The sequence below is a fragment of the Vidua macroura genome, chromosome 5, assembly GCF_024509145.1.
Source record: "Vidua macroura isolate BioBank_ID:100142 chromosome 5, ASM2450914v1, whole genome shotgun sequence".
NCBI lineage: Eukaryota > Metazoa > Chordata > Aves > Passeriformes > Viduidae > Vidua > Vidua macroura.
In genome coordinates this window covers 23886093-23957415 of record NC_071575.1, presented here as the reverse complement: position 1 = coordinate 23957415, position 71323 = coordinate 23886093, and the positions used below count along the sequence as shown (strand labels likewise).

The window sequence follows — 71323 nt, the reverse complement described above, 5'->3', positions numbered from 1 at the left end:
CAGGATGCTGACTGGTAGGAGACACTGCTCAAATGTGCACATGAAGTTTTTGTTTAGCTAAAGAGCTGCCTATTTCAGGCTTCTGGGATATCTTCGGTTATGCTAATTTCCCAATATTGAACTGTTACTTTTTTTTTTTTTAAGAAAAGACAAAACCAGCAAGAAATCATATGGCAACAGTTTCAAGATGTGGTTTGCTTAAATTAATAACAGGTATGTGGAAAGATAATTAATATATTACATTTCAGTCCACTGGAAACAGTAAAAATACCAAAGGTCCCAAAATCCAGTCTGAGTAAGGTATTACTAAAACCCCCACCCCTACCCTAGTAGGCTAAGACACAGCAACAAAGTTACCCACCCAATTATTAAAGAAACAGCAATGTTACCAAGAACAGCTCACTAAATATACAGAACTACATTACCTAAGTAGAGTTTATTGCAAAACCAGGGAAGAGACAGCAAACCTGAAATCTGTCTTCCATTTCAGATTTGTATCACTTGTTCAGCTGTCAGTCACTCACACACACACACACACTCACACACAACACACAGCCCAGACACAAAGTCACTACCACTTTTGAGTTCCCACAGGCTCACAAGAAATGTTAAAACACTTCAGTAAAAAGTTAAAACGAGATCTTTTACCACAAGGACTATAAAATCCCCCCCCCCACCTTTGAATTTCTAAGTTTGGGATTCTAAAAGCCATACATAAAAAGGAAGAGTTATTTCAATAGCAGAAAGACTACCTTAAAAATATCAAAGTAAGTCTAACAAGAGTTAATGCAACTGAAAAGAAAATTAAAAAAAGAAAACCTGCATCGCACAGTCAATGCTTTCATTAACACTGTTGATAAGCTCTAAACCTCTAAATGTAGTAGAGCATTCATTGGTTTTGATTAACCTTTAATTCAGAAGTTACATTAGAAAAAACAATTGTAGCAATTCTTTTGAGCTGCTAGTTTCATGAGGAAAAAGTCCCTTTCAAAATCTCAATAAATAAGCTGACATGTAAAGTTAGTTGAGGTTGTCATGCAAGACAAGTTACATAACCAAGACTAACTCAATCTTTATAATAAAGGCAACTTGCATTCAAAAATGAACTTTACCCTTACCATTTTATTCAAAGGGTAAACATGAATTAACCCAGCTGTTTACCTGAATTACAAAAGTAACATGATTCAATATGAAAATAAGAAACTGTCTACAAATCTCTGACAGTAATAAATTGCAATATACAATGCATACAGGAGTTATACAGAGCAACAAACTCTTGTACAAAACAAAAATACTTTAATACCTTTAAAATCCAATTATTTCTTTAAAATCATCATGAAAAAGATTTGAGTCAGAACTCACACCTCAATTAGTCAAGCTTCTGGTAGCTACATTACAGCTATTTAATATACAAAGAGATAAATCTCTTCACCAGTCATTAAAACTGCCTCTTCGTTAGAGTTGCACAGGTTTTCTGTCTCGTGTTCCCAGATGGAAAGTTTTCTTCAAAATCATGAGAACTGAATTTGCTGAACACCAGAGATCTAGAGAAAGAAAATGCAAGCTTACATTCCACTGCACCTTTTCTGAAGCTGCAGAGCAGTTCACAGCAAGCAGCCATGAATTCTCAGTGTTGGAATGGCATGACAGCCACCACCAAAGGATTAAATAAAATTACTTCTCATCTTTCAGAGCAGAGCAGCTGAACTAGTGCTTGGATTTTAGCAGCAGAAGGGAGAGTAGGGGACAGGATACAGGATCATACCTGTTGATATGATGTTGTGTAGACCATAACATTCTGCTGTTGGCCGTCTGTGGTTATTAAGCCTGCTGGCAACTGGTTAGCTGAAAGAAAGAGCATTTAAAAAATGTTAGGCAGGAACTGCTTGATATACAGAGCCTTGTTTGATGTGTCTGTCACCATTAAATAATTGTGGTCCACTCCAGGACTACAGAGCCATTAATCTCCTGAGTTACCATCCTACACTGGTATAGTCACACTTGTTACCAAGTGTTACAAGTGAACAAGTTTATCACCATTCAGGAGAAGCACGTAAAATCCAATTTGATTTTGCTCTGAGAGTAAGCAGAATGTCCAAACCTGTACACAGGCAAATGGAGTGGATCTCACCACCCTGACCACTGAAAAGGCCATCTCCAGTGCTCAGTATCCCAAGAAGCCTGGAGAATTCAGTTGGCCTTGTTTAAACACAAAGTTAGCACTTGAGCATAGCCATGGGGGAGGAACTCAATTAAATTTTTGTGCTGCTCTATAAATTGGGATGCATCAGGGACTCCATAATACAGAAGCCCCATGGAAGGCAGAGAAGAGGAACAGGAACAGGCAATGACAAAAAATAAAAGGCACTGCTAGAGCCTGACGTTGCACTGGTTGACTTCAGCACGTCCTTCAGGGCACACAGAAGAGCTCTGATTTCACAGAGGCAAGAGGTGGCCAACAAAAGGAGTAAAAAGTACTTCTGAGATAGAGAGAGAAAACACAGGGAGTGATGCTCCAAGGTAAACCACAACATATATGTTGAGCTCTCACACTCAAGAGTAGGCGCCTTACAGCTGCTATTTGGAAGCAAAGCAGCACAACTCTCATATTGTAGCTTGTCACTGTAGCACATTTTTCCCTAGGACACAAATAATGAGGCTTTGTTATGTAGTTACTAAATATAAACAAGATATATAACCAATACAAAATTCTGAAAGCACAGCATAATCCTAACAGTTTTCATTTGAAAGCTGATGCTTGAGGGTTTTTTAATTAGATTTTTGGTTGGTTGGTTGGGGTTGTTTTTATTTTTTTTTCCCTTTCTCCTTCATTGAACAAATTTTCAGTTGTTTCAGTTGCAGGCTAAGAGTTGCATTAAGATTAGTGAGAGTGACTCTGGCAGTTCCAAAATTTACTGCTCTTCAGTGTGCATGTTGCACATCCAACACAGCTTAATGGAGAGTCCCTGACCCAGCCCTGGCATGAGGCCAACACAAAGAGCTCAGGGTTATGCCACAGAAGCACAACTATCACTGCTGCTGCTGCAGTGACACCATCATTCATTCCAGACAGATCTATAGCTGCCCCTGTGGAGAGAAATACCTGCAGCACTTGACATGATCAGTTATTTAACATAATTTTTTTTTTTTTTTTTTTTTACTTTCTTCTAATACTGCAACATCTCCTTTGCATCCTTAATCCTGCCAGGACATTTCTAAAATTGCTCTTTTCAAGTCACAGCAACCTAAAGTTTTTTCATAGAGCACTCTGAGGCTTCTAGGTCTGGAAATTAAGAATCCAAACCTAAGTATTACAAGTTTTATATATAACATTATCATAATATTTAGATTTAGAGTCTTAATTTCCAGCCAGTTTTATAAGCTACTCTTCCAGGCTAGAAGAGACCCAACGAGTCTGCACTGTTTTATGCAGCCAAAGTCAAACTGAGAGCAAAGTGTATTTCCAATCCTGAATAGGTCATTTTAGTCCTCAGGCTTTGAATTTTTGCTAGTTCAGTAGTTTACCAGTGATTGTATCACATACTTAAAAAACTAAATCTTGTCAGTAGATATGACTAGAGCTGTGCTTCCTAATTCCTCTTGTATCAGGTTCGACATCACCAGCCCATAATGTTTAAAAGCCAAAGTGAAGACTATGTGCAAGAATCAGCACCCACAAAATCAGTGTAAATCCCAAAAAACTGTCAGGCTTCAATCCACAGTAAAAGGAAGAAAAACTACACTGAATGCACATGATACTCCTCACCCTACACCTCCTAGCTCCCAATCTGTGAATTCTTTTGAATGTAAGAAATATTAAGTTCTTTAGAATTAGACAAACATGATTTTCTTCTCTGCCTCATTTCTCAAAGATGAGCTCCTCAAGTCATCAAGAGGGGTTCATTTTACTTTTTTCCCCCCAATAGTCTTGCAAGTAGAATGAATGGGGTCTAAATATGTAGCTACTGTAGGGGAAAAAGAAAAAAAAAAAGGTTTGCACCTTTCATTACAACCAGTGTTTAAGTGTATACTAGCACTAATACATTCATTTATAAATTTTCCACAATTGACATGAGCTATTACTAGTGCAGGATATATTCCTCAAGTAAGAATGTTGATGCCTGGTGAAATTTTTATAAAAGCTGTAGTAATAACATAATAAATTAGAAAGTATTACTCACTAAATGCTTCTTCTGTGAGCTCCTCACTTAGACCATCTGCAGTTGTAACTGTTCCCCCAATTCCCTTTTCTCCTTTCATTGCCTAAGAAGAGAGCATAAAACAGCAGAAAAAAAGCTTGAGATTTTTTTCAAAGCCCCAGGAGCTCTAGCCAAGGTTTGAAACTTGCAGAAAAGTCACAGTGCAGCAGCTGGAGCTTGAAATCCCAAGACCTGTAAAACTCTATGGGATTTGAGAACATGCATATTACAGGAGCGTTTTTCATCTTAGCCATACTCCTGAAACAAAAACTTGGCAAACTAGGACTGTGTGGTTCTAACAAAGGCTTTTCACCTTCTGCAGAAAGTTCAAAAATCTGTGGTACTCCAAGAAGGAGCATTTACAAGAAATCACAGAATCTCACCTACCAAGAATGTGCAACATTTGCTTACCAACCACACACAAGCACCATCACCATAAACTAAGAGCTGACATTTAAAACAAAGATGTGGAATTTCTTCTCCCACATCAAGGACTACAGCCAGAAAGGATATCAGCACAGAAAGCCAAGGCCCCCAGTCATCTGCAGGCAGTTTTACAAGTTTGAAGTTTGATGCTCTATGCTATTACATAAGAACATCTAGAAAAATAATGTGGGCATAAAAAAAGATTCTCTGCAACTGCTTGCTGCAGACAAAATACTCAGTTACAAAACTGAAGTACTTCACCCTGAAGACACCCTTGCCGGAATGGAGATTTAAAACTGATGAGCAAAGCTACTTAACCCATCCACGCAATTAAAAACCCAATCCAACTACTCTGCTACCACAGCATCTATAATCTGCAAAAATGGTCAATTAAGAATGAAAGTAGCACAGACCCACTTGAGACTTATTTGGTAGTCAGGCAATACTTGTCTTTTCAAAAGCACATACAGCACTGTCACAGCATGTGCAACTGCTACACAGAACTGGAAAAAGACAGCACACAGCACAACTCCAACTTTATATTACACCTCCTGTTACTCAGTTATCCAGCAAATGACCTTCTGGGAAGGGGAAGCTTCAAGTGCTGTCAGCAAAACAAATATCGTTAGCAAGTCTGACCTAAAGAAATCTTAGGCTTACAAAACAAACTCAGAAGAGCATCCTTATCTACTGTTCTGCCAATTTAGACAAGGGGAGGCAGACCAGAACAAAAAATCCAAGTAGAAGCAACTTCCTTTTTTGAGGTCTAAATTGCTGAAAGGAACAAAGTCACTTTCTGCTAGAGAAGGGATAAATTAAATTAACTGTTTGGATCACATACCTAGCATGTACTATGTATCAAAAGCAAACTGAGGGACAGGCTAAAAAAATAATTTTAAAAGCCCCATTGAAACAGATAGTTTTCCATGTGAATTATTATTCCAACAAGAGAAAAACAGTTTTTTTTCTTTTGCAGACCTGAAGTCCAGACAAGCATTAGGCCAGTTCCTCAGAAGATGCAGTCAGTACATACTGACTGAACCCAAAAATCCAATTAAACATTCTTAATAGGCACCTTTAAAGAGCAATTTACTACCACCAATATATTAGATAATTTATTCAGTTGAAAGCTTTAACTACTCTGAATCAGCAAGTCTAATAAAATGCTTACTTCCTTCCTTTTTGTCTTGATATCCTTTGGAATGCTTTTAAACATTACATTACTCCCTGACCCAGAGCTGTGAGATACTGGGCAAGTTAGCCATTATACAGTTACAACAACAGAGAGCTAAGGATAAACACAACCAGGTTAAATAAATGAGCAAATACCCATATATACCAACCTCTCTGAATTTTTGGAGGTATAACTTCAAAGGTTCAACATAGCTATCAAACCCCAAGGTAGACATGGCAAAAAGAATATCCTCTCCATTGATGGTCTTTCTTTTCTCTTGGTGACACCTCTCACTTGCTTCTGATGTTATAAAGCTGATGAATTCACTTACACACTCTTGTACACATTCCTTTGCATCCTTAGCAATCTAGTAAGGAAAAAGGTATCATAAAATCATTAATGAAGACACAAGACTTGAAAAAACTCACCACAAACCCCCCAAAGAATACATCAGATAATTGAGGAAACATTCCAAAACCCAATGACAATACTCATTTAGGTAACACCTGCACAGCAAACCACTGGATGTCCTCACTGTTCTATGTAAGGCCAGCTGCAATGTGATTTTACCCATGTTTTACTATTTCAAGCAGCACAGTCAACTTCCAGGATCACCTGAAATCCTAAGTTCTATACAAGCTTTTACACATAGATGCTTCTTGCTTTGCTTACCTATGTCTCTTCAAACCTGTTCATTACAATGTCACAGCCCACTTCCTCTTCTTTTAAAAGCTCCAACCCCACTGCAGTACATTGCCACAAATTCAGCAATGACAAGTATTTTTATCCTGCCTAGATTCAAGGACTAGAATATACACCTAGCAGAGCAAGCCTTTCTAATGCTTTAGTATTCTGGTATAAATTTACCAATTGAGAATTCAAATGAAGCAACATATGCCCCTGGCAAGAATGAAGTAAGTAAATTTGATTACAGTTTTCAGCTGGACAAAAGTCATTTACCCGACTTAAGTATTATTCATGATTACTTGGGAAGCTGACAGGAGTCAACAAGAAGATTATAATAATTAAGATTCTTATCCTTCACATGAAAAGAACCTAAAAAATTGAAGCAGTAACTGTGTGCAGAGTCTTCACTAGCTCCTCTGATATTTTCAGACACGTAGGGTGAGATTTTCAGAAGTCATCAGTCAGCAGCTTCCCTTGCAGTTTTTTACAAAAAAAAATACTGATTTTTCAAGATAGCTCTACATCCCATATGCTAAATTCTCAAGAAAAATCTTATCTTGATCACTAAAAATTTATGACAATATGGACTAGGGTAGAGTTTTTCACAGCAAAGTTATAAATGTAACATCCAGATCTCCAGAAAGCCCTGAACACTATGAAAATACAAGCAGATGCAAGTAAATTATGTCTTCCTTCTATTTAGAGTGATCTCCAAAAAGAGAGATCAGTTTTAGCTGGAGGAAACGTTACTGTGGCTGGAATTGTATTGGAATACAATAAAGAAACAGCAAATCATAGGAGCCCTGCAAAGGTTTAAGATAAACCGGTAGAATGATGAAGTACTTATACAACCACCAGCTCAGCAGAATGGATTAAAAAGTCTATTCTTAGAAGTAGGAAATAAATAAGGCTTTCAATATCTGGCCTTATCTGCTCCACAATATAAAGCAGACTTCTTAGGTCACTTTGGCATTTGGGTATGTGAATATTCGGGTGACGCAAGGCTAACCATTCTCTTTCCTTCAGGATGAGCACTGGATTTCTATTTCAGCCAAAATGATTCACTTATTCCAAATTGTATGCACCTCAATGAAAGCAGACTAAATCTCTCAAGAGAATTGCATAGAAAATATTCTTAGTGATTGTCATCAAGCCTGATCCTTTATGAAAATTTCAGAGAACACATCTTAGAAAAAGAAAGCTCTTGAAAGCCCTATGGAGAACAGTCCTGGACACTCTAACTACAACAGTTACTAAAAGCTTTCAGAAATCTAAGAAAAATGGGCTTGGTCTCAATCACCTCCTGCTCCTGGGGCTTTTTTCCCTTTCCTTTTATAACACTTTTCTTCAATAAACCAGCATCATTTGGAAAAATATGTTGTTCTAATCAGATCAAGTTCACTGAGAGGAAGGAATAAAACTCCTTAACACACTTTCTTTACCAGACAACAGTATTACCTTTCCTGTTTGGGGTATGGCATTTTTCATTATCCTTGCCACATTTGCAATTGGAAGATATATATCTTGTTCTCTAAAACTCTCTTTTGAGCCATTTGTATCTTCATGATCATTCATGCTGTCTTCTGTGTCTAATGAAATGAAGAAAAGTTAACAGAAATTATATTTGATAGACAGCAGGCAGTAATTCAGTTTAAAATCTTACACTGAAGGATGAAGACCTTTGAAAGCACCATGTGTTTACATCATATAAATAATTTTATAAAGAGATGCAACATCAGGGTGCCTTTATAAAGATAGTATTTTATCACATTATGCACAGAAGTGTACATGGCTGCTGATCAACAACCATTATTAATGCCATGTCAAAATACAAACTGCTTCCTAAAACATCAAATTTTTTGTCATCCCCTCAAGGTCACTGTGCCAACATCAAAAAAATCCAACCTGCCCCCTTCATACTGCAGAAAAAAATGCTTTATACAGTGAGGCATTGTGAAAACAATGGCAAATTCTTAGCCTGAGAGAAGACAGCAGAGAATGATACAAGAACTGGAAGAAAATATATGTATAGACACATATGCAGAGAAATAGTAGCATTTACTCTCTCACTTCTTACCATCGTGAGGCTGTATGACATAGTGACTGCCACCAATGTAATCTCCAGCAATTCCTAACTGAGAAGCATCTGTTGTGGAGCTGTCACCATCCATCTACAACCAGAAGAAGGAAACCTTTTAGGCGTGATTGTTACATCACTAAGTGCATCTATTACTCAAACCCAGCACAAACTATGAGATCAATTTATACAAAGCATAAATATTTTGCTATTGGAGAACAGCATCCCCACTGTCATTAATGAGTTTTACTGACCGTGGAAATAGTTTAACTGTTTCTGAGGCTTTCCAAAAAACTCAACCAGAGGCACAGGCCAGGCACAGAATCATCTGGTTTATGTAGCACATAGCTCCCGTGAGAGTCTGACCAGAACATGCAAGGTGTCTCTGAACAACCCTCAAAACCTACACCAGCCCCTCATTCACTGAATGCTTTACCTATTAGTTACTACACAGAGTGCATCCTTCACTCACCTTTACCATCCACGTTGGTTTGTCAAGCCACTGACAAACTTCTAGCCAGACCACGGGACCAGCTCTACATCCTCATCCTCCCTGAGACACCAGTTACTCCTATGTGCCTTCTGAGTCATTTTTTAACATTCCCTGGTCCTCCCCTGCCTCACTCTCTGGGCATCCTTAGGTGCCCTTCTCTCAAGGTTCTGATGTGGTTGGCCAAGAAGAAGACTTCTTCATGATGGTTTGGAGATGGGGGCGGTCAGCGTTTAACAGGTAACTTAAATGCCAAAAAAGGGATGCCAAAAGAGCCTGTGCTTCCCTCCTTCTTACTGACAAGCTACACACACAGCCCCTGGAGAGGCAGAGCCCAGCTGACTTCACTCACTGACCCCACACCCACTGTGTGGGTACTTTGGTGTCTTTGAAGGATCACATGGCTGTTGCCAGTGAGACCACAGAGCTCACTTTTTTGCACACCCATGAAGAGGGAGGGAAGGAGGGAAGGAGAAGCAATATTGTGCTATTTTTACACCTACAAGAAATATGAGCATTTAACCTCTCACTAATCTGCACTTTGCTTGTGGCCACAGGGCTGAGTTTCACTTTGAAACCTTCAAGCAATGTCCGGTGTTACCCTTGGCCACAGACACGCAAATAACACGAGCACTGCTTGCATTCCAACAACAGCTGGACAGAGCCTTAGGAGCTGCTCAAGAGAAACAGACTCTTCCAGCTCTTCTTCATTGAACAGAATATCACACACACTTTTATAAAGAACTTCAGGTCCCTTTCGCTGGGCTTTTGTAAACCAGCTTCACTTCTTACACAGCAGCTCTACCCAAAGGAAGGGCAGTATTTTAGGCATTAACCTTCCATGTCCAACCTTCACATAAATTCACTTTGTCCACATTTTGCAGACTCTTTGTTGGGAGATTTAACTTTGCTTTTCAATCTCCCAAGGGGTCTGCAATTTGTTTACTCAGCTTATTGTAATGACAATGCAAGGATATCACAATCCTGCATGTCATGATCACCAAAACTGACATCACACATCATTAAGAGAATTGTGCCTCTCTCTTACTTCTGCACTTTGAAACAATTAAAATTGTAGACTAGTAAATCCCAAAAGCTACCTCCAAAATTAACTTAGAGCTTTCTGGTAGTCTTCTTCTCAGTTTCAGCTCTCTGATCCCTACTAGAATTTAATTCAGGATCTCAATCTTTACTCAGCCCCAGTACAAGGTATTTTAAATACCTTGATCTTTCTTTCCCTGTCTTTTTTCAATCTTCTGTGAAACATGTCTTCTAAATTACTTCCTTCCTCCAGGGTTGCAATATTCTTCAAATTTCTGCCATGATGTGATAACAAACTGGTTTCTGCTCACCTCTCCTGCAGGCTACTCCATCTGAATCTTTATTGACAAGTCCCAGCAACACTAGGAAATCATCCTCCTTTCATTAGCCCAGCCTGCCTTCAAAAGACAATTCCTGCTTGAATCTCTTTCAAACTTCTGCTGCATGTACAGACATTTTGGTCATATTAGACTAATGCATCCTCAAGGTAATACCTTTGCTATTATTCTTTTCTGTGTGCACATTTCCAGATCTACTTACAGGATGTATTATTTCACCATTAGTGGGAACTTGTATGGACGTTTATCAGCACTATGAATCTAATATAGTGATTAGTAAAATTGATAGGAAAAGGCTTGCAACAGAAAAAGATCTGACTCAGATAAAGAAAACAGCCACTGACAGCTTAACATCAACTGAAATTACTTCTGTGGGTATTACTTGAAGAAAGATTTTTAGCTGCCAGGACAACCTTGGGACAGGAGATTAGGGACAGTGTTAACACCTTTCTGCATAATGCTTAGCACAACCAGATCCTGATCCAGGCCCACAGGATAATTCATGTTGGAAGTGGCCGTAGGAGGTCTCTACTCCAACCCCTGCTAAAAGCAGGGTCAGTTCTAAGCTCAGAGCAGAGCACTCAGGACTTTCCCCAGCCACATCTTGAAGGCCACCACATACAGAGCTAGCCCAGCTGCCCCATGAGCCACCTCCACAGCCCAGCTGACCACAGCGTGAGGGAGGGATTGGATCTCAGCACACTACTTCAATCCAAGTAAGTTGATGGAAGAACTTCAGCCAGAGTTGTCATTCAATTCAAATCTAGATCCAGGCATCTGAATATAGCAACTGTAATTAATATGCCATCCAAGTCACCCTACTAGTATTTCTTTGAGCCCGATGGATGACAAATATGACCTTGCAGGAAAATGTGGCTACTGCTATCCCAGTCATCTCATAACAAACAGTTACATGCTCACACATTACAGTTTTCATTTCAGATGTTCAAAACTCTAGTCAGTCACCACATTATCTGATTGTCAAGCTCAGCACAAGTTCTGTAACACATACAGCAATGTTCAGAAAATGAGAAAACACTCTTCTCACTACACTGTTGCTAATTAATTCCCCTCCTTTAAACAAACAAACCAAAACCCCAAACAACCAATAAAACCCCTCCAAAACCATGACACAAACTAAATTCTGTGTCCCTGAAGTTGCTCTGGAAAAGCAGCAGTCCAATATAGCATAGAAACAACACCTTGCCTACACTAACTGCAGTCACCGGGAGACTAAAAAGGCCAACAGTTCTTATATTGGCCCATTTAGTAGGAAGACCTACTACTTTAGATGGAAGTAGATGCTAAAGCAGGCAAAATCCTGGGAGATCTAATCCTAAAAGGTTCAGGTGGGCAAGAATGTTCCTCTCAGATTCTGCTTTAGACCACCCAGTTGTTACAACTTGCTTTAAAAGAGAAATAGCCATTTGCAGATTATACCTCACATTTGCATGGCAGTTTCAGCATGCAAACATTGCAATGCCTTTGAATACAAGAGCATCTCCTACCTCTGTGTGGCTGCCAAATTACACAAGGGGGGGCTTCCAACACCTCAGTCCTCCAGCAGCAAGTGCTGTGCACAACTGCAGGAAGCAATTACTACAGGTTGTACATTACCCTCAGCCTCCAGGGCTAGGCGACACTGAAGCTCCTCCATGCATACACATGGACTGAATCAAGACTGAGAGCTAAGCATATCAGAAGTGACATGTCAGTCTCTAAAATGACCATGCCACTATCTGATTTTATCAACAACCAGGGAGAGTAAACAAGTACAGGACATAAACATTCAGCACTATACTGCAAAAGAAAAATTTGAATACAGAGCAGCAGCACAATGTTTTGTGTTAGTGGTTTTCTGTTCGCTTTTTCCATCTCTAATAAGAAAAAGAATATTACTAGGTATATACAAACTACTTGATGCATGGAAATTAACCAAAGATATATGTTAAAAGAGAAACATTTCAAGGGTATCAAAGAAGGTTCAGTGACAAGATGCACATGAATGAACACACAGGTTTACAATGACATTTGGTATAAATATTCTGGAGGATGCTTAAAAAAATTTGCTCCTGTCACCTCCTGTCACACTGTTCCTATAATATGTCTATACTAAACTAATAAAACATCAGTATCTCAAAGTAAATCTTGCATCCAGTTTACTCTTATGAGCTCTCTTAAGAGCACAGCCAGTATCAGTGGCTCAGCTAAATTATAACTAAAAAAGAATACAAGCCCAAGCCTGCTAGCACTGAGAAGAAGGGACTAAAGCTTAGATCAGTATAAAAGAAAAAACAAAGAAGAAAAAAAAAATTGAGGAAACAAGATTTTTGATTTCAGAACGAGGAAGTTATCTGGCAACGATTTACAAACTGCCCTCTTTAAGGGAAACCAAAGGCCTCATGTGATTTAAGTATTTCATGTGGTATTTATTCACCCTGTCTCCTAAAATTGCTACCATATAAAACGGGCAGTAGAAAATGATATGCAATGAACTGAAGCACTTGGTACACATTCCATGCAGTCATGTCTCCCAAAGAAGCAGGACAGAAACAATAACTAAAGCTGTAGGTAGTAACCACATCATTCATTTTGCGACACCTTGTCACAAGAGAAGTAAAGCTGTGAATCAATACGTAACAGCAGAGACACAAAGTTTTATTTGAGCTTTCTGCACCCTCTCCTGTTAAGCAGGAAGATTTTTCAATTGAAAATACACTTTCAATTTCCTTTTATTTTTCAGTGATTTCTGGAGATCCTAATTTCCCACTGAATTCTCATCTGCAGGTTTATAAGAAATACTAACTGGTGAATGCATTCACAGCACATTGTTCCAGCAGACACACAAAAATATAACACTAAACCCCTTAGCACATAGCTAGAACAAAACTCTCTCTCCATCTCAGGCTTCTCTAATCCCTTACAGTGTTTTCCCCCACAGCAGAATAACACTGGGAAAAGCAGACTGATGCTGAGAGGACCAGACAGTGTCACCAAGGCTCATTAGCATCTGGGCTGTACCAGAATCCTTCTGCTGGCCCACGGGGAGGAAACTTTCTCTTATGAAATCCAAAGAGGGCATTGCCACTTTACACCTTTCCACTCCATGTAACAGTCTATCAACTTTATGTCTTATCTTACAAGCCCAAATGCCACTGACCACAGGCCCCCTCCATGTGGATCCAGCTCTGCTACAGCAGCTGGTGGCTCCTTTCCAGGCTGGCTAACATCCACAAGCATTATTAGCTCCAATATATATGGCTGGACTAAAACCACGTTCATTTTCACATCAAGAAGGAGTGGGTCAGTAAAATACAGAGCAAGCAGGAGAAATCGAGTTTCCACACTTTCTCTTTTTTGGCAGTAGAAGAGAGAAGCTGGAGGGGAAAATAAACAAGATAAGCAGAGGAATGGAGGCAGTTTAGTTGCTTTTGCAGAAGCTGGAAGAGGAAAGCAGTGCTGAACACACTGCACCATCACCTCCTTCCTTCAGTAACCTGACTGAAATCCCCATATTACCTTTCAATACTAAGTTTTTGATACTTTTCTAGCATTTCTGGTAAAAAACTAAGCTTATCTATTTATTAAAGCAGCAATTTATAAATCCTGTCTTTTTCCTTTTAGACATTTGATAACATTTTAAAGTAGGTTATTTTTCCTTTGTTGAGGTAGTAACTCAAGTATGCCAAACAGCTTTTTTCTTCTCAAGCAACAGGGCAAGTAAGAGTTTTACAAAACTAGTTCAGACCAGACTGAACTAGCTTCAGAACAGACTATTTTCGGCCAAAACTGCTGAATTTGCTGATACTTGCTTTTATTCTACCAATGTTATTTACCCATATTGTTTAATATGCATATATATAGTCATGTTTTGCTCTTTTTACAAGCATCCTGCCACTAAAAAACATCAATTTCCAAATACTAAGTGTCTTCAAAATGCTACTGCAAAACTCAGTAATAAGTCAAGTTTCTTTCTAAGCAAAATTTTAAAGGTGGAGCAACATTAGATTTATATTTGAAAGCACTAAAGGAAGAACGTTGCAAACCTTTTTTAAATGTTGACAAAACAAGGTACCAGACTTTAAAAGCTTCAGTGTTTAATGTTTCACATCTTGACATTATCTTAAATATTCTTTTTCATTCAATTTCTGAACATTGCCTCCCTTCATGTAATTATTGCCACAAATAAGAGTTAAGCTTTGAACTGCTGTGACTGTCAAACCCTGAAGTCTAAAGAGTAACACCCAGTGCTTCTAACTTCTCCCAGTATAATGCCATAGCTGTAAATGCCAGCGGCCAAGACCAAGTATAACCACCCGCTCAATGCACAGCACAAAAGCAACTCACAGAGGCCTCAGAACGGTTCAGACTGATCCATCTCGGGTGTCCTAGAGAACTGCAGATGGATCTTGCCTTTACATTGTAGCTGTCATGCCACAGGCCACATAAGCAAAGAAAAAAAAGAAAGCAACCGCTAGCTTATTGTTTAGGAACAGCATGCTAATGATTATATATAGACACCATTTCTCCATTCCTGCAAGCCAATTAGAGCCAGACTCTGAATACTGCCCAAAGTGGCGCCTGCCACCATTTTGCCAGAGCTTCTTTTGAGAAAGCTGAATTTTTTTTTTAATTAACAGTAACTGCCATCTACCAAGATGCCAAGGAAAGGTTACTACATGTAACAAAGTCGATGAACGGGCTGCAATCCAGAATTCTGTGCTCCTCATTGCCTAAAAATTTTCAGATCATTGTTATCAGTAATTTTGCCATCCCAAAAGCAACCCAAGCACACTAGGTAGCTTCTACCTCACAGTTCTTTTCAGAACAAAATCTTTTTGGTTAAACCTCAAAGAAATTGGTAAAGCTAGAAGTTGATTTTCTACTGCTGCTATAGTGCAGAATATATATCATAGCTGCAGAAACATTACTAGAACACATTAATTTTTTTGTGGTTTTCCAGTACTATTGTCTGTGAATAACCTCAACAGTACTCTTCAGGATCACCAATTACATAATTTCTGGAGGCAGAACAGTGGCTAGCACACACAGGCCTGCCCAAGAACACCTGCCACACACTGAAAAGTTGTGTAGACATTGATAATGGCAGGGTCCTGTCTCTCTCCCATCCGTCATGTGAGTCACAGGACAAGTGCTGATGCCACCCAGCTGCCTCTGTGCCACTGCGAGCCGATCGATCCCATTTCCCGATTTCATGCCCTTCAATGATGCAAACGCAGCTAGCTGGGGCACGGGGACACCCTCCTACTTACACCAACAGCCTCCGAGCCTTCCTGGCACCCAGCTCACATCTGTTCGAGAGGTAACTCGTCTATCGTGACCCCTTGTTTACAAATGGCACAAGACGACTAGTCCTCAAGTTAATCAGCAACTTTATTGTTGGTCACCCTGGCTGTGATTTCCGCGCTGCCTGCACCTGCCCGTGGCCGGCCGGCCGCTCTGCCGGGCCCCCGTGCAGCCCACCAAGGCCTCGCACTCCCGCCCGCACGGCCAGCCGGGTACTGGCACCACATCCCGGGGCCTCGCCCTACGCTCCTCATCCCTGCAAAATACCGCCAAACCTTCCAGGATATTTCCTTCCCGACAACGGCGTGGGGAGGACCGGGAGGAGAGACCGGGCCGCTGTGGCGCCGCTACCCGGCTCCCGGCCCGGAGTAGGCGTGGTGGGGGTCCCGGCCCCTGGCTCCCGCGGCGAGGGGAGGGGGCTCGGCCGGCCGGACACAAAAGAGCGCGGAGCCCCCTCCGCCCGGCGCGGCCGCCACAAAGCCGCGGCCCCGGGACACAGCGAGCGCGACCGGCGCGGAGACGGAGTGATGGCGGGAGGCCGTACGCCCCGCGAGTGCCCGCCGCTTCTCAGCCGGCGGTGAGGGGTGCCGGCGGGCCGCAGGGCAGCTCCGCCTGCTGCCCCCACCCCTGCCTAGGCCGCAAAATGGAGCCGGAGCGGAGAGGGCGCCGCGCAGAGAGCGGGACAGCGGCGGGGGCAGCCGCCCCGCCGCCCCTGCCGACACCCCCCTCGCTACCGCCTCCCTCCCTCCCTGCCCGCCCGCTCGGCTCCCCTCCCCTCCCCACCCGCCCACCCCGCTCGGCTCCCCGGCCGCGCGGTCCCCGCGGCTCCGGCCGCACAAAGCGACGCGCGGCCGGTGCGGGGCCCGGGGCGGCAGCCCCGCACTTCCTGGTGCCCGCGGCGGCGGCGCGGCGGCAGCGCCGGGGCCCGGGGAGGGAGACGGACATTTCATTCGAGCCTGCAGTGGAACCGGTTACCAATCATTGGCCGGAGCCAGGCACAAACCTCCAGTGCGGCCCTGGTTGGCTCCCTCCGCAAATCGGCTGTTTGGTTGGACGGAAAATGGCTGCGAAGGAACCAGTCCCAGCGCGGAGCCCCGCTTCCCGCAGCCGGGCTGCCCTCCCTCCGCGCCGCCTCCCCGCCACTCGTGTCGGCTCTTCCCTCAGCGCGCACCCTCCCGCCGGGCCGGCCCTGCCCGCCTCCTTTATGGAGCGGCCGGGCCGGGGGGCGCCGGGCCCGCCCCCCCCGCGCGGGGCTGGGGCACAGCGGCGGCCGGGACTGCCACCGAGGGCTGTCCCTGCCACACGGCTCGGTCCCGCGGGGCTGCTGCTGCTGGCGATTGTGTAGCGGGGCCTCTGACCAGGCGCAGCTCTTCCCTGCGGCCTCGGTCTCACAGAATCACAAATGGGTCAGGTTGGAAGGGACCACGGTGTGACATCTGGTCCAACCTCCCTGCTCAGGCAGGGTCATCCTGGAGCACAAGCACAGGGTTGCACCCAGGCAGTTCTGGAACATCTCCAGTGAGGGAGACTCTAGCCTCTCTGGGCTACCTGTTCCAGTGTGTGGTCACCACACAGTAAAGAAGGTCTTCCTCATGTTCAGGTGGAACTTCCTGTGCATCAGTTTCTGCCTGTTGTCTCTTGTCCTATTGCTTGGTACCACCAAAAATGCCTGGCTTCATCCTGTGACCCCCTCCCTCCAGATACTGATGGACATTGATGAGGTCCCCTCTCAGTCATCTCTTCTTTAGGCTGAACAGGCCCAGCTCCTCCAGCCTTTACTCATAAGAGATGCTCCAGTCCCCCAGTTGTCCTCGTTGTCCTGGGAGGTGGGGGCTGGGGGAGAGTGGAGTGGCCAGCTGTGTCCCACTGGCCTTGTCCCTGGCCACACACCCTGTAGCCTCACCAGCTGGTGCCTATTGTCAGCAAGGCAGGCTCTATTATTGTGAAGGTTCCTTAGATCTATTCCAATCTGTTCTACACTTGCATTAAGATTCACTGGCTGAGAGAAGAGCAGGTTACATCCCCAGCGACTTCCTACATTTTGCACAGCCTGAGAAAGAGGAGGATGGCTCATGGAATCCAGGTCCAACCGACCATTTGGTAGAAAAGAACCTTGGGTGAGGGGATCTGGGGGTCTGTATTACTTTCCCCTTTCCCCCAAAAAAGTAAAATTTCGCTGCAAACAAAAAAGGATCATTTCCCCGTGGTGATACAGAATTTAAAGAGAACATTTTTCTTCCACTTTTAGGCTTTGTTCTGAAGAAATACGGGCTGCTGAGTGAAGATATCAGTTGGACTGACTTCTCCACTGAGATTTATAAACCTGTCTTATGAAGCATTTATATGAAACACTTCATAATCCACCAGTCCCTTCATTAATTAGAATCAGAAAGGGCCAAAAAGCAGCCAAAGACATTCCACACATCTGCCACCAACATGTGTGTATGTGCAGTCTCTCAGCGGAGGTAATAAGAATATTTTTGGTTTATTCCTAATTCTTAATAACCTGTTCATTATTCTTCATTATTTGAGGGTCTTAAGTATTTTAACTAAACTAGTATGAAATTCACATTTCACAATAGCTTCTGCTAGCATCCTCTTCTGGTTAATATCTGATAAATGCAGTACACTCCTGTCCTAACTCTCTTCTGGTACTGGGATTTACACAAAGCAAAACTCAATAAAACCTACACATTTCCATATGGTTTCACATAACACCATTAGTTTCATGTGCTTTGATATATCATAAAGATTTAGATTCACTCAAAATGTCCATGTATTTGGATTGTTTTGAGTTTAAAGTGGAGCATCAAGCAAGAAGAATTTTGTGTGGCCATGGGTTTTTACTGCAAATGCTATATGCAGCTTAATGCTGCCTCATGGGTACTATCAGCAGTAATTAGTAATTTTTTTTTTTTTTTTTTTAGTGCCCAGAAGATGTTAAGTAAGGCAAGAATATTCACTAAGTTTGGGACCTTAGGGAATGCATTTTCCCCTTTATCTATTTTATAGCTTGTATTCACTAAGTACAATGCTGTGACAATACACTATTAATCTCTGCACTCTTAAAATCTTTGGGTGGATTTTGTTATGTCAGCCCAGAATTTCACAAGTGATTAGAAAGATGAATGCTGACCAGTCTGCAGGTTTTTCAGGGCACAGAGCAGACAGTGCCCTTTTTTTGAGCTGCTAGTAGCTAGTTTTGAATCTTCTTGAAAACACAACCCTCCAATTTTTCTACTGCATTTTTTCAAACTTGAAATGAAAATATTGTTTCTCCTGTGGTTTTCATACTGATATTTATCAATGTTGTGTTGATGGAAAACTACTTATCCACTTCTACTCAGCACTTTTCGTTAGGACGGCATAGTGGGAACAAGTGTTCACTGTTACTGGTGGCAGAGCAGCACTCAGTGGTTAAACGTGTCAGCCAGCTGGAGCCCGGGAACTCAAGCCAGAATTCCCATTTACGTACATTTTATTTGTATTCCTCCATTAGTAACAATTTCTATCAAAAACTTGTAACTCAGTCTTCAATTGGTTTGTTATTTTATTCCTATGCTAAGTATATTCTCAAGCTCCATATTTTGTAAGGCAGTGATCTACATCCTGAAATTTTGTGCCTAAAATTTTCAGTGAGGAAATCAAAATCTTCAGATATCTTCTGTTCTATTTAGTAAGTGTTAGCTAAGGTGAGCAAGTATGCATCTTTATAGCAGAACAGATCTATCAGCTTATTCCAGAATGTGCCTTACTTGTGCTGTGGACTCTGTCATCTGGAAAATAAGTGCTTGAAATAAGAAATTCTGATTTTTGTAGAAATAGCACTGGATGTAGGGTGGGTGAGTTGTTCATCTAACTTTCTCCAGAGTTCTCAAAACTGTGAAGTTCTCAGTGTAATAGACTGGAAATAGGTCTGTCATCAAACTGTGAACTCCACGGAGCATCAGGAACTGGCATTCATCCTTCACAGTGATCTTTCTAATGTTCATTATCTTCTTTGTTTTTGTAGGTCAGAACATTCTCATTTGTATTTGGTGATCCTAAATAAAAGATACTTGAAGCTACAGAGCTAAGCAATGCTATCTGAAAAAGATGAAATGTGGAAATCCAGAAGAAATTATCTACAGGTAATTAACCAAGTCAGAGTGGGATAAGACCAGGTGGAATTAAACAAAGTTCAAGACATTTTTATTTTTCTAAGGATCAGTAGTTCACTGCTGTGTTGAAAAATTCTTTAGCTAATTAGGCATGCCTTCCTTTTAGATAGTATTCCCCCTTTAACAGTAAAATTTCTACTACACTTGGAAGGAGCTGTGTGCTCAGGTGGCCTTTGTGCTATGTGATCCCACAGCTCTGAAGGGGAGAGACACGTACAGCATCTGCACTGTGCCAGTGCACCTGAAAGGCAGATCTAGAAGAGTAGCCAGCTTTGATGCTCATGCCATGAGGACCAAAGGATGTGTTTATTCACAGCAGATTGGTATCCCCCCCAAAGAGAGGGCTGGGAAGCTGCAATTCTGAAATTACTACATCCCATTTAGGAAGTATGGTCCAAAGACCAAAGTGCAAGCTTGGATATAATTCCCAGGCCTATTGCATGCTTCTTGTATGACCCTGGGCAAATTACTGTAAATTCAAGCCATCAGATTTCAATTGAGACATGCATAAATGCCTGTGAAATCTGAAATCTGAATTTTAATTGTATTGCTATTTAATTCCCCATCTGCTAAATCAGTAGCAGTATCATTTTCCTATCCTGAGCTGAACTGTGACTGGCTCAAATATTTGGAAAGCAGGAGAGGTAGGAGTACCAGAGGTAAGAAATGACAGGTGAAACTATTTTCTGAAGGCTTCATGAGACCAAGCTGCTGTATGCCAATCCCTAAGGAGAGCTGAACTCATTTTTGAGCCTTTTCCTCACTACTGCTCAACTGCCTTTCCTTCACAGGATGCACAGAAATGTAGTATGTTGAGACATATTCCACTAAGTAAATTTTATTAAAATTGAACAACGTTTCAAAATTTATTGGGGGAGCTAAGACAGATAGGGTGTACCTAATGTCTAAATCTTCTTCCTTTAGAGAAAAGAAAAACCAACTTACTGCTTCCACCCGTGGAATGGGTAGTCAAGCAAATAGATGCAAAGATACAGCTTGAAGTTTAGGTTTGCTAGTTAATCTCAGCTCAGTGGGGTTAAATGTGGCTGGCAGCAATCCCTTTGAAAGGTAGCTGGAAGAGAACTGACTTGAAATCAGGTAATTTATATGTTAAGACATGCCTAAAACATCAAGTATAGACATTCCACATGAGCAATAGGAACTTCAAAGTACACATGCAAGACAGAACCACTTGGAGGACTTGAAGAGATCTTGGCAGAAGCTTCTAACTTGTCCATGAGTAATACAGCAACAGGTGGAGGGGAAATTATAACAATATCTCCTCTGCTTTTTTTTTCAAAAAAAGGAACTACACTGTTTTGCAATGCAATCTGAGAAGAGCTCGCTTTTCAACTGTGCCATTACAACCTCCTGGATAAAACCATTAGCATTGGTTTTGGCTCTTCTCAAAACACAAAAGAGGAAAAAAATCAATGCTCATTTTAAATAGCAAAGGTTGAAGTCATTTAGCTTTTTCAAACCTTATGACAAGTAATATAAAGTATAAAATGGAAAAGCTAAGTAGCTCTGGTAAAACTTCAATTTAATTTTTCATAACTCAATTTTTTACACATTTGCAAGGGTCATTCACATGGATTTGTTTGATATTACTAGCATTCAGCTGCATTCTATGGTTATGTTTTGGATTTTCTCCCTATTACCAGCTACATGTGGGATTGAAGGTACAAGTATGGTGAAAGATATCTTATTTAATTCTACTCTGCAAGAGGACAAGCAGCTGCTTAATGGCTATGCAGTGAAATCCTACATCTCCCAGGGGTGGGGAAGCTGGGTTCCATTACAGCTCTGTTTTGGGTACTGCAGAGGGAGCACAGAAGGCACGTCATATGAAGATGGGAAGTGAGGAAATGTGGACTTTTGCCTAGTCCAGTTCTGATGACAAAGTTACAGTTATGAAAGCCCTGAGGCTGTCAGTATTGACACAGTGGATTTATATAGCAGGAGCTCTGGTGGGCTACAGAACTAAGTTTTTCTCTGGATCACGAAAATTTACTTACATAAAGCTCATGTTTTCTCATTGTGTCCGTGTGGTTGAATTGCGCAACTCTTAACAGGTGGGATCACTTGGTTTTCTTGGCGTGTGCCAAGGTTTATCCCCAGTCAGCAAGTTCCATGCAGTTGTTTGCTCAGTCCCCTCTCCTCAGCTGGGAGGAGAATCTGAACAAAAAAGTAAACCTCATGGGTTGAGATCAGAACAATTTAATGATTAAAATAAAATGCTATGATACTAGTAGTAGTAGCAGTTAAGAAAAGGAGAGAGAGGAGTAAAACTGCAGAGAAACAAGTGATATACAACAGAGTTGCACACACCACCCACTGACCAGTGCCCAGCCTGATCCCAAGCAGTCATTGGCAGCTTCTGGAAAACTGCCCATAGTTTATTTACTAAATATGACATTCTGTGGTATGGATTATCCCTTTGGCAAGCTCGGGGCAGCTGTCCTGGCTACGTGCTTCCCCCAGCTTCTTGTACTCCTGCTAACTGGCAGAGCTTGGGAAGACAAAAAGTCCTTGATTTAGAGTAAACACAACTTAGTATCAAATAAAACATCAATATATTATCAACATTATTCTCATACTAAATCTAAAATGATCACTGTGCCAGCTAGTAGGGAAAAAGCAAACTCAATCTCAGCCAAACTCAGCATGAATGGAGGAATTCAGGACTTTCCTAGAAGCATCAGAGGTTTCCAGAGGCTATGGCATTTGTCAGTATTTGTAGTTTAGTTTCCTTCTTGTAGATATGGGACCCTAAACTGCACTGCTTCAAAGGCCTGTGTACATTACCATTCTGTCAGCAGGATGATGAAAATAAAACTGTTCTCTTACACGTGGTCACTCAGGGAGCATCTTAGCCGTGCCCCTGAACTGTCACTAACATACTGACTGACACCATTTCATTTGCAGTGTAGGCAGAGACATAGATCACTTCTGTCAACTTAAGCATGAAAGCTGAAATTCTTTTCTCTTGAACTGGTCCAGACTAAGGACTAGAGATAGGGTCACTCTTTAGAAATGCCTTTCTTCAGAAGGGTGGGTTAACACCTAGACATGCCTGTCTTTCTCTGTTGGTTGCAGAAGGAGCTTGGATCCAGAGTTTACACAAGAGGCCAAACTTTGAGGTGAGATCTTGAGGTGAGAAAATGAATCTAAGCTTGCAAAAATGACCTGTAGTATTTCAATTACATTTATATTAGTTGCTGATGACGGAGACAGGAATGTGACAAGAGCACACCGAGATCATGCAGCAACAGTCGGATTTTATTGTTGGCTGCCTTTTATAGGGGCTTCAAATTTCCACTGGCCAATGATATGGATGCATTCCATTTGTGGTTCAGAGGGATTGGCTGAGGTCTTCAGTTTGAACTGGAATCTGACCTGTCAGTACTGCGCCCAGGGGCTTGTTTACTTCCACTCTCTGATGAGCCAGGCTGGTTGAGTTGGTGTCTGCTATGCCAAATTATCTGGGCAGCTATAGACCAGCTATAGCTGTCACAGTTCCCCCTTTCTGTTTTAAAAAATGCAAAGTGTTCTTTGTCATCCCTCTGCAGGCGCCTTGCAGACAGGATGACAAGACAGCATGATTGATGCCTTAGGTTTTAGTTTTTATATTTTTCAGATTCTGTACTGCTTTAGTGTGTAGTTCTGAGCTTCGTATTAAGGGATGGTAAGCTCTCTTCAGAGAGTAGGTAGACAAAACAATTCCTTTCCTAGCTGGGGACCAAGGACAACCAATCCCAGTTTCAGGCCCAAGAGTATAAACAATGGTGGACTGAAGAGAGAAAAACAAGAAGGATGGGACTTCATAACCCAAAGCTATAATTGGACAATTAACTCCAATATGCTAATGGACCAGGACTTATGAAAGTGAGAGATCTCATGACTGGTTGTCCATTTTGTGTCCATTTTGGGTTCATCTTGGGTGTAGCCCTGGCTGGGCTCTTGTGCTGCCCAAGGTGTATCCACTGAGGCCTTCTAATAAAGACCTACTTTATTCTTTAACTCTGTCTAGTCTCTGTTCTAGGTCAGCCTTCACAAGACATCGTAATGACACCGGTGATTTCACCCAACTCGACACGCCTAGCCTCTCCCAGCCAGTGATGCATCCCATAAATGGTTGAAGTTGTAACATTCATTCCCAGGAGCTGTCAGGCGGGATTACCAATACAAGCTCTCAAAATGGCACACCTCAGGCTTATTACTTGGAAGTTACAAACCTACAACTTAACTCTACGAACAGGAAACATTTCAACTTTAGAACTGTGGGAAAACCAGCAAACAGGAGAAACAATCTGTCTCACTTCAGGTCTGTGCTCCATATCCTTAAATAGATAAAATCTTCAAGTCCTCATATCTTTAAATATATAAAATCCTTCTAATAGTGTCAAGTGATTTAGAGTATCGATAGTACCAGGCATGCCCATTTTTTTTTTTGTTTGTTTAAAAAGAATATATTTTAAAGTGCCATGAGGGGAATACCAGTGTGTAACAGACCCCAGAGCTGTAGGAGTCATTTTGTGTTTATTGAGGTATACAACTGCTTTTGAAGTTACCATTTACCAAACCAATTCAAAATTATCAAAGGAAACGCCCTGTGTCTTAGTTAGGTTTTACAGGTCACATCTTGGTATATGATTAAAAATGACATATCCTTCTGTTTGTAATGTCCTTAAAATATTTGATTCTCAAGGTATTTGAGTAAAATTGTAAGCAAACCATACTGAGTCATGGACTATAACAGATGACACACTGCAGGTTTTCTGGAAGTTAGAGGAATTGGTATTAATTTAACATAATCTTGGTGATTTGTAGAGGTGGTGAACACAACACTGCTCTACAGTGAGACTCCTTGATTATAAGTGACACTGGGGAATTCTGATTTTTGTATGCACTGGTTTTACGAAACATCTCAAAAGTAGAACTTATTGTTTTCCATTACTTCAGTGGATCTTCACCGCAGCAACGTAAGACCTTTTTCTTAATGAAAGGAAATGTGATTAAAAGATAATTGCAAAAGAATAAGCAAAATGAAGCACTGTGAATGAATAACAGGACTGCAAGGTGTTTTTTTTTTAATTTGATTTTTCTCAAATTGGCTGAATTGCCAGCTGGTAGTCTTCATGTAATGAAAATATTGAGATGGGTTTGGTAGAATAAGGTTCCTTCCCTAAGCTTGTTCAGCAAATTAGTTTAATAACTGTATTGCTGAAGCTATAATAATCCATGAATGCCTGCAACAATTATTATCCTCATTATTATAATAATTTTTGCTGTTACAGATAGCTATATTGAAGACATAACTTCTAAAATCACAGTGTCATTCTCATAAGTTCAGAGATTTTTTTCCACTTAACAGTCTTAAGTTTAGGGTTTTTTTCTGTATTTGAAACCCCAGCTGACACTGGAGATATCATTGCAGAGTAAAAGAGTAATACAGGAATACAAATAGGCATTGCTGAAGTCCTCTGAGCAAAAAACCTGGGAATGGGGAGGCAATGCCTCTTAAACATCCAGACTCAAAGTTATTATCCTGTTGTCTTGCTTCCCTTTCTTTTGATCCTTTCTGGCTGTTCATTATTCCTTTTGTGGCAGAGTACTGAAGCAGACATGACACATTGTACACTGGGGAACACTTAGGACTTATGCAGGGCAACATAACAACCCAGTGGTCACTAAGACTAAGAGTTCCTTGGTCTACAACATTCATTTCATTGTCATGTGTTGGTGGCACAGCATCCTTCACGCTCGCTCAGCCACAGAGCCCAGCAGTCAATCAGTGCAACTGAAAAACCCATCCAACAAAACCATCAATGGTTGGGTTTGCATAATTTTAAAACCTTTCAGACAAATGCAAGTGTTTGCAGTAAGCAAGAATACTGACCAGATAAATTGCCTTGTTTGATGTAATGTCACATGTTTCTTTCCATGTGAAGCATTTTGTTGGGTTTGTGTGGTTGGGTTTTGGTAGTGGGAGGTTGCAAGGATGGCCTCCTGTAACCTCCCACTGATGTGAGAAGATGCCAGAAGCTTTCCCTCTAAGAAAGGAAAAAAAAATATTGTACAGATGTAATTGCAGACAGAGGATAGAGGAGTAAGAATATGTGAGAGGAGCAACTCTGGAGACAGTAAGGTCAATAGAGAAGGAGGGGGAGGAGGTGCTCCAGGGGCTGAGATTCCCCTGCAGGCTGTGATGCAGCCCACGGTGAAACAGGCTGTCCCCCTGCAACACATGGAGGTCCATGGGGATGCAAAGATCCACCTGCAGGCCATGGCAGACATGCACGCTGGAACAAATGCCCCAGACAGGGCTGTGAACACTTGGAAAACTCCTGATGGATCGGGCTCCAGGCAGGACCTTCAAAGCTGTGGAGAGAGGACTCCACACCGGAACAGGTTTCTGGTAGAAGTTGTGGTCCTGTGAGGGACCCAGGCTGCAGCAGGCTGTGCCTGAAGGACTGCACCCTGTGGAAGAATGACTCGCGTTCCAGCAGTTCATGGAGAACTGTCTCCTGTGGGAGGGACCCCATGCTGGAGCAGGGATACTACTCTTCTGCCTGAGCAGCAGCAGTAACAACCTGGGATGAACTGATCATAATCTCCATTCCCTGTCTCCTTGTGCTGCTGGGGGAGAGGAGGTAGAGCTGGGAAGGAGGGAGGGCTGGGGGGAAGGTGTTTTTAAGATTCATTTTGCTTCTCATTATCCTGCTCTGGGTTTGTTAGTAATACATTCAGTTAACATTCCCAATTCAAGTCTGTTTTGCCTGTGATAGTATTTGGTAAGTGATCTCTCACAGACTCTATCTCAACACATGAACCCTCTTATATTTTTTCTCCCCTGTCCACTTGTGGAAGGGAGGGACAGAAGGGCTTTGGCAGGTGCCTGGTATCCAGCCAGGGTCAAACCACTAGGAGAGTGAAGAAAGTTCACACTGACCAGCGATAACAGGGGACATTTGTGTACAGGCTTGGTGGTAGTTTAAAGGGTTACGGCTTTCATCTTGCTTTGGCTTCTCAGCTGATTCCAGCAGTCCTTGGCAGACGCTCCTCTTGCCACATATTTGAGTGTAAGCCACCAGGTTGGGGCCACAGCCTCGGCAGCACTGTAAGGTAGTTGTGGCAAATAATGGCCCAAGCCCAGACCGGAGTAGTGTGACCAGCCTCACGCAGGTAACCTTCCAGTTACAGCGTCTCTTCTATCTATGTATTTCTCAGCATGAACCATTAATTGTGAGGGCAAAACCTCTCCCAGAACACCTCCTGAACGCCCTTGTCTCGCCAGCACCCCAGAGCCCGCAGGAGGGAGGGCTCGGCAGCGCAGAGCCTGGGCCCGCCCGCGTCCGTCGCCATCGCGACAAGGCCGCGCTGGGGGCCGGGGCTGAGGGAGGGGCCGCGGCCGCCAGGGGGCGCCGCCGCGGACGGGGCGGCGATCCGAGCGCATCCCGTCCCGTCCCGTCCTAGCCCATCCCGTCCCATCCCATCCCGTTTCGTCCCGTCCCGTCCCGTCCGGCCCGCGCCATGGGCAGCACGCTGCGGAAGAGCCAGGCGGTGCGGCAGGCGCCCGGCGGCGCGCCCCCGGAGCGGCGGCGCCCGGCAGGTAGGCAGCAGACGGCTGCCGGCGGACAGCACCCGCCCGGCGGCGCTTCGCACCTGGCGGGCTCCGAGCGCGGTGGGGTGGAGGGACCGGCTCCGGTTTCCCCGTGAAACAGCCGGCGAGGCGGAGTTGGGGCCCTCTCCCTTGCTGGCGGCCGGGCGCCCCGCGGGGGTACCGCGCTGCAGAACAGCTTCGCTGTGCCTTCGGCAGGGTGACCGCGGGTGCCCCGCGTGTGCTGGGTAGCTGCTCCCAAATACGGCCTCTGCCGCCCTGAGTGACTTTATCGGGCAGGCTGTGCGCATCATCCCGCTCACGGTAGATCGGAGCGATGCTGGGTGTGGGACCCCGTCCCCGGGGACTGCCACGGAGTGGCCTGAAGGATGTCTGTGCTGAGGAGGGAGCGAGATTTGGAGTTAGGAACACCATTCGGAGTTAGATGTGAGTTGAATGGCCCTCTGGTCCATGGACAGGATTTCTGCCTGCCAGGATTGAGGCATCTTCCCACGACAGAGTGGGGAGATTTGTGTTTCAGCTGACTGCTCTGTGCCTCGTCAGAGTCAGAGCTTCAGGCTGAGATGCTCCATGGGCACAGCATTAACCGTGCTCTCACCGGGTCTATAAAACCCGATGAAAGAAGTTAAATAATGGGCTCAAAGTAATGAAGGCCTGAAAATGAACCTATGCTTACATCTGGCACTGAGCAGCAGTTCTGCCTGAATGAAAAGGCACTCTTAGGATGTAGTACTTCATTGAGCATGTACTACTATAGGAGTGTTTTCAGCTCTACCACATCACTGGGAGAGGGGACTGTTTTTAAACATGTTCTTACACTTGCAATAATTTGAGGACATTGACACAAAACCACCTTGGGAGCTTTAAGGTGTTACATGATATTTTAAGTCTTATTATGCAGGATGGAAATTGTCAAAACCTTGGCAAACAAAAAGTAAAGATGCCTGTGCAGTAAGAATTTGCATAAGGCTCAGCAGGAGCTGGCAAATACAAAGATGATGTTTGTAACAGTTAAAACTCTTGAAATAGGCTTATTGTTATGGCTCCATATTGCTTAGATCTTTCAATTTTACCAACATAAAATCCTCCAGCCTGAGCATTGGAAGCACTAGATGTTCCTTGATCCTAAGAGGAAGGAATAGGGAAGAAAAGAAAAAAGGCAAACAAAAAAACCTCTCAAACCACTGTCTAGAGGGTCCACTTGTCCTTGTACTTTCAGGACAGTGCTGTGACCTGACAGCAGTTGCCTTACCTAATGCTGCCACTACCATGTTATGACTTAGAAGTACCTAATTTAGTTTTAAAGCAGATGCTGGAATCTGTGCAAGTGTGGTAGCATGGAGTCTGGGGCAGAGTGAGCTGCTCTGGACTTATACCCAAATCTGGTTTCTCTGGCCAACAATCTATCTGCTGGAATAAACTCAGAAATGAAACCTGCATCTCAATGAGCATTTTCAGCATTGTGAAGCTGACTCATTTAGGCTAAATGTTGTTTGGGCTTTGGTTTATATGCTTTGCTGTATCTTTGGCTTTTCAATTTAAGACATTACTACTCCCTGTTGCCTATTCTACAACTCTTGGTAGCATCTTAAAGTAATTATCCAGAAAAGTTGGTTTAAACTGTGAGACAAGGTTTATATTTCAGCATCAAGGCAGATTTGCTTCTGGGATAGTTGCTTATGAGTAAATTATTATCTGAAACCCAATGTCCATTTCCTAAAGGAACATGTCAAAGTTTTTAGTGTCCATCAAGGACAAGAGATGAGAAGAGTTTTGGGTGCTGTTGAAGAACTTATATAGAAGACTAAAGCAAAATAATTTACAGAAATTTGAACAGAGATACATAATTTACATGAAACCAGAAACATAATCAAAATATGCTAATTACTCATTGTTTAACTGACTCTGAAACATGAAAAATCTAAAATTAACCCCTTTCTATAGTTGGTCATACCAAGCAGGATTGTTGTTTTAATATCTATATACGTCCCTTGGACAAAGTATATTTAAACTTATGTGTGTAGTAGGAGAAAGAAATTGGGCTGTTGATAGCTGTAAGAATTTTTCATTTGTTCTCTGGATTTTTTCTCACCTTTCCATCTTTTATCAATGGCAATATTAGATTTAGTTATTAATTCACTGTAAGATCTAAAAATGTTTAAAAAAATAAACAGTAGCAAGCTGGCAATGAGCACAACTGGCAAAAGAAAAATGGTGCCTAGCGCAGGAAAAAGTAAAAATGTTAAGACAGGGTGCTTATACACAGTTTGCACAACAAAGCTCTTAAATACATTCCCTTGTCTTTACCTTGTGCTTTCAAAAATGTTATTCTCAATCTTCAAATAGCATTCAGTACACTTTAACAATTGCATTTTGCACATGCAGTATTTATGACATTTTGTGAGTGTAAAGGTATGAAAATTAGAAGTACCTGAGAAGACAGTGCTTTTCCTGATTTTTTTTGTTAAATTATTTCCACACTTACTTAATTTTCTGGATTATAAACAGGCATTTTACTGCAGAAAGGATTAAGGAAAAAATTCAAAGCTGTACAATAAGGGACTGAACTTATACATCTCAGAATTAAGACAGCCTGGGTTGCAGCTTTTGTTTTATAAAACATATAGTTTGTTTCTGTGGGACTCTAACTTGTTATAATGTTAAGTGCTGCTTTTTTTAATTCCAGACTGTCATAGTTGAATATTATGAGGGGCTGTGCTTAAGTTTGGTTTGACTTTGTTGTACGTTGAAGCTGCTCACGACTGGGCACTCGGGACACACTCACTGGTGGGCCTGGAAAGTAGACTGGGAATTAAATTTGGGCTGGATTCTACAAAGTCAGTTAAAAAAGTAGTTTTAGCAAAATTGTTCCTCATTTTTAGTGCTAATATGAGAGCCTCTGAATGCGCATAACTGTGAGACGGAGTAACAGGGGATCCACTTTGGTGGTCCTAGTTCTGTGCTGTAGTACAAACACCAGTGGTAATTAGGTTGTGTTGACATTTACATGTGGTGAGCGTCACAGTAACGAGGCCTCAAATATTTTTACTTTTGCAGTATTTCCTGGAAATGTGTTGACCATATAATTTACATGTGAGTTTCTCAGGTGACAATAACAGATGTGTCATAGCACTCTTTGTGCAAAAAAGTAGAGTGAACTCAAATCCTGGATGTGGCTTAATGGATGCCCATGTATTTCCTCAACCCTTGTTAATAACTGTGCCATCCCCTTGATTTCTGCTGTGAACAGAAATGGTGCTTGGCCTTCAACAGTGTATGGTATTCGTCTCCTTTTTCCAGTCCTTTTTTATGGTTTCTCTATTTTCAAAACTTTGGAGATAGAGCTCCATTGCTTGTTCCTGTCTGAAGGTTGTTCCTCCATTAAGCCCATCTCAGTAACCCTTTGGAAGGGTGCCTTGTTTCTGTTTTGATTGTGCTTGTAGGAAACAAACCAAATAACAGATAAAATTGTGCACTGGGGCTTACTTAGTATACTGAATTGCTAAATTAGTCTCCTTTTTCCTTACTACTGCTATCTCCTGAGGATAAGATATCTACAATGTATCCCTTGTTTTTGATATCTAGTTTTTTATACCTGCCTGTTGTCATGCAGCTGCCTTCTAGTTTATAGCTCAACTCATGTATTTCCTGGTTGGTTTTGTTTTTTTTTTTTTCCCATTGCTTGTTCATTTTTTCCTCATTTGTACTTTTAAATAACTTCCTTTTTTTGAATATGGGGTCACATTGTAGGTCTTCCTTGCAGAACCATCCCCTACCTTGCCTGGTTATATCTGATGCCCTGTCTTTTTCCTTATCTTCAGTTTTACCTTCTGTTTTTCTTCCAAAAAGTTCACAGCTTTTGCTTTCCAGAGCGTATTGCCTTTCCTATGTGTACTCTTTATGCCTTGTAGTATTGAGTATGCAAAGGGATTAATTTATTGTAAACTCTATGGAATTGTGTGATCCCCAATAATTTTTGGCTATTATGACCCTATCTGACCCAGCACTGTCTTTTGCTTAAAAAACATACAAATGCAAAGAGGAAGTAAGCAGAGCATGCAAATACTTTTATTTCCATAGAAAACAGTAGTGGCTTAGTCTAGCGTAGCCCTAGCTTTTCTTAGGAATCTGCTAATGAACTGGTTTTACCAAGTGAACAGAGATATCATCTCATTTTATCTTCTGTTCTAGCAAAGTTGCCTGTTTTGCTTGTTGAGTCAGATGCTCAAGGAAGAAAGAGCTGTTTGACACGGTCACCTCTTTTGTGTCCTGTCATTGCATCCCCTGCGTGGTGGGAAGGAAACTCCTAACTTCCTTATCTCCTCTGCTGTTTGCACAGCCTGACACAAAGCAAGCACTTCTCAGTAGCCCTGGCTTACAGGTGTAAGGTATTTGTTGTTTTCCAGCCACCCTTCACAACCGTTCCCAGCCAGGCCTTTGTCAGGCAGGGCCGTGTGCATAGGGCTGGTTTATCGGATCGCTTTGGTGGCAGGAGAGTTCAGAGGGCAGTGAGTGACCTGCTAGGCTGTGCTGCTTCCCTCTCCTTTCAGAAATGCTGTATCATTGTTTGCTGGGCTGCTACAAGCAGGATTAAGTGGTTCCACTCAAGTCCTTTTGTTTTTAAAAGACAAAAATCTTTGATTACTCTGGATTGAAACATCTGGGTTTTTTCTTCATCTTTTAAAAAAGCCCCACTCGGGAGGGGAAAAAATCCCAGGTTTCTGAGCCAAGTACCCAGGTACTTTCTGTGGTGTTGTACCTGCCTTAAACTTCATGCCCTTACTGGAAGATTACCTGCAAAAAGCTTATTTTCCTTTAACTGTGTTCAATTTTAATACTGGGTTGTTTGACAAAAAAGCCTGATTGTGTGCGAGTTGTTTTCCACCATTTTTTATGTTCTCTATGACTCAAATGCAAGCCTGATTACAAAGAAATGTGTGAATGAATAAATGGCTTTAGTTGTGGCAGAAACAATAAAGGCATGGCCAGTGGCAGTAGGGACTAATGAATGGCACCAGCGTCAGGAGATCCTGTTCCATCCCTGCTGAGTACTGTTTTACCTCTCTGGCCTCAGGTGCTGCACTTATTCAAGTGAGGCTGGTGATGCTTCCTCCTTGTGTCAGTTGTTTATTTACTGACCAGGAATTTAAAAAAAGGTAGCATGAGACTATTAATCACAGTTTGTGGGAACCACAAATTTGTGTTGGCCACAGGAATTTCAAGAAGAAAAGTCAGGAAGCTCAGCTCTTTCAGGTTATCCCAAATAAAGGGTGAGTCAGTATGGATGGCACTGTGAACATGATACACTTTACAAGTAGTTATATAAGAACCCAGCTTCCTTTGTTTTGATTTAGATTAGACAAAGCATTAACTAATATGGGTAAATCCCAAAGCAACTGTGACTTTTGAAGGAAATAGACAAAATTCTATGTTAAAATTACTGGTATTGTAAGATGATATTTTCCATAAAGATTGCATATAAATTGTTATATGAGATATTGTAGCTTTTACCACCGGTCCAGAGGCAGACAAGTTTTATATTAAGAATTTCATAACCTACTTAGTTTAGTTCACAATGAAATAAAATTGAAGATTAAAGTGGTCCAAGATACATAATTAATGTAAGATTGATTGCCTTTTACTGAGGAGGAGAGAAGCTGAAAGTTACTTTAGTTAAATTTGTACAGCTTTTTCTGTTAAAGCCAACAGAGTTTGTATTGTAGATGTTCTGGAAATACTTGAGGTCAGCATGTGATGTTGTGCTTGCAGAAAACATCCCTATTAGTGCTAATTAGAGCAACCTGGCTAATTCCTGTATGGTTTACTGTAAACAATTACATAAGGAATGAGGAATGGCTGAACACTTTCAAGGGTAAGTACTCACTCCCTGATGCTGCTGAGAAACTTCTGTGGGTGAGAGCACTACTAGGAAAGTCTGTAAGAAAGCCCAGGTCTTGTTGCATTGGGATTTTAAGTTAAGTTCCATAATTATTATAGCAGAAACATGTCTTGTATGACTTCATAACAAACCAAGGAGTACAATCATGTCCCTGTTGAAATCACTAAAGTAATATACTTTTTCATAAAGCAGTTGGACTTTGTGGTAGCTGCATGAAGACTTAGAAAAGGAAAAAAAAAAAAAAAAAAGCCTGGAAGTAGAAATTACTTCTCTTACTAGGAACTAGAAGCTGAGACCAGTTTCAGAACCCCTTTTTTCAGACTAACTGGATGAGACAGATTATAAATTTGAGTGGATGATTGTTAGAGAAGGGGATGTTTGAGTGTTGAGTGTTTTGCCCTAGGTTCCTCTTTGATGGAAAGGTGGTGGATTGCAGCCCTCCAAACACAGTGCTGACCTATGTTGAGTGGAAAGCTGATTGGAGGATGTTGCTGAGTCAGTCCCCAGATGTTCATTGGAAAATTAACCTGAAAGGCTGAATTTTGTCATTTAATGCCATTTTTGAGTGGGAACTTTTCTGATGGGTATAGAGAGCTTTGATTCAGGCTCTCAGATGGATGTCACTTGAAAGTTTGTATTTCATTTGATCTGGCGTTCATCATTCGTCTGTCAGTGTTTCTGCTTTGGTTGGTATTGATTTTGTAATTCCTGTCCTGCTACGCAGAGTTTAGATTAACAGTTGTCGGTAGATTTTTACTGTCCTTTGAGAATACTGTGCTCTGGGACTTTCTGCTGTTTTCTGCCTTTTTTATTTATTAACTGCATTTGTTTGGCTGAGAATGATGAGGGCTTTTTTCTCTTCTGGCTTAGAGAACTCAACACTTAGGTTGGAAAGTTCCCAGAAGAAAGTTTGTATCTAAATGTTTTTCTACTTATGGAATTTACTTTAAATGCTTTTTGTACTCAAACAGTTGTGGTAAAAACAAAGAATTTGTATTTTCATGAAGGAAGGAGGTGTTTTGGAGTATTACTCTGTACCACTGTCAGGACTCTGCTAACAGAAATCTGACAAAGTAGAGCCCTTGCTTCAACTAGTTGTGAAGTTCAGTTATTCCACATTATACCTTGATGTTGATCCCATCCAAGCAGTCCCTTATTTAAATGGAAGGAGTTTTAAGGACTTAGATATGAAAAGGGCATGAACAAAAATAGAATTAAAATTAAAGGGCTTTGCAGCAACACACTGGATAAATATAAGCAATAACATAGTTCAGAGAATTTCTGATGTCTTAGGAAAATGCACTTTACTCTTTTGCTTGTCAAGTCTTAAAGCTTGGTGGGTTTTGGATTTGAGAGCCCAGCTGACAGCTCAGCCCCACTCACTCCTCCCTGGTGGGATGGGGAGAAAATTGGAAGAGTGAAGGTGAGAAAACTCATAATTGGGACACAGACAATTTACTAGGTAAAGCAAACAACACCATGCCAGCAAGGTCACAGGCTTCCATTTCCTCTCAATTTTGTCAATTCAGCTGAATGCAAGGCATCCTCTCAGTGTGTATTTGTGATATGATCCAGGCTGGAGGTGTATCTTTTAAGGGCTCGGGGTTTTTCCCTGAAAATCTGAATGACGTAATGGCTCTTTTGTCGTCACTACCAAATGTTTGAATTTGCACAATAGGGGAGGTAGTGACCTGTGAGGATAGTGCAGAAATGAGCAAATCTAGAAGAAGGAAAACCTGAAAATTTCTCAACCTACAAAGATCACTTTGACATAAGGTAAATATTCATTGTCATATGAAATAGCCTGTACTTCCCAAATGCCTGAAGATAGGGCTGAAAAGCAACTTATGTGTTTGTTCAGAAACATTACAAATTTAGAGATGTCTTCTGAACTCCTGGAGTAGACGCAACTATTTTTTAAATTACGGTTTGTGAATATGTGAAGTTTTTTCTTGTTGGCAATATTCTTTTCTGTGATACAGAAACTCTAGGTAAATCAGTGGAGACTTTTGCCTTGAAGCACCACTTCTAGATCTTCAGAGTGAGTAGTTGAAAGGCAAGTGCTTTCCATGGGTGCCCATGTCCTGCCTCTGCAGCTGGTGGGATCCCTGGATCACTTTTGCAGGGTAAAGCAATTCTTATCCTGGAGCAATTCTGCTTACAAAGCTTGTCCAGGCTGTTGGGTTGGGCTGGTCCTGTTCCCACCTGATCAAAACCTTATGAAACCAATCATGCCTTTTTTTCATTCTAGCCAGAAGTTACACAACAGTCAAAAGTTCAGAGGCCTCAGTGCTAGGGAGGACTTTGGTTTGTGAGGAAGCTCCCTCCCAGTAAGGAAGGATATAGGTTGAATAGACCATAGTTGTTTCACTGTATTTTTTTTATCTCCCCAGGTGGGTTTTTTCTGGTTTAACAAGTTCGTAGCAAAACTGGCAGTTTTGCCACTACCAGTGAGAGGTGTTGCTGCCTCCTCTTACTCTCTACTGGTTTGGTAATGCCTTTGTCCTGGCACCAGCTGTGGTGATCACAGGATTGTTCCCTGAGCTGGCTGAGCTTGTTAGACTGGTGAGAAACCATCCACAACTTTTCTTCTCCTGGGTTAGTTTTCTCCTAGGTTAATGAGTTGATTTAGCTCATGCATGAGTCTGAAGTCTGCCAAACCTGGTGCCAAGTATGCAGACACCAAGAAGGAAAAAGCCAGTGTGGTGGAAGAGAATAGACTTGTCCCCTTTTTTTTTAGTATTGGTTGGTTAGATTGATTCATCCCATATCAATATCCCATATCCCATATCAAGGAGCCCTTGGCAGGTCATAGGTCACCTCACCAGCCACCACCTCCTAGGCTGGGATTTGCAAAACCAGAAGTCGGTGGTAGTGCGTGCAGGGCAGGAGCCTCACTAGGCTTCCCTGCTACAGTCTTGCTGAATAACGCTCATACGTACCAGGCAGAGAGTCATCCTTAGCACCACATCTCAGAGGGTTATCCAGAGCAGATCGATGGTTCAGGTTCTCTTTAGCAGTCTCACTCTGAAAAAAGGTGTCTGCTGACTTGTTTTTGGAAAATATCGATTATTCACCAGGTCTGTGGGTTATCGCAATTGCTGTTAACGGATGGAATTTTATGGAGAGCAAGCTGGTGACACACAGAGCACTTTCTGCTTTGTCATGCTGCCTGTGGCAGGTTGCCCAAACCAACAAGGGAGAGGCCCCCAGAAGCAGAGCCAGCCAACATACAAACCCTTTCAAGTCTTTGCCAGGGGCTATGGTTGCCTTTGGGTTTTGGGGCTATTGTTAAAACTTGGTATCTCTGGCACAGATCTACTTGAAAATAATTAGAGATATTTATACAAGTGCCTGTGTTGGCTAATGACTAGATATTATCTCACTGAAGCTACAGTTTTAGGTGAACATTCCTGAGATTGTTCAAACTTGCAGGAATAAAATACTTCTTCAGTTGCTTCAGGTACACACAGGACTGTAGCTTTAATATAATATAGTGAAGCAAAAAATTATTCTTTGTGAAGGCTGTTCAAAACCTGTCTTCTTGCTTTTCTTCTTTTACATCCGAGTGTTCCCCAACTAAAATCGGAAAAGTAGTATCCATCACTAATATTACTGTTAAGAGTTCTGCTCTTTAAATCCCTTTAACATCAACAAAGTACTTTTCCCAATATCTTTGTGAGATAAAGGAATTTTTAGCAACAAGTTTCAGAGAAGAAGTCAGAAATGACAATATTACAGACCAGTTTTCAATGACTTTTTTCATTTGTGTATATGTGAATGCTTTTCAGGTTTGTGGGCTCAGTGCCCAAGGAATGTCCACATAGCATTCCGTATGGCTGTTTCTCTAAGTATGGGCACATGTCAGTGTCTGCTAATTAATGCCAGTTGTACAGTGCAAAGTATGTATGTGATTAAGTACAAACAACTGTGTACTGACCCATTTATTTGAAATTAAGCATAACATAATTCAGAGTTACGTGGAGGAAGGCAGAGCTGATAATGCATTCCAATCAACTATTAGATTTTCCACTTTTTTTCTTTTTCAATGCCACATCAAATAAAGTTTCACTGTGTGTAAATATGTGGGGTTTTTTTTCTTTTCACTAATATGCTTAAACTTTTATATTGGGTATATATATATATATAAGAACAGTTATGACCAGTGGGAAAACTGATCTTTTCCAGCCTTTTGAATAGATTTATCAATACATTGAACTAAAAGAAGTTTCCAGGCAACTAATTGCAGGAGAAAACTAAAAACTTTTAATTAAGTTTAAAAAGTATGAGACTTTACATGTCACTTTCTGGGCAAGAAACATAAAAATAAACATGTTCTTTTAAGACTGAAGTTTCAGGCTTAGCCACAGGAAATACAATTTCCTTGCTTTGATCCAAGCATATTGTTAGATTGGCCAAAAGTACTGAAATCTCAGCCAACTCTCGTATGGGATTTTATTCAGCAGGAAAATATCGCAAGTCATCCTAACGTTGCAAATGAGTCATGAGTTGCCTTAGGAAACTCTCCCCTGGGACAGACATGCCACAGATGAGGAAGCGATGAAGCTGCCAGGCCACTCCCCCAGACAATTTCTCTCGAGGAGCACAGCCCTCATAAAGGACGTCTCTCCAGACACTACGTTATTTTACCCTTGATTTCACAGGGAGAGCCCCGAAGCTGCGAGAAGGGCAGCGCGAAGCAGCGGCAGAAACTTCCCAGCCAGTTGTTTCTGTACGGGAGAAGCAAATAGGAGATCATGAGAGAACTTTAAAGGTAGGGGAAGATACTTTTCAAAGTCTGTAATTTAGTTTTGACATTGAAAAATAACTGGGATGTAGACTTTATTGTAAAATTTGTAGTACATGGGTGAAGACGAGATCTGTTCTCAGATCATGGTCATGAAGAAGTTCCCCCAGTAAATGGGATGTGGAGCTTGTCAAGAGCCTGGCTGCTTCGGAGCAGGGTTCGGGAGGAAGAGAGGAAGCTTGTAATCTACTTTGTCTAATCTAAACTTTTAATATGTTTTTGTAAAGAGTTATTAGGAAGAATTAATGAGAAATGAACCAAACAGTAGGAAATAAAAACTAACGTTTCCTAATCCATGTGAAAACATAAAGAATGATTCTTAAAAGGAGGAAAAAAATAGTAGCATGATATAAATAGTGATCTAAGCAAATGAGTAGTTGGTGTGGTTTCCTTCTGTGCCTTATAAAGATACCATTCTCAGTGGCTGGGTCTGATGACTGTGGGGGAGTTAGTCTCCCCTTATGCTTCACACCATCCTGTTTCCACTAAGTTAGCAAGAAGGTGTGCTTTGGAAAAGAATGGCACAGTTTTTCTAATTTTACATCTCTAAGTACAAATGAAGTGAAGATGCATATCACAGTACAATACATGCCTCTCTGCTCATATTGTGGTAAGAAGTTTGATCCTGGCTAATGGTTGTGTTAGAGAAATAGAAAAAAGGGAACCAACTGCAAAGTAGGTTCAGTGGTAGGGGTGTGTGTTGGGGTGGTAGAGGAGGAGGAGAAGACAAAGGAGAATGAGGTATTTTTGGATGTCTTCACAGCGGCCTCAGGTGTTTTCTAGGTGTTGTTTCTACTGTTAACGTGCTGCCTGGGGTTATGAAATACTACTACAATCTAACTTTGTGCAGGCAGATGCACAGCCTGAATTTCTGCTGACATTGCTGTGTAATTTGTCTGAGCAATAGGAGATTTTTGTCAGTGGGATGGCTGCACTGGCAGCAGTCAGTGGGGTAGACATAGTTATAGAGAGGGACTAATCAAACCTCAGAGGAAGGCGATGGAGAGGGAATAACCTCAGAGGAAGGCAGCAGTAGAATGGGTTGAATACAAAGGGCTGTTTAATGCAAAACAAAATTAAGATGACAAGACAAGGGAAACTTCTTTGGTCTCTTCTCTTTCCTTTGATTTGCCACAACTATTCCAGTAGTACTGAATCAAGTCCTACCAAGTTAGGCAGACAGAAACACATATTTGTAAAGTGGCAAAGTATGGGTTTCTTAATTTATGGGTTTGGTCTTAAAAGTTTTTCCTTACTTTAGTTGATACTCACTGATTTACATCAGTTAAAGAGTCTGATTTTTACTCACTCCAGATCTTGTCCTGCAATTTGAGAGGCATTGAGAATTTTACCACAATTCCAAAGGTTTGAAGGTCTGAAGCCGTCATAAATTGGAGTTTCAGAAATGAAGTATAAAGGCTCATTTTAGAAAGTGTATATGAAGACAGTGCCATGTTCTCTGTGGCATAAGCTGCCAAAATGCATTTTAGGACTAATGAGTAGTTTTTCTGTGGTAGTAGCTGTGATTTAAAAAATTAAATCTTTTTTGAAACCGTAGTGGTCACACTTGATCCATTTAATGCCAAAATTATGCTAAACCAAAGTGATGATAAACACTGGCATATTACAAAAACACAGCTTTCAGACATGCTTTTCTTCATTCAGTTCTGTTCATTCTGTTAGTAAGGCTGGTAATTATTGGGGATTAGTACAGCGTCACATAGGATTGTTGTATTTTCCTACACGCATATGCAGGAGGAAGGGAAAAACACTAATTAGGAAAGCCCAGGGCAGATGAAAAGAATAAAATAAATTAATGGAATGCTTGTGTCAGCAGTTACCTATCTCATCCTGGAGTACAGTATGAGGAGGCTCTAGGGTTTCATTGTTGTGGGAAACTATGCTCTGCAAGGAAGCCCAGTGCTCTAGCGAACCAAGAAAATTTATAGTTCAGTATCTGACAGGTATAGAGCTATTCACAGATGGATTAGGAAGATGAAATTAAAAGCTAATTAAAACAGAGATCAGAAAATTCAGATGTTCCCTTATCACAATATTTGCTACTGAAAATACTAATTTATGAACACTATGGATAATGTTTCAATATTCCCTAATACTTTTTGTTTTCTCTGTTCAGGCACATAAGGAAGCAGACAATCCTCAGAAAACAATGGAAGCGAACGGACTTACGCCGGTGCCGGGTTCCTATGACTATGATCTCATTGTCATTGGTGGAGGCTCAGGAGGTCTGGCAGCTGCCAAGGTATGAGGGGGAAAATATGCACTTATACTTTCCTTGTAAATAGGTGGGTGACATTCCCAGTGTCTTGGATTTGGTATCTTTAACATTGTAGGGGCACAACACTTCTGCCCGATAAAGTGAAATTTCTTTTGAGGTTAGTGCCACTTATACAATATTCTTTTCTTTATGTTCTGAAGAAGGAAAACATGGTATACTCCTTAATATTCCCTAATAGTCCTTGCTAGAATTAAACTTGGTCCCCATTTATGGAAGATGATGCTGCTGGAAAACAGCAGGTAGATATCTTAATAGTGTTTACTAGTAGTTGAATTTAAACTCAACTCAACAATGAAAAGGTTCTATTCAAAATTAACGTCAGGAGGTATCTACTTCTGTATAGAAGTACTATCTTTTTAGACATAGTTGTGTATCTTGTTTTAATTCTTGGCAATGAGAGTCTGATTTTTGAGCTTACATAGTTGCATAAATGGAGATTTTGCCTATATTTAAGCTATGGTCTCACCCTTCGTTTCTAGGGTCTGGTGTTTCCTGTCTGTAGCCAGATGAATTATGGGATTTTGTTAGGATATTGCTATTAGAAGCATATCTAGAATTAAATAAAAGAATTCACATTGGTACAAAATATACCAGCTCTTAGAGCTGTCATAATCCCAAATATTTTAAACTTGAAGAAACTTAATATAAGTTAGTAGCTCTCCTTTACATCAGTAGTTAGGCACATTGTGTCTCTTCTGTCTGTGGTAGGATTGGCTATTTAGAAGTGAATTGATCATTCCTGTAAATGAAACTACTTTGTTGTTCAAGACCTGGAGCTGGATTAATCCTAATAATTAATGCTTAGTTGGGAGCATTTCTTTTGTTCTCAAGAAGTGGAGGAGGTCATTGCAGAGTGAAAGAAAATAAGGAGAAAATATTTTAGAATAGCACTGGATTCACAGTGAACCCTGGTCCCTTAGAAGTACTTCTGTTAAAATGGAAATGTGCAGGGCTGAGTGATGGATTGTAGATCCATAGATGTAGATCCATAGTCTATTTTGGTAGTTTACTGCTTTCCTACCGATAGGGGCACTGTTGTCATGGTGTAGGATTGAGGATTGAAGGAAAGATCTATGAAAGTTCTGAGGACCACAAAGAGAAGTAAACCCTGGTTTTCAGAGGATGGAGATGTTCAGGGGCAGGCGAGAGTAACAAGAGTAAAACAGAGTTTGCAGTAATGCAAAAAGAGTTTGCAGTAATAAGAAGCCAGCTGTTGAAATTTCCATAAGGAGACTAACTGATCCAGTGATGTTTATTGCATCATTTTTCAGTTGTAGAACCAAAAAGGTGTGCAGTAGGAAGATAAACTGCCTAATTCCTTCAACTCAGTGTGTGAAGTATATTGATTCTCAGTGTTCTCAACTGATTGTTAACTAGAACAGAAGATGGTAGATCAATAAATTCAACATCCCTATCAGTAGTAATGTGTGTATTTCAAATCAGTTTCATGTAGTTGAAGTGGAATTGTTTTACACACATAAACTTCTGACGTTTATTTAGATTGTTCAATTTTTTAAAATGAATGTCAGTTGACAGTGCTTTAAAAACAAACAAACAAACAAACAAAAAAAGAACAGAAAAAACCCCAGCTGCACAGCTCTCATACAAGGTTCCAGTTACCTGCACTCAGGTTTGCAGCAGTTTACCTAGATTGGTTAAATGTGTGCTTTTCACTCTGACACATGCACCTTTGTGTGCACATCTTCCTCTCTACCTTGTGCTCAAAGCTTGTTCCTTTGGAGGCAGTTCTCCACAGGGAGTGCAAACACTGCCAGGCTGACTTGGTACAACCCAGCTGCGGACTCAGAATGGTGCCAGGCCCCTGCTCTCAGCTCACACAGAACAGCTCCCTGCGCAGCTTTGCTGCGTTCCTGCAGCACTGCACTGAGCCCTGAAAGGTTTGGGAGCCTGCAGGGCATGTTTGTGGCTGTGGGCAGATCACTCAGCCCACTCAGAAGTGATTATATCTCTGTGTGATCTCTGCTAAGGTGGCAAGGCAATGCTGTGCTGGGTTATGCGAGCATGTAGCTGAGAGAAGGTTGGCAATCCATGCATTCTGCTTAGCTAACCCTGGTAAGGCTCTTTGGAGCAGTACTTAAGAGTTGTCATCATAAAGGAGCTTTAATGACGCGTCTCAGTCCCTAAGTGCCTTTAAGAGGAACTTTCTCAGAGGTGCTGCTAATGGATAGGAATTTGCTTCTTGGCCAGATTAGATCTTTATTGAAGTGGAAATCCAGTACAGCAGTATTTTCTGAAGGTGTTTATAGCCTGCGTTATTTGAAGTGTGATTTGCATTTTGCATGAAGTAAGATACATTTAAAATTGAAATTCTGATTGTCAAGCATTTGGATTAACAAGTATTACTGGTAACAGAACACTGAAGGCTGTCCAGCTCCTCCCAAACCAAACCCAAGGCCTTAGCGTAATATCCTGTTCATATAGTTGTTACTGCTCACATGTCTAAGAATTCATCATATGATGCCAGCATAGTTGTGGCTACTCCAAGTAGCAAAATTATTTTGCATCATCTCATGGGAGGAATCTGTCGTTGTTTCTCAGCTACCTAGTGCTTGCCTAAGTGCTTTTCTATGGCAGCAGTTATTGCTGTCAGTTTTGCCTTTTTCTTAAAAAAACACAAAGGGAGCAATGAAATTAGTATATAATTCTCAGTATCATTTACAGGCATTAATTGTAGATTTGTTAATGAAACTTCTTAGGGGAAATATAGGATCATAGAATCATTAAGGTTGTCATGCTTGGCCAGGTGACTGCTTGTGTCATTTTCTGATGTGTTTTCGAACAAATGCTGGAGAAACCATCTTTGAAGGGAAAACTGGATTAATTAGGAATTTGTTAAGTAGGTTAAAAATAAATGGGTATGTTGGGAAATAGTCTGAACAAAGTGACAGGACAGAAGAGTGAAGAGGAGGTTGGGTTCACAGAGTCTCCTCTGTATCAGCTGGTGCCATGCTGTTTTGTAGTAGGATGAATGCCTTTTTTTGCCTTTCATCTTCTTTTTCCTACTGAATGCACAGATGAATTCAGAAGATTAATGACTGTCTGTTCCCTTGCAAATCATTCATTGTAACTTAATTAAAAGTCACAAAGCTTTTCAGCAATGCATGATGTTATCGTCTGCTCCAAATTTAACCTCTAATATTTAGATATGTTTCTTATTTAATTTGTTTTGCAGGAGGCTGCCAAATATGAAAAGAAAGTGATGGTGCTGGACTTTGTCATGCCTACGCCTCAGGGAAGCTCATGGGGTAAATTTCTTTTCATTGCAATCCTGTTATATTGGAACTTTACTCAGAGACTCTGATTCTTATGTTTGAAATCTGCTACACTGATGTGAAAACCACATTCTGTTCCTTTCTCTCAGGTCTTGGAGGAACATGTGTAAATGTGGGCTGTATACCTAAAAAATTGATGCACCAGGCAGCTTTACTGGGACAAGCCTTACAAGATTCACGCAAATTTGGGTGGCAGTTTACAGAAGAAGGTAAAGAAGCACACTTTTTCCAGTTTTGTCATTTGCACTGAAAATCCTGAGGTGGTTCTCATAATCAGGTGCTTGTTGCACTGCAGCATGTGCTGGCTTTGACAATGTTAGGCAACTTCAGAGGGATTACACATAAATTGAAGCGATTTTCACGTCTAAAGCCGTGGGGCTTATCACCTCCATGTTTTATCTGTTTGTTAATAGCTCCTGATCATGTTTGTAATGGATGAGACTGTTGTGTGAACAAAAGCAATAAGGTACTGCTCCATTTCTGAATGTACCACAACATCTAAGGGAATACACCAGGATGTTGCCTGACAGAAACTTCTTATAGTTACAAGCAAGGATTTCCTTTCCCTAAGTGTCTGTCACTACTATATAAGAAGATGGATTTTACTTTTTATTATCTCTGATGTGCGTGGTTATAGGATTATGAATTTTTTAGGCTGCAATCCTGTATTTGGAAGCATGTAGAGGCACCTCTCAGACATGCATTGTCTTCATTTGTTGAGCAATGTCACCTGCTCACAGCTGTCAATATATATCTATCAATACAAAACTGTCAATAATTCAGTAAATCTTAATTTTCAATGTTTTAAGTCATACCTATTTGCACTGTGATCTCTCATGTTATCTGTGCTGATGTAATTCTTTGAATTTCAGTAGATTTACCCTGAAATAAAACAGGAGTAAGACAAACCCATTGAGACTGGATCATGAAAATAATCTCTTTGAGAATAGCAAGTTTGCTGTGGAAAAAGAAAAACTCATAATAAAAGATGAACCTTCCTCTTTTGTTTCTGACAGTCAAACACAACTGGATGACCATGACAGAATCTGTTCAGAATTACATTGGTTCACTGAACTGGGGCTATCGGGTTGCACTGAGAGACAAGAAGGTCACGTATGAGAATGCATATGGAGAATTTGTTGGGCCACACACAGTTAAGGTACTCCATAGCCATTTTTTGCTGTGTCTTCCTGCAGAGCTGTCTGAATAGAGGTGCTTTTCAAATAGAATAATTTTTCCTGTGGTGGGACTGCAAAACACTCACTTTGCACTAATACTTTGTATGCAGGCAACGAACAAAAAGGGAGTTGAGAAGCTGTACACAGCTGAGAGATTTATCATTGCCACTGGTGAACGACCACGCTACCTGGGTATACCTGGAGACAAGGAATATTGCATTAGCAGGTAAAAACAGGGAGGAATACAGTCATTCCTTGTGTGTAAATGCTTCCCCATACTGAGAAGCACAGTCTACTTGAAAGAAAACTCTGTATTTAGATATTAAGCAAAGTGGGAATAGCACAGCTGCTGTTGTCATGAAGTTGGTGGAAATCTGTCTTTATGCATCGGGGCAGTCTTGAACCTAGCACAATTGGTTTCCCAGCTACTCAGTGAAGGTAATTCAACTTTTGAAAAAACTGGTTTTGAGTGGCTGGTTAATTGCTAATGCCAAGCAGAAATTTTATATGAAGATAAAATGTGTTTTCATATCAGAGTAACTTTTAAGTTAATTGCTGTAGAAAGAGGTTGGAGTTACAGGCTGGCAAACCTATAGCAATGAAATAAATAATTGGCACGATTCCTCTGAAACCAAAACACCATGTGATGTGTTTCCCTTTTAATAAGTAGTAATGAAATTAAAGATGACAGATAATACAGCCTGTAAAGTGGTGCTTTAAAGTAGCTTCAAGATGAGGAGTCAGGAATCCCAGAGTTAGACTATCAGATTGAGGCTGTCTGTGTAATCTTCACTGAGTTCCTTGCTGTATCAGAGCTATGTTACAGCCTTTAATTGCACAATCACATTTTATGCCATCACCCTGAAAAAGGGGACACTTATTTTAGAGTTAAATATTCACAAAATTGTATTGCCAGACTCTAAGTGTCTGCTGAGTAAGTGTGGTGTCTCCATGAGTCCTGATTCTGTGGAGAAGCCTGGGTTTCATAACCTAGGTCCAAAGTGTGGTAGAACTGATGTAGCTTGATGAAGCAGTTGAAAGAAATGAAAAGCAGGCAAAGGAGCATGTCTTCTATAATTTCATACTTCTGTCTTTGCATGTTACTGTGGTTTATTGTCTGTGTATATCTGGCACTGTGTATAATGCTTTAGCAAAATAATGTCTTCAAAGTGGTAATGGTATTTTATCTCAAAGCTGCATCCCTTCCACTTCAGGAGCTAAAATTTGCAGCAAAATATTTAAAGCAAGATTCAGAGGGGAAATAAACACCTACCTTTTTCAACAATTTGTCCTAAATTTCTGTTAAAAAAACCTCTCCACATTTTTGGGGTGATTCAGAATTTTTGTGCTCATTTTTCTTTTACGTGTACTCCTAAATATAGCTTTTTTATCTGTCACACACTGATTTTGTATTCCAGATAAACTTCCAAAAAATTAAGCAGGGATTTTTTTTTTTTTGTGAGCAAGAAAAGGAATAAAGTTCTATTCTTACAGGGGAAAAAAAAAAAGATAAATATAAAGCACAGTACATTTTTCTCACTGCCTCTAATTTCCCTTTTCTTTTTTTCCCCCTTTTTGTTTTTTTTCCTTCCAGTGATGACCTCTTCTCTCTGCCTTACTGTCCAGGGAGAACCCTGGTGGTTGGAGCTTCCTATGTTGCCTTGGAGTGTGCAGGATTTCTTGCAGGTCTTGGATTAGATGTCACTGTAATGGTGAGATCCATTCTCTTAAGAGGATTTGACCAGGACATGGCAAACAGAATTGGTGAATATATGAAAGAACATGGAGTCAACTTCATTAGGGAGTTTGTGCCAATCAAGGTAGGCTCAAAGTGACTACAGTTGATTGGGAGGTACCTACCATAATGTTTTAAGATGTAAATTATTTTAATGAATACAAAAGCTGAACTTTCATTATAGTATCTGCTGTGACATAGAATGTTTGTCCTGGTTCTTCTTGCAGGCCCATAATTAAGCAGATAGATTATTTCCTCTAAGATCAGTGCATCACAAACAATTCCATTTTTCATTGCCAATTTTAAAATTTTCAGCCAGCAAATACTGTTTATATGCTGAGGATTAGTGGACTATCCAGAAAAGTTAATGGGCTTTAGAAGTATCATCTATATCATTTACTTGGCAGAGTATCATTTACTTGAAATATGATACTTGAAGTGTGATTTACTTGGCAGAGTCCTTAAATACTTACTCAATTTTTGTTGAATTCAGTAAGAGTACTCATGCAGCTACTTACATACATGTATAGGTAAATTCAGGTTGAATTTAAACTAGATTAGAAATTCTGGAGCTTTTCTAATGCAAAATTGCCCTATCAAAGACTTCAGAGGGTGCTAACAGGATTTTTCTTTATGTTTTTTTCACAGTAGTCCTTAATTATTTTGAAATAGCAAATCATGTGTTGAGCAATTTCAATTTGGTGTTAAACCAGTGTGCTGCGGAGTTTAACACTTTGGGGATTAAAATATTAAATTCAGTGAAGACTGTTCTTTTCCACTCTTAGCAGTATCAAGAGCAGCTTTAAAAATGCTCTTGCCAGTTCCTACTACGGGTCTGAACCTCTCTCACAGAATCAGAGCTGCTGCAAGAAGTCAAAATGGATGTTTCCAGGAACTCAGTTTTTATGCAGGCTTTTGTTGCATAAATCCCATGCTGTATGAAAAGCAGGGATGATTATCTAGGTTTTGTTGCAGACATGGCCTTTTGTAAGTTCTAAAGGGAAATGAGAAAGAAGGAAACTGTGTTTAGAAGCAGATCATGTCAACTAAATGGCAAGCAGACTCCTCCAGATGCATCCTGATGAGCAGTGATGAGCAGTCCAGCAGTCCTTCGCCACAGTCACAAAATGCACTTCTGTGTATTTTACCCTGTCCCTTCACTATATGTCTTTGATGTCAATGGAAATAAAATATTTGGCCCTGTTTCTGATTGAGAATATCCTTCAGCTTAAGTTGCTTGGTAGGTTTTTAGCAGGTTTTCTCATCTCTTTCAGACATTGTGTTTGAAGTTATATATGTTGTGCTTATTAAAACCTTTTGTTGGGACTTTTGAAGGCAGAAGATGAGTTATAAATAATGCTGCCTTTGTACAGAAGCAGTTTAGAACAGTGATCCTTTGAGGTTGGTAGGATAACACAGTTGGCTTTTCTAAACTAAAAAAAAAAAAGGACAAATAAAATCTTCATCAGAAACTTTGCTCTTTCTGTCTCTAAATATTGAACATGAAGTAGGAACAAGGGTGCTGTTGAAAAGCACTTTTGCATCTGTAGGATGACCACTAAAATTTCCCAGAATTATGTTAAGTGTTGCACAGTTACATGTCTCTTGTATGTACTGCTGAGGGTTTTCTATGACAGTGGCTTCCCATGGGTGGAGAGAATGATGGCAGCACTTAGAGAAAATGCCTGATGGTGTTTCCAGGCTTTGTAAGAGTTTTCTTCCTACTCACTTCCTCTGTCCCCAGTGAATACAAGAGGTCATATGATGGGCTTGGACAAGAATTTAACCATCAGTCCACTTTTATAAACAGAAATGAGATTTTGTTGTGTTGGTCATAAGAATAAACGCAGGAACATAAAAAATCACATTAAAATATGCAAGTAGAAATGTAAAGAATCTTTAGAGTAAGTGCCTAGTTTTATATCATGGTTAAAACTCTCTCAATGATATTTGGTGGGAAAATATACATTTGTATATTTTTATTTGCAACTTTTTTTTTTTACCCCATCCAACCCCCAAAATGTTGTAGGTTGAGCGGGTTGAGGAAGGAACTCCTGGAGTACTGAAAGTTACAGCCAAGTCCACAACGGGGGACCAAATAATTGAAGGAGAATACAATACTGTGAGTCCTGTCTATATGCATGAAGGATGTGAAATAATCTTCCATTAAATGCTGATATTTTGTGTGGTGTTTTTATCCACACTTTAGATTTTTTAAAGTTATTTTAGTCATTAGGATATGTTAATTGCACACAATCAGCAGGTAATTAATCTGGAAATAAAACTCCCAAAGTCAATGGTTATTTTGCCTTGCCAAATCATTTTGCATTGCTTTTGGAACCTGTTTCTTAGCTTAGGGGCGTAGATGAGCTTGGTCCTGTGGAATCAGTTGTAGGATTTTTTCCGAGCGGGATATTTGCAATAAATGATAAGTAATGATTTAGAATAGCTTTCATAGTAATTAGGGCATTTTTTGTAGTTAGGACAAAACAATAGTCCATGCAGGAGTCAAACAAACAGGTGACATGTCATCTCAAGATGACACATCTTCACAAACACAGCTAATGCCCTGTGGCAAGTCAGTCAGGAAACTTCATTACACACTTAAAACAGTAAAATGGCAGTGTGCAGGTGTGGTATTGTATGTTTGATTGGCTGTTTCCATCACATCTCACTCCACTCATTTTCCTAGGCCTTGATACTGAGAGGAGGAAAAAAAAAATTGTGACTAGAGTATTTGGAACCACATAGAATGCATAATGACAGGCATTTGCCAGCCTGGGATTTCAGACTGCAAATACTGTGTGTCACTGACCTTGTTTACTTATACAGTGCATCAGTCATCCCCTAACAAGGACACACCTCAGTGCATGTGGGAGCCAATAGTGTGAGACAGTTTAACAATGGCAGCAGAGCTAGAGCACAGGGTTGTAATACTGGGGTTTTTCTACTCCATAATAGTGAAAGCTTATCAGCAAGGAAATCAATACCATCCTTTCATTAAGGAAACTTTTAGTTTCTTATTGCTACATCATCACTGAAATGCTGTCACTCCTCATAGAAGCTCTGAGCTGTGTGTGCTGCATTTTAAGACCTTCAGCTCTGAGGATGGTGTGTTTGATCATCTGTAAGACTTGGAGGAGATCTTGGGATTCCTTCAGGACAGTTCTTAGTTGTCATATGAGAAGCGTTATATAGTTATCTGGGCAGTTGTCCAAGACCACTAAGCATGTAGCAGTTTTCCTCTGTGATAGCAAAAGTTGGAGCGCAATTTGTTAAGATAGCAGAGTTGATAGGATGGGAATTTGGCCTGGACAAATGTTCAAACAAATAATATTAAAAAAATAATATTCTTTGACAGTGATTGGCTGAGAGCCTATATAAGTAAATTCTATTTTCAGATTTAAAAAGTACTATTTTGTTTTATTTTTATTTGCTTAAGCATCTGAGTTTCTTTCCTAAAGAGCCTTTTCTTAATGGAGCATTTTGAGGTCACTTGCCCTGGTAAGCATACAGGATAATACCTTGGTGTAAAACTGGAAGGAAATAAAGAATCTGTCCCTAACTGATTGGTTTAGAATATTCTTGGGGTATTCTTCTAGGGAAAGCTATTTGCCTGTTTTCAATCTTAGCATTAAAACCTGGTATTGTTAGGTCATGGTGGTAACATGGTTTGTCTTAAACTCTATGAATGTACAATGGGTAACAAATGTATTCACCTTACTGTGACTAAGCCTTAGATACTAATCTCTAGTATATATTGGAGATAATAGCTAAAGGAAAATGCACTTTTGTGGTTTTTTGTCTTTCTGTAATTTTAAAAATCATTGCTGTTTTGCAGGTGTTGCTGGCAATTGGACGAGATCCATGCACAAGAAGAATTGGTTTGGACAAAGTCAGAGTGAATATCAATGAAAAGTAAGGACATACGTCTGTGTACCACTCACTGCTGAGCTTGTGTCATGTGCTGTTACAATGGTAACAGAGACACCCAAAAGCTTTGAGGAAAAAGTTGTCCCCTCTTTGTGTACACTTGGATGGGAGACCATGTAGCAGATAACTGCATTTTCTCTCACAGTACTACTCATTTGCTTTTTTGTTGCTGAAATGTCAATTTCTAATTCCTGTGAGAAAAAAGTGTCTGTTTCATTCTTTCTCGATTTACAGGTCTATCTTAGCTTTTTCCAGTCACAGGGTTTTCTGGGATCTGTCACTTGTTCCTTGTACTCTCTTCTTCTCATCTCCTTGCTTTTATCACCTCTTGGGGCAAAAATCTGTTCATACAGGCTTTTAGAGCAGTCACTTTTGTTTATATTTTAATGTAAAAGCTACTATATATTATTTTGAAAGATAATGTTCAAGTAGCATTCCTTTAACTCCCAGGTGAAATTCTTGATGTATTTTAGGTTTGGAGGGTTTTATTTCTTGCCTTGAAGTATAATCTATGTCTTCTGTAGAAAAGTATTTGATGTTTAATGTAGTGAGATTGTTGCACCAGGGAGTGGAGCTATCAGTAATATTTTCATTATTGATACTAAAACTTCTTGCAGTCATGTGGGTCCTCAGAGATCTTCCCTTTGAAGAGAAGACAAGGGACCATGACCTTGACCAATGCAGAGTTTTTATATATGAACTCAGTAACTGATGTTGTCAAGGGGAACAATTGTGATATTTTAAATAAATGGAAATTTTGGTCCGCTCAAAATTGGCAGATCATGGCTTGTAGAACAGTACACATCTTTCTGATGTCAGGACACCTATTACTAGTTTAACAGAATGAACTATAAAGCTATTAGCATAAAATGTATAATTTTTAACACGTGTAAAATTGAGGAAGTTGGATTTTTAATATAGGAATTGCCACTAGTCTCTCAAGTAACTATCTGTTTTTGTGTCTGTCTGATTAGGTTTCCCTGTTACATGTGTTTCCTGTGGTGATTACTGCACTATCTCATTTATTGATGAAGTAGGAAATATTAATAATTAAAAACTTTCATTAGCTCAGTGCACTTACAGCTAAAAAGCTTGCTGGCTGTCCCTTAGGTAGGGTGTGTAACAGCTTGACTTGTCTCTGTGTAGGACCCTGAAGGATAAGTTTCTGTAAACAGCTTCAGCCACTGGACTGAAATTTCAGTAGTGGAAAAATTGTTTTGTCCTACAAGTGGAGTGAGAGAATGTCTCTTCCTGTCATTCCTGAAAGTTGCCAGTACACAGCTCAACTGGTGGTAGAGGGTGTTTCCGGAAGAGGTTTATGCTTCACCTCAGTAATTCAGGAGATGAACTGCAGCTTCTCAAGCTACCTCCTTATCCAGTGTGTGAAATCCTGTAGTTTTGGTCAAATTTGCCCTATTTTATATTTCTGCTCGAGACTGTAAGATTATGAATATGAATTCTCATGCTTCACATACAAGTCTTTCTCTCAAAGTTAAGGGGCCTACAAGGTTATTTACACCTCCACCCTTCACAGCAGAACATTTAGATCTTTTTTCTTGTTAATTCCAATTGCAGAACAGGAAAAATTCCTGTCAATGATGAGGAGCAGACAAACATTCCGTATATCTATGCTATTGGAGATATCCTGCAGGACAAGCTGGAGCTCACACCAGTGGCAATCCAGGCAGGAAGGTTGTTAGTCCAGAGGCTTTATGCTGGGGCAACCACTAAGGTAAGGAACCAGTTGCCACAAAACACTGTCACCGCTCTGCTTCTAATTGCGCAGTGCAAGTCTGCTTGCTTGTGGAAAACCCAGTAGAATTTTAAGGATTAGCTTTGATGATGATTTTAATTTTCCCCTGGCAAAGATATTACTGCAGATGTGTTTGGCTAATTGTGTAGGATGAAATTAATACCTTGTGGATTAAGCAGTAGTCTCTTTTTTTTTTTTTTCCTATTAAGAGGGTTTAGTTTTCTCTCAGAGTATAATGATAATGAAATTAACAGAGATCATTTAACTTGTTTTTAATTGTTTTTAATTCTACTGCCTTTGCTAAAAGTCAGCAATCTTTCCCATCCTGTAAAGTGCCTTTAACACCAATTCAAAGGCAGTTTACTACACCTACCTATGGTCCCTAAATAGAGTGGAATAGGAGTTTGTGATGTTCTTAATTTTCAGTGTTGTTTTCATTTTTTTTTCACTTCTCATCTGTATGTTTTCAGTATAACATGAAGTTCTAATTGTAGTTGAATGTGGACACAAAGGAAGATCAGATGTACCAGTAACTCAGCACATGTTAATACCTGAGTAGTTGAATTAGTGGATTCAGTGTTCATATTTCATATTAGTGCTGGGTTTCAGCCAGGTTATGGTTGTTCAAATGGGAGCAATGTGTGTATTCATTTTCACCTTATGTTTAAACCAGAAGGAAAGGAGAGTGCCTTTAAAGAATTGTTACACTGATATGGGTGCTTGTCTCACCTTTATAACCATATGGCATGACCATAAAGGTTTCTCCCTTTCAGAGCCTGCTGTATTCATAGCAAGTTCAACTATCAGCCAGATTTAGAGCTTGATTGAGTTGTTTGTTTTATGTTGGCAGGTACTGCAGTAACAGAATCCTGAAACAGGGTGCATAATGTCATTGAATTAGCCAGGCAAGGTTTAAGAAATTGTAGCAGAAGCCAAATTTTTTTATTGCTGCAATGCTATGGATATGTCTTAATTTACATTTTATGCCAGATAAGTCTGTCAAGGTACAAAAATTGTTATGCTGCCAAAGGAAGCATTCTTATTCAGTGAATACAAGAAATGAGTAACTACTTTTAAAAAATGGGAGTGTGGCTTATACTGCCTTTAACAAATCTGCAGAAGGTGATTGAAATGTAATGAGGTGTTATGGATAGGTGGGGCAAGAACAGTAGTCAGCATCTTAGTTGATCCCCAGTCACAAAGGAAATTGATTAGAGTTGAAATATGTAGAAAATAAAATTTCTAGACGTGAAATAGAGCTGACCAGCCTGCTAGTCTGCTATGGCAGAATGACTCATTTGGTGTATATGGGAAGAGCAGGGGATGTTTGTTTATTTTGAGTCTAGTGAAGGCTTTTGACACTGTCTCCATAACATTGTCATGGACAAAGGGATAAATTGCAGGCTGGGTAAGTGGCTAGTGAGGTGGGTTGAAAACTGGCTGAACAGACAAGCTTAAAGGGCTGTGACCAGCATTCCAGAGACCAGCTGAAGGCCAGTCACTGGTGGTGTGCCATAGGCTTGGACTTGGGTCCAGTGCTGTTCAACATCTAAACTACTGGATCTGGATGCTGAGAACAAGTGCACCCTCAGAAAGTTTGGAGATGACACAAAACTGGGAGAAGTGACAAGCTTTCACTGTGCCCCCAAATGGCTGTACTTCATGTCATTGGTTATTTTGGCATCACCTAGGACACAGCTGATTAAAAAGGAGTTTTGTATGGTAGTGGTGCCCTTGCAGCATCTCCAACTAAAAATAGTATGCTTTGTAGAAGTGGTTGAACAGGCAAATTTTATCTCCAGTTTGGCTTATGATCTGGTACATTTTTAAAATGGTGCACTGAATTTCCTTTTCCACTTAATCAGTGCATACTAATTAATATTAGTGTGGCTTTAAACTGTCTTTTTGTTCTTGCTCGAATTAACACCTCTGGAATGGGCAAACACAAAACTGTACCTTAATTTAAGACAATTAAAAAAAATAAAAGAGCTTTCAGAATTGTGAATAATCAAGCTTTTCTTGCTGTGTTTCAGACTGCTGTGTGCTGGTTTTATTACTGATGTTGTGTGGCTTTTTGTTTTCTTTTGAATGCCATCCAGTGTGACTATGTGAATGTTCCAACTACTGTATTTACTCCTTTGGAGTATGGAGCCTGTGGGTACTCTGAAGAGACCGCAGTGGAGAAATTTGGGGAGGAAAACATTGAGGTAAATGCCTTAATTTCATCTGGGTTTTAGTTTTCCAATTTGTGATTTAAAATAATGTTAAGAGTAAATTAAAACAGCATTTTGTGCTCTGATGTAAGGACGGGAGGTGACTAGGTACATTTTTTGTCTTCCTTGGCTGTTCCTAGACATGTTATAAAAATAATTCTCAATTCCAATAGCTCTAATTGCAGATATTTTCTATTTTTGGCAAAGAGGGGCTTAAAGGTGGAATGTTTGGTTAAAAAAAAAATAGAAAAAGGGTTTCTTTGTGTCTGAAAATACTTCAGGATAATTTTAAACTGGATATATGCTGGAAGCAATATACTGGTTTTAATGACAAAGTGGAGCTTTTGTACCTACAGCATGGCAAATTCCTTACCATAGTGATTTTTACTTTATAAAGCGAAATGTTATGCTCATTTTTCCTGTTTACTTTGAGCGTACAAAGAGGTATGTGCTTAATTTTACTCATGTGAGTAATCCCTTTTCATTCCTTGGGATTGCTGGTCATGAGTGAAATTAGACAAATATAAGCACTTAGTGCCTGAGGCTGTTCTTCCAAAATGCTGTACTGACCACACTACAGAAAGCATAAGGGGAGGAAATCTCACAATAAACTGAACTTTTATGTCCTACAAATATCACCTGAAGAGCATTATTTACAGAAATAAGCAGGTAAGTGGTACTGCATGAAGCTGAGTTGACATTTTCTGATTTGGACTCTGGAGGAAAATAAGCAAATACAACTCAAAATGGCAGTGTGAAAAATACTGTTAACCTGACCGAAGGGCAAAGGCTTAAATGCTTTTCTGCCCACAAAGTTTGTATATACCCAGTCAAATTTTTGTTATTGAGTGAAATTCTTGATGTTATATGTGAAACACTGGGCTCTTTATTCTGGAAAATGTGCTTTTGATTTTCAAAGCACTTTATATTTTAAAATGTGCACCCAGAAGAATTTGTGTTCTGGCTAAGTCCTCATTTGGTGTATTCTGACCTCTTTATTGTATCACCTTATTGGCTTTTGTTTTTGCAAGCTTCAGTAAGATTATTGAGTCACTTGTGATCTTGTAATTTAATAAAAGCATGGTGAACTGTGTGGAAGTGTATTATTCTTATGGCTGGAAGTGTATATACTGGAAGTGTAATATTCTTATGGCTTCTCTTTTTAAATTATTGGATGACACTAGTACTTGGTTTATAGAGACTTCTGTCTTTGGCATTCATTAAGGGAAAAGAGTATCATAATGATTTCAGATGTTCTAAATGCTGTGTACATAGTTCATTATTTAGGATAATCTGGCAGCTTTTGGAAGATCATGTTCTCTGCTTGGAAATTTTACAACTCTTTTTTAACCTGTGTTTTATTTCCAGGTGTACCATAGTCATTTCTGGCCACTGGAGTGGACTGTGCCATCCAGAGATAACAACAAATGCTATGCAAAGATAATTTGCAATATTCAAGATAACGTAAGTGCATCTTTCCTTCCTGGGGAAACAATATCTAAATGTTTATCATAAAACTGTTGATGATACAACAGCTATAAATAGGTTGCTTTTAACAAATTAAAATTAATTTAAATTTGCCTACCTTTTGAAGTGTAATAAATATTTATAGTGATGAATATTTCGGTGTATACAAAATCAATTCCCAGTAAAATACAAAATTCTGCCATTGCTATTTATACATGGTACTTCTTCCATATATGTAAAATAAGCAGTGGAGATCTTTAAGACTGTTCATTAACTTTGAGAAGTAAGCAAATCAATGCATGTAAAAATGGTTAGGAATTTCATTGGTTTATTCTCTCCTCCCCATACTTGCACATTCTCTTCTGGGAGACTCTTCTCTCTGAAATTGAGGTCTCTCAGAAACCATTACAACTTGTAACCTCTCCAAATTCACATGTGTTCATAAAACTCTTGAGCTTGTTCTAACAGGATAATGTATCTTGCCTGCACAAATCCCATTTAGGGTGATAATGCCAGGATTATCCTTGGACTAGGATCAAATTTCCTGGCCATGGAAATGTACAGTACCTGCTGAAGCAAAAGCAAAACTAGTAGTTTGTTAGAAAAACTGGTGTGCCCATCTCAGAATGATCATCACCTGTTCAATAAAATGTAGTTGATTTTATTAACATAAATTATTATGATGAGTAATATTCTATTAAAATGTATTCCTGTTAAGATGGTGGCATAGTTCTCTGTCCTATAAGAAAAAACCAAAACTTACTTAACCTATATTCATTTTTCCTAGATACAGATTTATCTTCCTGCAGTCTTTCTAAGCATCTAGTCAACATTTTGTAAAATTTGCAAACTTGTCCATCTCCTCTTTCTGGTGGAGTTTGCAGTAGTGTGGAAGGTATTTTAGAACCTCTGGCTGTGCTCTAATCCAGAGTCACTTAAGAAAATCCAGAGGTTTAATGGTGATTTAAAGTGTTTCATTAATTTATTTTCACTTCTTGTCCTGAAAATTTGAAATGTGTTTAAACATCTAGGGGTAGTCTTGAAAGTTACCCTGGAAAAAAAATAGTTCAGTAACTATTTAAAGCTCTCATTGCCTTGGTTTCATTGCTGTGGTTTTATTTTTACATATGTCAATATTTTTAAAGGAAAATAAGGATAATTCCATTTTACTTATTACCCAATTATAGCTTTTCTTATTTAAATAAAAACCCTGTGGTAAATCTCAGTCCTCAGACTTAACTGAAAGAATAATAATCTGTCAGTAGTATTCACTACACCCAATGTATGTGATATTTAGCAGGAAGAGCAGATAACATTTGATACTCAACTGGGCTACATCTATGCTCACCAAAAACTAATTCCCTGAAGGGCACTAAAGCCCACAGCAGGTGACAGGTGCTAAATTTTCATGTTGCTCTCATTTAGAAAAGCAGGTCAAGTCAGTACAACTTGTTCTGCTGGGTGTTTTCTGAGAATGTATGTGCAGTGTGATGTGTTCTGCAATTGAACAGGAGTATAGAGAGAAGTGTGAATAATACCTTCCTTGTAACTGGATGGGTTTTTTGCCCATCTCTAAGTGTATTATCTCCCACTGAAAGCCAACACTGCCACAAGTCATTGGAAGTTCATTTATAACAGACTTCTTGCCATGTCTGGTTGGCCACAACTTCAGCTTGTGGTCCTTTCCTGTAAGCAATTATCAAACTGAAAATTCTTCAACAGATACAGACCCTGTAGCCACCTACCATAGGCCCTCATACTGAAACTCTTAATGCAGGGTATTCACCTTTACTTAGGCAAGTGTTCTGTTGGCATGAGTGGAATAACTCACCTGAATAATATTTCAGGGCACAATAATGTGTAATTAAGCACAGACCATGGGCTGTGTTAAATTTGCATGCTCTTGATGTACTCCTGTACAAAGCTTTGTAAGAAAGCTGACTCATGAGTTCCTAGTTGAATCTTTGGAGAGAGAGAACAAAATTACACCATCTCACATCTGTTGGTGCTAATGATAGTTCACATTTTAGTAGTTACATTAATTTGTGATATGTTTTGTGAGCTGATTAAATTATATGCTCTGAATAAGAAAACTTTACACGTTGTCTAAAGAGAAGTGAATTCATGACTGTGCTTGCATTTGATTGTCTTTGGCATTTAGGAGAGAGTCATTGGTTTCCATGTCCTTGGTCCAAATGCTGGAGAAATCACTCAAGGATTTGCAGCTGCTATTAAATGTGGCTTGACAAAAGAACAGCTGGACAGCACCGTAGGAATTCATCCAGTCTGTGCAGAGGTTTGTATACAAAGTCATCTCAAAACCCAGCTTTCACGGCATTCTGGGGTAAGGTGTTGGAAATCTGAGTAACAGCTCTGTTAAAGAGGTCCAAATTTGCAGGAAGGTAGGGGGGAGGAAAGGAGAGGAAATTATCTGGTTTTAATATTTAGAATTCTAACACTTAGGCTTAGTTTAGGATTTTTTTCTTTTTTTTTTTTTTTTTTAAATTGTGTTAATTTGTGAAAAGTTTATGGCTTCCCTTAATCCAGTTCTCTCTCTACTGGGAAGTATAGAGTTTTTATCCCACTCAAGATATTATGAAGGCTTCAAATACTATTTCTGCTAAAGTGGTTGTCAAAGCTAGATTAGTGTACCTAAAATAGGCTTACAAATTGGTGCTGGGGAAGGGGATCAGCTACATGACAATTTTTCTGTCAAACTCTCCTCTTAAAGATCTTTTCTTTATCCTGTAGGCCTTCAATTCATGAAGCGACATAAATATTTCTTCTTCTTTTTATCTTGCTGTTCCTCTTTAATGAAGAGCTCAATTTTCTCTAGGAGGTGTGGGACAGCTCCTCCCAGATGTAAATCAGAGATTAATTTTAGTAGCATTAGGACCAGTTTATATTGGCTGAGGATCCCTGAAAGCTTGTTTATGACCTGTGTAAGTCTTCCTACAGAGTCTCTGGTTGTGTTAGAAGTAAAGCAGTACAAGGGAGCATCAGAATGCTCCTCTGCAGAAGTGACATCCACCTCTCTTCTTTCCTATTTTCTACATGGTTTAGTAAAAGCAATGTAATAAAGACTCCATTAATGGACTGCTAGCCATCTGAATCCTCTACAAAGCATCCACAATACAGATTCTGTTCTTTGTAGTACCATCTAATGGCATTCTTGGAGGCCCTTGAAGGGGGCTAGCAGGTCCTTATCTTCCCAGGGGCCCTGTGGAGGGGGATCTCTGAGGGAGGCATTCAAACCTGTGAACTCAAGTGGGGTATTAGCATATGCAGTGTGAAGAGAGGATGAGAGTCATAATTTATTCTGGACATCTGAGCTGCTAAAATTGAAACTGAATAGAATGATGATTAGACATAATTCAGGGAGGTAATTTCAGATAATCATATTTGTTTGAGTGGGGGAGGAAGAAATTGGCTCAGGAGAAATACACCATTTAAAATCTCTAAGGAACAGCGATCATTTTTAGTGACAGTCTTCAAAAGGGTTTTTTATGCTTTTACTTAATTTAATCTCTTGAGCAGTAAACAAAAATCAAAGTGCAAGATGGCACTCTTTGATTAGAAAAATGCTTGAAAACCGGGATTTGTGAGGAATGAGCATATTGGATGCATAGAACAATGGATAATATCGCTGTTATTTTTGTTACATACCTGTAAAAGTTAAAGAAAATGAAGTCTGATTTGAAAAGGAAAGGGGCAGTGTTACAGGGTCAAGTGCTGACATCTTCACTGGCACTAGTCCTAATTAATTGCTAAGTCTCCTGTGAAACATGATTTTATTCCACTTGGAGAAAACCTTTAGACCAAGGGTCCCATTCTCACTGCTTACAAATTAGAGCCAGAGTTCCCTTCTCTTCTTGGAGCAGAATTTTATTCTACAGAAAACAGGAGCTCAGAATGGAATTTCTTGCAAGGTTAAGTCCAAATAACTGCAAGCACAGAACTGGTAGGACCTCAGCCCTACAGAGAATTACATCTCAGCCTCACCTGCACTGTGCTGCCTGAAATTCAGGGAGGTACTACTGATCATCTGTGATGAAGAGAAATTGTCTTCTGAAAGCTGGGGTGATTCTTCCAGGTAGCTAATGATGGCTTTCCAGCCACTGGATCTAAGATTTGTCTTAAGTAACAAATTCTATCCAAAAATACATATTTCCAACAATTATCAAATTACTCCAGCTGGCTTACTAGGGAGCAGTGTGGTCCCCTCCCACACCTGGAGCTTGCAGTCTGGCCAGGAGGAAAGCAGATAAATTTTGTGATTTTTAATCTTGGTCTTTTGAAGTGAAATAACAATAAATGAAGACTCCCATATGTTGTCAGGCTGTGGATCAGAAATAAAGTCTACAAACCCCTCTCTCAAGACATGCACTATATTTTAGATAAGTCACTGTTCTTATGCCATGTATATTAGACATGCATTTGTCTTCCTGATTTGTGTATAATGTTTTACATGCTTATAGAAAGTGGAAGAGGTTTATCATTTATTGATGTTGTCCTCTGAAGAGCTGCTACCAGCCTTAATGCAGCAAAGCTTCTACTTAGAGAAATATAGGTCTTTCTGATCCCCATTATCTTTAGATACTTCAGTGTTATTTGCATAGCTGAAATGTGTATATACTTTATTCTGTGCTAAGTTTATTCTTCCTGAGAGATGGCTTTGATGATAACTAATTATTGCAACTTTGAAGCATTTAGACAGCAGTGGTTTTGATTTCCTTTTTTCCTTTCTGTATTATACTTATGCAAAATCATGCAATTATTTGCATAGTAAAAGTACCGGTATTAAGCAAATTTTTGTAGAATTTTCCTTCCCAAATTTTAATCTGTTAATTTTACAATAATTATTTAGGAATAACATATATATGTTATTTTCTTTAATGTGACTTGAAAGCAGTAAAGACTGGAATTTTTCAAACTAGTTTTACTCAGTGTTTCTGTAGCTATTGTCGAGAGGACACAGATCCCAGACATAATACCTTCATCAGCAATCACTTCCACATTTCTATAATGTCTAGAAAAGCACAAAGGCAAAATTCTCTCCAAATGCCCAGGCCTTGAGTTAACTCCACTTTCCCAAACAAAGACGTTTTCTTTGAGCCATAAAGACACTTATTCATTAGGTGTACAGGAGTTTATTATTGCGGATCTTGTTCCCACTGTGAAAACTTAGGAGCATTAAGACGAGAGGTGGTATAAAGCCATGTGACTGCCTCAATTCTGTCTTTTCCACTGTAAAAGGAAGAACATAAGCTAAATGAAGAGAACAAAAGTTGTTTGTATGCATGTGTGCTGTTTAATGGCAAGGATTTTAAATGTATGATTTTTATTGTTATTTTCTTACTTTAAGAAATGGCTGCTGTTTTGAGCATGATGCCCAAATTGATCTTCCAGGAAAAAAAAAAATAATTTAGCCATACTAAGAGTCTTCTTTCTTCTTTGTCTTAAGGTATTCACCACCCTGTCCGTGACTAAGCGTTCTGGTGAAAACACCGCTGTGAGTGGATGCTGAGGTTAAATTCCCCCATCCTTGCTATTGCCAGAGACTGACTTTCATCACAGTGTCTGACTCCTGCAATTCAGAATGAAGGTTTTGGGAGAAGTCACCCTTTGACACCTGCAGAAATGTGTAGAGCTTAACCTGGACATTCCATAGTCTTAAGGAGAAGAGCTCTGTGGGAGTTGGTCACTTGTGCCTGGCTGGCAATTAGCAATGCAATGGGAATCTTGACTGTCAAGCTGGTGATTAGCAGGGCATTTAATGAATGCCTCCATGAAGTCATAGCCTGAAGCCTGCATTGTCTGGTGGGCAGTGATGGAAGAACTGCTAGCACAGCTGGACAACAACTGTTTTGGTTTGGCTTTATTACTTTCTAGTTTCTTTCCTGAACATTCCCTTCTAGTTCTTTCCAGAACAAAGAACTTCCCAACACAGAAAGCTCCCCACCATTTTCAGGTAGTTGAATCAGATAAAATAGCTCCTGTGTTCTGGGTCATGACACAGCAAATGCAAGGTCTCCTCATGAACATACACTTTACCAGCTCACATGCCTACAGAGGGCAAGTTCTACTTGTTTGATCATGAGGAAGAAAATAGCCTTGGAAAAAGGTTTAGTACCACCTAAATTAACAGATTTCTTGCCTTCCAAACTGACTTCATTGTGACTTTTTATTTAGAGAGCTTTATTTGTGAAAACATTCTTCTCAGTGAGAAAGGAAAATAATTTATTAAGACCTTTTGATACAGAAAGTTGTTGTGTTTATTCCCTGAAATCATGCATATAATGCAGATGTGATGATCTTAGCTCTCCCTGAGGCTTATTGATTATAATGAGTCTGATTTGGAGCTGACAGAATTCCAAAGTTGAATGAATTGTCCTTCCAAGAACTCTGTGCAACTTCATTACATTTGAGTAAATTTCTTTCTTTCCAGGTGAGCTGTCATAAGCTGCACTGTTTCAGGTCTAAACTGGCCACTTTGAACACAAAAGTATTGAGATTTCCTGGTGATTAATGAGCCCTTAGAATCAAAAAAATTACACAACCAAACAACACCCCCCTCAACCAACCAACCAACCAAACTCTCCAGCCAAACTCCAAAAACCAGTAGTGAAAAATCTGTTGTGTAGATAGGGTCTAAAAGTTCTACTTAGTTCCATGTGTGCTATGTTTTATATTTAATTAAGAAAACAATACTTAAACAATACTTTTAAAACAGAGGTTTCAGTGAAAAGACCAGATTCTTGAATATCCCTCCTGTGTTAGTAAAGCTTCATGTTTACTTGTCAAGAAATGGCAAAAGTGGCTCTTTGTAATGGAGATAAATGTGTTTTTTGATCTGTTTTTCCATTTCCCTCTTTTAGCAGAAAGGTTTGGATTACTTTTATTAAATGGCTCTTGGGAGTTCAGTAGTGCAGTGTGAACAGGGGGTGAATTCCCCAGCCCTGTGGGCAGAAGCCTCATGCCTAAATTCCTACCTGGTAACAAATTCTTGTATTTCTACTGAGATTTCTAAAATAGTGTTGTAAGTTATTTTTATAAACCCATACATAACTGAAGGATTTTTAAACATGTTTTGTATGGTATCTAGAATGGTCTGTGATGGTACTTTTCTGGCCAGTTTAATAAATAAATCGATTTGCACAAGCAGGTGCTCCTTGTGATGCCTCTTCCAAGCAGACCCCAGGGGACAGCAAGACAACTGTTTTTTGAAGGGCCAGAAGAGGGCACCATGATAAACCTAGCTTAATTTGCCTTTGTCTCTTGCATTTTGAAGGTAGATATTTCTCTTAAAAACAGAGTTTGAGGCTCTTTCATGTGCATTTGTTTTGCATGTTAAATATTTGAGAAGGACATACTTAAAAACACAAGATAATTAGGAAACAAATCTTTCATTATTTACGCCAGCTGCCATCCATGTAACTTCTGAAAACCCAGGAGTGCAGGTTCCTGAGCTACTGGGCAGTGTAGCTGCTTGTATTTAAGCACTTGGATAGCAGCATTTTCAAGCAGGTATCTAAGAAAGTCAGGTCATGGAGATCAGGCTCCTTTATTTCCTGGAGCGAGTAAAGAGATATATGAGCTCGGCTTTGCAAGGCTGGACTTACACATATCTATTCTTATGGGTCATGTCACCATTAATGATGCATGTTTCTGCACTTATTGCTTACAATTCAGTAGGTGTTGGGTTTAATTACTTCTATTTTTACTTAAAATTTAAAATAGTGAGACTTTTTTTGGTAGGGTTTTTTTCTATTAATTCTCCATAAGGAAGACATTTTCAGGAAGACATATTTATGTCATCTGTGCGTGATGACAGAGGGATATATTATCACATAGGGATTTATTAAATGCCAAAGCTAAGCATTCAGTGTTTTTATCAAATTAAGCATACTTGGGATACTGCATGCTTTGGAAGCACATACTAGAAAATTTACTAAGCTAATCAATATTTATGTTTCACTCATATTTATTTGTAATTAACATTTTTGGATGCTCTTACATGAGGGTTAGAATCATCCTCAGATACTACAGATACAAATGTTGACAGGAAATGTCACAGATTTGAATAGGGAATTTAATAGAGTTTCACTGACAGCTACCAGAATTTTTTTTTTCTCTTTTTTTCCTTTTTTTTCTTCCTTTTTTTAAGCTTCTCTAGCTGTTTATTCCTCTTTTACCCCTCTCCCCTTGGTGTGAGTTGTCTGAGCAATCCTAACTCTTCTGTAAGTTTTGTATTCCAACTTGCATTCCAACTTCCCTCCTTCGAGCCCTGCAGAGCCCCAGTGCAGGAGGCTCCCTTGCTGTGGAGCCGTAGGCTGGGCAGGACCTGTGTTGGACAAGGTGCATTTCCTGGAGATGCCATGGATGCTGGAGATCTCATGACAGGTTTGGTGTCTTGCTGCGCTGTGTGGAATGACCTTGCACTCATAAAGCCTGTTACTGATCCTGTCTCTGGCTGTGCCAGAAGGAACCAGATGGCTGAGTCTTTTACACAAGACTTGATAGACACCTTTCAGGTCAAAATAGGGTATAAATGTTTGTGGTAACTGTCAGCCCTGCAGAGAGTGAAGTTTCAGAAGCCCTTTCTCTTTGATGACTGGCTTTTCTGATTGCTCAGTTGTCCTCGGTGTGGGATGGTGTGAGACTGTTCTTGCCAAGACCTGTTTGGCCTCCAGAGAGAAAGTAAACCTGAAAAGTACAAAGAAAAAGCCTAGAAAGAAGGCTCCAGGGGATCTGCCACACCACTGGCCTCCCTTCTTCATGCACAAAATGGCAAAATGCTCCTGAAATATTTCCATCCTGTAGGCAACCATTTGTTCCTCCAGGGTGTTTTGGTTTGGGGGCTGCTGGTGGGGGAGTGGGAGTGAAGCAAGGGCTTTGGCATCCATCAGGGAGAGCGGGAAGGGCTGCCAGTGTGGAAAGGCAAAAGCACAGTGCAGGTCACATGCTGTGATGGGTACCAGAAAGCTTGGGGGGGTGGGGGTGGGGGGCGGGTACGGCTGAGGGTGCTCCCAAGATTCCATGGCATTTGGGAAATGCAGGAGAGCCTCTGCAATGAGGGGCTGCCCTTCAGCTGGGCCCATCCTGCAGGATTTGTGGGAGCCTGCAGATCTGAATATGTTTGTTTTCCTTTTATTTGCCCAGTGCTCCTGACCCATGTTCTGTTGTGCAGAATTTGACTTTACACGTGATTTCTTATTCATTCAATTGTCCTTTTTATGTCTCTTTTCCAGAAGCTAGAAATCTTCCTAGTTACAGACTTGTCTGAGGAAGTTCTCCCAGTGCATTTTTGCATCTTAAAATCATGAAATAAGCTGGTGATGCCAAGTGGGGTGTATATCAGGACAGTGAAGGAAGGCTTTCCTTCCCCCTAGCAAACCTCTGTGATTGGCTTTGCTCAGCACCACCAGTGACTCCTGACCTGCCCCATCAAGTTGGCTGACCTTCAGGTGCCAGCAAGGGATGCTTTTCTGCCAGGAAGGCCATGCTGTGGCCAGACTCCTTGAGTGAGCTCATTCCCTGCTGCAAATGGCCATCATGAGTGCAAAGAAGTATCCATCCCCTTTTCTAGACTGCAACAGAAGCTAGACTGCAACAGAAGCCAGCTTAGGCACATTGTGACAAATCTGCAGCTAAATTCTGCTTTCCTCTGTATATACTTATCTCATCAAGTGATTCTTTCCATGAAAATAGGGTTTATCCTAGGTTAGGCACAGAGTAAATTGAGCTCTGCCTTTTCACTTGCTTTCAAAAATAAATGGTAACACATTTAGCCTGAAGATCTTCTTTCCCTCTTAATGTCATTGTAAATTGACCACCCACGATGAGAAGGGTGCATATGCCATGCGGTGTGATGTGAGGTAGGCAAAAGTGGTGACTTGCTTTTGGGCTTGACCCAGAGTAGCTTTTTACACTCTGGAGCTTCTGCACAATTACATGTATCTATATGTATATGCAGATATCTGTATGAATATACATGAACTGTGGGATGGGGCAACTCAAGGTCCTTGCAGCCAAATTCTTTGGGTGACACTTTGAAGTTGCTACATGGAAGGAGGGAAGATGCAGAGAGAGAAACTGCATGACGTGAGGTCTCTGGTGGACCCAACATCACCAGTATCTATGAAAATAAAAGCTCATTACTTGTTTTATCTTCCTCTGGGGTGTGGGGGACCACGATGGAGCCACATGTGGAAGAGGGCATGGCAGGTCAGCACCATGGTGCCAGTGCAAGGGGGGATACAGAGAGACCATACCACCCTTCTTTATGTTTTTCTTGGCTCTGGAAGCACCATTTCTTCCTTACCTAAAAATAACCATGCTAAATTAATGGCTTACACTTGCATTAAACTGTTAAAGTTGCACTGGTCACTCAAACATGGCCTGCCAAAAGGGCTGCTTATTGCACATTTAAAGCTTATGTCCTCCAGGTTTCTTTTAGTAGCTGAAGTTGGACAGGTAATCCTGATTGTGGAGGCGCTTACTTTTTCTTGGAGCAGTGATTTCTTGGAGGAGGGTCAGCTACAGTCCAGGGGAGGTAGAAAGGTGCCCATGTCTGAGGTAAGTAGTCTCCCTGAAGGCTTCAACAATGTACTTGTGGGATATTTCTGGAGGACATTTGATGAGCAGAACTTGTCCCAGGGCTGGGACGGGTGAAAGCAGTGTGTCGAGGCTATTTCTGCAGATCACCTCCTCTCATGAGCACCCTTACTACAGGGCCAGAAGAGGAAGCAAAGCAGTGATGCTGCTAACCCCTTTGAATGTGTTATTTTAATGAGTCTGACAGATAGATACCGAGCCTATGTTTATTTCTCTGCTATCTGACATACAATGTTAAAAGAAAACAATGGAAAATGTATGGGAACCACAGCTCAGTGCTCAGACAGTTCTTGGGCTCTTTTTAATGCCTATGGCAAATTAAAGCAAAGTTGTTAGGCTGGGGCACTCAATGGGAAGTATGTTGGGGTGTGTACATGTGTGCCTTTCAATTTAGGAAGATAAAAATGAAAAATGTGTGTCAAAGCAAGAGTTAGACTCTTGACTAGGCTGGGGATGTGTACATGAACCATCAGCTGTGTATACTGTGAAGTACCTTTGCAGGTGAAGTCATGGTAGAAATCAAAGCAGCCTGAAAATAAAACCAGTGGGGAAGTTGCCATAAAGCACCTCAAAGTAGTGCTGATTTAGACATGCTGCCTCCTACAAATTAGACAGAAGAAAAGCAATGCATTCAGGAAATGTGAGGTGCTACTGATTTTCTTAGAAAAAGAGGCATGGTACCACCACCTATTTAAATGTTGCAGAGCTTTAACACTCTGAGTTGATACATATTTACTTTTGCTTTAATCTGCTTGTCTTTCTTCTCCCTTTGTTTCTTTACCACTTTTTTGTTGTTTTAGACTTGTCTTGTGGATTTCTCTCAGCACGGTTTTAGCAGTCCTAAAATCATAAAACTTGTGGGAAAGGCAAACAAGGAGAAAGGATTCACCATTTCTCATCATAGAGGAGCTATGGCTGAAGCAGTCAAGGAGGACTGGGGTTTTTTCTGCATTACACATAACTAAGTGCAAGTCACTATCATGGTATGTTATAATCTAAAAATACACCTATGTTGAAACAGGTATTATTTGTATGCATACAGAGTGGAGGTTAGTAAAACCTGACTGTAGTTTATGGTGCAGGATGCCCTTACACACCCAAGTGGTAGGAGCTTGGGCAGGAATCCTACAGGAATCATCACTATATGTTCATTATGGGTTTTCTTATATAACCTTTAACTAATAATTTTTTAGTGAAGTGGTTAAACCTGCAGTTTGCATAGTGATGTTTTGTCCCCATTTTGGAGTGGTTCTAGTACTGTGCAGATTTGCAAAGTGTGTTCATACTGCTGTTTGAAGAACATTCAGCTCACCTCCAGTGGTGCCATGTGCTGAATTGATGTCTCTGGTATGTAAAAATGACATTATCCTGTCTAAGATACTTCAGCTGAGAGAGTTGTTAACGCTGCTTCTGTGTGTGAATTCTCTGATGCACAGCTGCTGTGGAGTCCCTCATGTGTCTGCCCTGGTTGATGACACTAAAACCTGTGGACACAGAAGAATTACAACAATTGTTTCTGAGGGGTGATTTGTACTGGAGACAGCAAGCTCAGTTACCTTCTGAGCTCACTTCTTACATAGTTCTCTGGAGAAAGGAGCTCTCCCCAGCTGGCCCTACATTAATCTATTTTTCAGTTTGGTGGGTTTTCTTTTCAGACCTTCTCCCCTTCTTTCCTGAAAGAGAATAAACCCACCAAAATAAACAAATACATTAAATTGGTTAAGAAAAAGAACATAGAAATCATAATGAGGAAATGTGTTCTGCCCTCTTTTCTTCTTCACTGGGATAATTGTCTGAGGTCTGAAATGGCTCACCAAGCAGCCAGATGAGCAGTAGAGGAAGTGATGGAAGGGGAGGACAGAAGAGTAGGGTCAGCTCTTTTGGTGACAGAACTCATCTAACACATAGCTCAGCCCATCTCACCTCCAGCAAGGGTGAAATTCACTGCCTAATGTCTGTGGAGTGGAAATTTCTTAAACTTGACTGGTGAATTTCCAGTAGATCCCCAGATAATTTTAGTTTTAAGGAAGATTTACTGTCTTTCAGTTCACAGTGGTTTGCAAGCAAGCTATTAGACTTGCACACTATCACTCTTTGCAGCTCCAGGACAGTATGAGTGAACTCTGTAGAGCCAGAATGATGGACCATGGCACAGGGGCTCAGTAGTTGGTTTGTTTGAAAACTTCCACACAAGTTTCTTGTCTCCACAAGGCATAAATCTCTAAATCTGCACCGCTCTAAAATCAAACCAAACAGGAAATCTCTGCTGCCTGCAATTATGGTCCCATCTATAATCAGCACACTTATTGCAGAGCAAAGGTTCTCACTCTTGAGTGCTGGCTTCCTAGCACACAAGTTTTCTCACTGACTTAGAGTGAGGGAGGTGGTGGCCCTGTCCCACAGCTTCAAAGAGATTGTGGTGGTGTTCACAGCTGGGACTGGCCATCTCTGTTCTAGGACACCAGGCTGCAGGGCGGGCAGCAACACAACAGCAACTCTGTCACAATAGAAGTTCTGTGGGCATTGCAGATTGGTAGATAGCTGTTGGAAATTTCAACAGTTTACTTGTGACTTCTCATACTCACTGTTAAACCCTAAATTCCACAGGCACAGACTTTTGGTAGCATTTGGCCCTTTCCTTGCAGTGGGTGGAAGTGAAGAGATTTATGGATTAGTGCTCAGGGGGATAAGCACAGAGCAAGATACATCTTGCCCTTGAAGATCTTTGTCATTACATTTAAAATAAAATTCTATCTGAACTTTACATGATGTGGGACTTTAGCACAGAAAACCAGCTTTATCTGCTTCATCCATGCTTGTTCCTAATCACCAAACATGATAGCAAATACTCAGTGTCATTTAGTAGAATGTCATACTAAGAGTCTGAAATTTTCTTCTGCAAAACTGCTTTTTTTTTCCAAATGGTACCAGTGGTATAAAACTTACACAGTTGGGAGAGGATTTCTCTCACACTGAGGTGAGTCAGAAATTGAATCCATTTACATGGCTTCCCTAACACACATTTTTTTATTACTTTGGTTACAATTGCAGTGTCAGCCAAGACCAAAGCTGGCTTGGTATACAATAGCACCAGAAGCAATCCAAATTTCTGGGTCATCCTGTGCTTTCTGCATAATTTGGAAACTGCAGATGCAAGTGCCTGTGACACGTGAGATGTTTTCCTGTCTGGAGATACTTGTATCTTTCCACAGGTTATAGCAGAAGCCATCACTACCACTTAGGATGAAAAACTGCCTTTTTAATGGCTAAAATCATGAAGAGACAAATCCCACTCTAGGGAACGTGAAGCCTTGACAGAACTGACTGCTCTGGACTGTGATATAACGATACATATTTCTGTGGAGGAAGGTTTCTGTGCTTTGAGTGGAGATGAGACATCTCCATGGATCAGTTACTTAATCCTATTAATATAAATTGAGAATTTTTGTTGTGATGGTACCAATCGTATTCCAGCTGGCATTAAAAGCTGTCACTCTGGTGGGCAGACAAGTCAAGTTAGGAATAGCTACAGGAACTGATTTACAAGAATTTATGTAAGGCAATACTATGTGTCACAACAGAGCATCATGCAGAAATACTCCCCCTAAATCACCTCCCTCCTTCTCAGCCTGGGCAGCGTGCTCAGCCAGCCTGGCTATTCCATGCTGCCACTCAAGCCTCAGGCTCTGGAAGCCAACTCCAGTTGTCTCTTTCAGAGCACAGGCAGGTTGGAAGAAGAAGGCCCAGTGTGCTGCAAGTTGGAAAACTGCATCCTCCATCTGGCAAATCAACACAGCAATTTCACTCTAGCTGCATCAGATAAGGGATCTGACTCCTGACCTTGAGTACTGTGGGTACTCAAGGCTGTGACTCTACTGATTTCTTCCAGATTTTCTTTCAAAACTTGTCCTTGTAGGGTTTTCAGTCTGTTGTTGCTAGTAAGAAACGATGGTTTTTTTGTTGCTAGTAAGAAACGATGTTTTCTTAATGGACTGTAAAGACATAAAACAGTCTAAGCTCATATGACTTGTTAATTAAAGTCATAGTCAACAAGCGTAAAATTGTACACAGCCACCCAAAAAGAGTGAGTGTGCCAGTCTGTGCAATTCAACTTGCATTTTAAATCACATCTATTAATAGCCAACTTGTTTATGGAAAACAGACCAGTAGAGCAGTTTAAAACTTTAATAAAAATTTACAGAAACTTTTTTTTTACTTTTCCTTACCGTTCTCTTAACAAGTTACTCTTGGAGCACATCAAAGCTGACATTATTAGCTTGCCTGCAAACTGCTGAAAACCACCCACAGTACCTGACTGTGGGATATTTTTTTTTATTGGTGTGTTTCCTGGAAGAAATCACCAGTTTAGTACAAGTCCAGAGCATTGCTGGTTACGAAGCTTGGCTTACAGAGAAAGTGTTCTGGGAGTAAATAGCCATTGGCTAATAGAGACAGTGTTCCACAAGCTGCATCCTCCTCTTCCTCCAGCTACAATGTGGAATTAAAGGTTCATTGACTTTTGCATGTGGAATTAAAGCTTGGATGCAAAATAATTCTGTTTGAGCATTAGCGTTGCAGAATGAAATTTTGTTTTATGGAGGATATA

General features: G+C 40.4%; 2 protein-coding genes and 1 long non-coding RNA gene across 8 annotated transcripts; 1 reads left to right on the top strand and 2 right to left on the bottom strand.

The window, feature by feature from the left end:
* Positions 1-892: 892 nt before the first annotated feature.
* Positions 893-16866, bottom strand: NFYB (nuclear transcription factor Y subunit beta). Of its 5 annotated transcripts, none has more exons than XM_053977373.1 (7): positions 16743-16866; positions 8564-8657; positions 7945-8075; positions 5969-6166; positions 4182-4263; positions 1766-1845; positions 893-1544 (listed from the first exon to the last, which is right to left on the bottom strand). In XM_053977373.1, the coding sequence occupies exons 2-7, from the start codon at positions 8655-8657 to the stop codon at positions 1512-1514; spliced, it is 618 nt and encodes a 205-aa protein (XP_053833348.1). In that variant the 5' UTR covers positions 16743-16866; the 3' UTR covers positions 893-1511. The 5 variants fall into 5 exon arrangements, with proteins under 5 accessions (XP_053833348.1, XP_053833345.1, XP_053833346.1 ...); XM_053977370.1 differs by lacking the exon at positions 16743-16866 and adding an exon at positions 16715-16738; XM_053977371.1 differs by lacking the exon at positions 16743-16866 and adding an exon at positions 16683-16701.
* A 10553-nt stretch (positions 16867-27419) lies between these two features.
* Positions 27420-63252, top strand: TXNRD1 (thioredoxin reductase 1). The gene is made up of 15 exons (XM_053978676.1): positions 27420-27514; positions 38087-38196; positions 40367-40492; positions 43722-43794; positions 43911-44030; positions 44838-44980; positions 45110-45225; positions 46594-46819; positions 48764-48856; positions 50576-50652; positions 52243-52399; positions 54520-54627; positions 56002-56097; positions 58262-58396; positions 61565-63252. Exons 1-15 carry the CDS (start codon positions 27436-27438, stop codon positions 61625-61627), a joined length of 1722 nt encoding a protein of 573 aa, XP_053834651.1. The 5' UTR covers positions 27420-27435; the 3' UTR covers positions 61628-63252.
* Positions 63253-67932: 4680 nt separating this feature from the next.
* Positions 67933-69144, bottom strand: LOC128807807 (uncharacterized). 2 transcript variants are annotated; one of them, XR_008437283.1, is made up of 3 exons: positions 69045-69144; positions 68294-68390; positions 67933-68201 (listed from the first exon to the last, which is right to left on the bottom strand). It is a non-coding gene; the product is annotated as an uncharacterized LOC128807807 (long non-coding RNA). The 2 variants fall into 2 exon arrangements; XR_008437282.1 differs by having other exon boundaries at positions 68641-69051.
* Between the last annotated feature and the right edge of the window lie 2179 nt (positions 69145-71323).

What these genes read in the sequence shown, in the direction of transcription:
- TXNRD1 (XM_053978676.1), top strand. Translation starts at nt 27,436, where the DNA reads ATGGGCAGCACGCTGCGGAAGAGCCAGGCGGTGCGGCAGGCGCCCGGC. An exon ending in GGAGCGGCGGCGCCCGGCAG is followed by an intron (nt 27,515 to 38,086) that starts GTAGGCAGCAGA and finishes TTGATTTCACAG; the next exon opens with GGAGAGCCCCGAAGCTGCGA. An exon ending in ATCATGAGAGAACTTTAAAG is followed by an intron (nt 38,197 to 40,366) that starts GTAGGGGAAGAT and finishes TTCTCTGTTCAG; the next exon opens with GCACATAAGGAAGCAGACAA.
- NFYB (XM_053977369.1), bottom strand. An exon ending in ACCTCCAAAAATTCAGAGAG is followed by an intron (nt 4,264 to 5,968) that starts GTTGGTATATAT and finishes CTCTCTTCTTAG; the next exon opens with GCAATGAAAGGAGAAAAGGG. An exon ending in ACACAACATCATATCAACAG is followed by an intron (nt 1,545 to 1,765) that starts GTATGATCCTGT and finishes TTCTTTCTCTAG; the next exon opens with ATCTCTGGTGTTCAGCAAAT.